Source organism: Hypanus sabinus, chromosome 25 (assembly GCF_030144855.1).
Source record: "Hypanus sabinus isolate sHypSab1 chromosome 25, sHypSab1.hap1, whole genome shotgun sequence".
Taxonomy (NCBI): Eukaryota; Metazoa; Chordata; class Chondrichthyes; order Myliobatiformes; family Dasyatidae; genus Hypanus; species Hypanus sabinus.
Genome location: NC_082730.1, coordinates 27,723,957 through 27,796,045, shown reverse-complemented (window position 1 = coordinate 27,796,045; position 72,089 = coordinate 27,723,957). Strand labels below are relative to the sequence as shown.

The 72,089-nt window shown below is 38.8% G+C and overlaps 1 protein-coding gene across 1 annotated transcript; it reads left to right on the top strand.

Moving 5' to 3' along the window:
• The first annotated feature begins 18,694 nt into the window (after nucleotides 1-18,694).
• On the top strand, nucleotides 18,695-71,793 carry LOC132381127 (striatin-interacting protein 1 homolog). Its single transcript, XM_059950383.1, has 21 exons — nucleotides 18,695-18,904; nucleotides 21,629-21,698; nucleotides 27,175-27,249; nucleotides 28,026-28,160; nucleotides 29,096-29,216; nucleotides 35,103-35,171; nucleotides 36,063-36,169; nucleotides 39,263-39,390; nucleotides 40,723-40,905; nucleotides 41,486-41,706; nucleotides 43,318-43,383; nucleotides 45,389-45,452; nucleotides 46,341-46,412; nucleotides 47,471-47,545; nucleotides 49,778-49,875; nucleotides 50,372-50,498; nucleotides 53,317-53,417; nucleotides 54,864-54,930; nucleotides 59,382-59,486; nucleotides 63,383-63,587; nucleotides 65,875-71,793. The coding sequence occupies exons 1-21, from the start codon at nucleotides 18,734-18,736 to the stop codon at nucleotides 66,120-66,122; spliced, it is 2,508 nt and encodes an 835-aa protein (XP_059806366.1). The 5' UTR covers nucleotides 18,695-18,733; the 3' UTR covers nucleotides 66,123-71,793.
• Nucleotides 71,794-72,089: the final 296 nt, after the last annotated feature.

Sequence of the window (72,089 nt, the reverse complement as noted above, 5' to 3'; positions counted from 1 at the left end):
AATACATTTAATATTGCTGTTGTATAAATCAAAATAAAATGTACTGCATCAGTCACCATATGCAACATGAGGGAGAAATAGATGTCCATTTTTGAAACATTTTACACTATCTCAGATTAATGAAAAAATATCCTCCAAATTTTCCTGAAACTAAGGTTTAGCAAGAGGAAAAAAAATGAGCTGGCAACTAAATAGAATAAGATTTCCCAAGTAATGAAACCATAATTAGCGCAAGAGTATAAACAAGAAATAGGAGCAGGAGGAGGCCATACGGTGATTCAAGCTCATCTCATGAGACAAGATCATAGCTGACCTTCTAGCTAACTCCTCATATTCAATAACATGCTTCCTAATTACAAGCTGCAACAGACACTAAGCACCAATAGCGGTGCTCTGAAGAAACGATAAGTTATAGATCAAAGTTGCTACAAAAAATCCTTTAATACTGTTGAACGTCAGATAAAAGAAGCATCGGTTAAAAAAAAGTAATCCCAGAAGAAAAAAATAGATGTCATATATCACACTGAAAAATGATTTGACCTTTCAAGTATATCAATAATGAACATTAGACATTGAATTAATTTGTTTTGTATATCTTTGAAGGACTAGTTAAACCAACTACACTTACTTCAAAGAGTGCAACTTCAAAAGATTTTTGAACTTATTAGAAAGGATACCATTTGAAAACCCCAAAATAGCTGGGAGATTTTGACAGAGGTTCTTCACAGCAGGCAGCATTATCAGCTGGGGAATGCTCAGGAATCATATATTAGAACTCTACGCCTTTTTCAGGTACTAAATGATCTACTAAGTTCCCAATATGTCAGGCACAGTGTGTCAATCTCTGTACTGATATCCAAGACTGTGCTACAGGACAAAATACACGTTTCATGAGCATTATTGATAAGTTTGGACATTACACTGACATTTTGAAAAAAAAACAACATTCCCAATTGTCTATATCAACACTGTTAATTGTTTGTCCTTCTTTCCTGGTACTTTCCATTTGTTTCACTAGGTTACCACTGACCTTCCTCAGTTTAGAACATAGTTTTTAAGAGTCTAGTTCTTGAGCTTATTATGAAGAAATTGCATGAGAGTGCTGAAATCCTGATTTTTAAGAGCACAAACAAGAACACAAAGAATCACAGATAAGGATTCAGAGGCAAGTTAGAGATCCAAAAGGTATAGGAACAGAGAAAGGTCAATCACCCGATCGAGCATGATCTTCCATTTGATTTGCTCTATCACCTCTCACAGTAGTTCCAGTAAATTGTAAAAGGGCATCATCCAAAAACTGCTCACCCACATCATCCCAAGGGATCACTCATGCTAACATATTAGTTCCTTTAGGTGCGTTCCTTACAGAGTGTGAGAGTCAATTCAGAACTGAAGTAACACAACTATTAAAGTGTTTCCAGGTATCACAGAACTTGGAACAATATAGTATAGGATTGGGCCTTTCAGCCTATGATGACTGTACCAAACATGATACCAAATTAAACTAAATATTTTTTCAGCCTGCACATCACACTTATTCTTCCATTTCCTGCATATTCAGGTGTTGACCTAAAAGCCTCTTAAATGGCACAATCATATCTGCTTCCACTACTATACCCAGCAGCCCATCCCAGGCACCCATCACTATAAAAACATGCCCTGTGTAAAAAAAAAAAATCCCTTTCACCTTAAATGCATGTCCTCTAGTATCTGACATGGGCATTGCTCATTGCTATTCTGAACCTCTACCCCATCCATGCTTCTCATAATTTTATAAAATCATTTGGTCTCCCTTCAGCCTCCAACACTCCAGAGAAAACAAAAGATGCTTAACCAACATCTAGCTCATACCTCAAATCCAGTGAGAATTCTGGTAAACCGCTTCTGTACATTTTCCACATCCATCCTACAATGGGACAACTGGAATAACTCACAATACTCCAGATATGAACAAATCAAAGTTTTATGTCTACCACATAATTCGGTGTCAGAACTGGGGAAGAGAGAAAAAAAAGTTTTCAGTAACAGAGAAGGTAGGAAAGGGATGGATGGTCAAAAGGATGTGTCTGATGGGGTGAGAACAAGTAATTTAATATGGAAATTATGTGTTGCTAATAGCAAGGTTCTGGGCTGTGTCCAGCAGGCCACTTCATAGTACTAGAAAGAGAAACATCAAGTCAAAATGATGACAGACAGACATGACCACTTCTGATTGTGACAAATGAAAAGAGTGAGTTAAGTCACGTGTCCTTTACTGGCCTGCCTAATAGTTTATCCTTGTATCCCTGTAACATCAGAAGCTGATTCAGGTTTATATGAAAAGTAGTGCAAAAAGAGCATAAGTACTGAGATAGTGTTTATGGGTTCATTGTCCAATCAGAAATCTGAAGGTGGTGAGGAATGGAGGGGGGAGGAGATAGGATGAGGGAACATGAGAAAGGGCTCCATGTTGTCTAAGTCAGTGTGCTAGTTTTGACTTGTCACATTTTTACCAATCTCAGGAATTTTCAGACATGCATGTTAACTTACTACTATTTCATTGTTCTAACCCAGCAGATATGAACCTAAAATGCTCGGGTGAGCTTAATACTAAAGTCCTATTATAACGTAATCAGATCTCCTACATGAAGTAAAATGCACCGTTTAATAGATGCATTAGTTTTAACAGATTAAGCTAGCAATTTGATATTGGATGAGAAATTATCTTAAAAGGTGTCAACGCCTTGGTGATATACTTTCCACTCAAATAAAGAAAATTACTTTTTTATTCCCCCAGTGTTGGTGTAAATGTGCTCAATTAAATTCATCCACAGATTTCATTGCAGCTTAGTCCATCAGGCTTTTGTTTGCTGAAATAAAAAAAACTTACAAACAGAAGCTAGAACACAAATGAAAATTGCTGAAAGGACAACATGATGCCAGAAAGAATGACAGTATCTACTGAATACATAATAGAAATAAAAGGCTTCAAGAACAAGCTGAATCAATGTAAAGAGCTTATTTTAGAAGTCGAGTTAAATGTAGATATTAAGAAGTTTTATGTCATGACTTTCAAAATCAATTTTGCTATAATATAATATTGGACAGATCTTTATTACAGTTTATCTGTGAACCTAAGAGTTATGTGCATTTTTAGAGATTGCGATCCTGCATTTTAAGGGAAAGTAGCTGGAAAAGAAGAGCTGATCACAGGCAGAGGAAGTGCAACCTCAGACTGCAGCTCATTCCAGAACCACGTTTTTCATGATAGAAAAGAATGTGTGGGAATGTTCCTCTGCATTTGCAGGCAGAATCAAAATCAAAAGTTTGCTCAGGTGCACATGAGTGAAGGAATAAAAGTCTAAAGGCAACACTGATTAGGAACCTTCATCATGAGGTGAAGAGATAAGTGTTTCTGAGGCTGTAAGTGTTCCCTTCCTGGTACTACGGTCCATTCGGTCACAATATGTTGCAGGCCATTCTCAAGGGAGAATGTAAAAAGATGGAGGCTATGGCTTACATTGGCACCACTGTATTGACATAGTAAAGTTCTGCCACAGGGTTACTGGGAACGAGGTGGCAGATTAAAAAGCAGGATCCTTGTGACTATAATCTTAGTGTTGAATGCTATCATGTATAGGAAAAGGAAAACAAATTAGACGGCCCAAGATATCATCAAGGGAGCAAAGTCATCTGCTGCCCCAGGACCAAGTGGTATACTCCACAATGTATATAAGGAATGCCCAAAACTCCTCTGGAGGTTGTGGAAGATAATGAGGGATTTGGACCAAGCTGGAAAATAGATGAAGGATGCTTTGTTTCCAAGGAACAAGACTCGTCCACAATAAACCAGTATAGGACAATCTCCCTCCTTAGCATGGAGTGCAAGATATTCCTCTCGGCGCTTGCAAGAAGGCTGACCACTTAATGGAGAATCACTGTATCAACACATACATCCAGAAAGGTGCCTTGAGCTTTTTCTCAGTGCCATCAGCACACCTCAACAATCAGCCAATTGATCCACAAGGCAAGGCAGAAAAAAAGTGACCTACCAGTCACCTAGTTAGACCTAGCCAAAACTTATGGATCAATCCCACACATCCTCATCCAGGTAGGCTTGTTCCACTACCATATTCCACCAGTAATGTGAGACACGAACACAGCTACCCAGGAGGATTCGAGCTATGCTTCACTTCAGCTCACTTTAGAACCAGTGGGAAGACCTCCAAAAAAGGATTCCAACTAGCTGTGCCATCTCCCCCATCTTGATTATCACGGGAATGAAACTCCTCATATCAGCAGCAGATGGTGTAACCCGAAGCCCAGAGTTAGAGTCCGGGATTCCACAACCTAAAATATGGGTGTTCATGAATGACATTACAATAACCGCTATAATCGTTGTCCATGCAAGATAGATATTGGACCATGTACCATGGACCATGTAGCTACCTGGGCTAGGATGACCTTCAAGGCCAGGAAGTCTATATGCATGGTGATCAAAAGGGGCAAGGTTATTAGCAAGTTCAGTCTTCAAGTACAGGGAAAAGTCATTCCATCCATAGAGGACAACCCAGTAAAATGTCTTGGAAAGAGGTTTAATGCAGCAATGACAGACAGTGCCAACAGCATTGACACTGTAAAGCAGACAGAAAAGTGGCTGAAAAAGATTGACAAAACTGGACTCCCTGGTAAATGGTTGTACCAACATGGTCTACCAAGGTCCTCTGGCTTTTCACGGTTTACGAGTTCCTCATGACCACTGTAGAAGGCATCGAGAGGGAAGTCAACAAGCACCTGTGGTGGTGGTTGGGGATTCCACCCCCAACATTTTTCTTCAGTGGGGCTCTACGTAAGATCGGGCCGGCCTCAGCTCCTGTTGTCCTCAGTAGTGGAGGAGCTCAAAGTGGCAAAGTGTAGAGTTGTGTTAACACAGAGGGGTTCTGTGACAAGGTAATAAATCAAGCAGGAGTCACAACAAAATCAGGCCAAAAGTGGGCCGTCAACTTGGCTATAGACCAGGCAGTGAGCTCCCTGCAATTGAGAGACATCATCGGCAATCCATGCCTGGGATGGCAAGGCCTGGGCTCTGCACACTTCCAGTGATGGGGGAGAGCAAGTGCAAGGGATTGGGGTGACATGGTCCAGACAGAGGTATGAAGCCGCGATTATCAAAGGCAGTGGAGTTGGGGGTCACAGGGCGCCTGGACAAAATGGAATCTTCCCAAGTGCAAGATCACTTGGGCAGATCTTTGGAGACTGGTGCCTTTCTGCATTTCTTTGTCTCTGTGGTCCGTGTGTGACATTCTCCCTTCACCATCATAGCTGCATATGTGGAGGCTGAGAGAGGACCCAAAATGCAAACTTTGTGGTCAGCAGGGTGCACTGGCTGCAAAGCAGCTTTAACACAAGAATGATATAGGTATAGGTGGTGCCATGACAAGGTCCTGCTGTCCCTTGCTGACACACTGGAGTGGGAGAGGTGTAAAAAAGACCAGCTGGCAGAGGGGCAAACAGAGCAGTCATTTTCATCAAGGAGAAGGCCACACCTGTCATATCAAAGAGGCCTAAATCCAATCATTGGAGATGAGGGTCGATGCGGGGAAGAAGGCGCTGTTCCTGGAGATCTTTGACAAGACATTGTACTGTGGTCCGCCAAAGACAAGAAAATCATCCCAGTACAGCTCACAGTAGAATGGGAGAAAGGATGTGAGGAGGTTCACGAGAGGAAGGTCCTGAAGTACCAGTCCTTAGTTCAGGAGTACAGGGATAAGGGTGGCAGACATGTCTATTCCCCATGGAGATCAGCTGTAGAGGGATCCCAGAAAGGTCAGCATGGAATTGCCGTCTGTACTGGGCCTTGAAAGAGCAAAAACCAAGCAGCTCGCAGGATGGGGGAAGAAGCAGAAAGAGCCTCTTGCTGGAAATGGAACAGGGAAGAGAAGTTGAGCTGGAAGTCAGGAGCAGATGGGCAGCGACTTGGCCACCACTGCTGACCTGCCAATTTGACAGTGAAGTGGTTAGGATCGAAACACTCTATGAAGGTTGAGTACCACCTGACAACATCTGCTCCTGGTCAAAGGCTACAGTTACCTCATCAGATCAGTTCGGCATTTGTTCAACATTTTCATTGAAATATTTCTTTGATTTTTTTTTCTTTTTTAATAAAAAAATAAGATTTTAGATCATTTAAGCCTGTACCTACTGATCTCAAAACCATGGCAAGTTTTTATCACCATAGGAATCAAACTTCATGTCAAAATCTGATAGGGCAGAATATTTAGAGATCAATCCAAATTGCAGTATTGTATTTTTGACCCGATTCCCCTGGGATTGAACTAAGAAATCAGGAAGTTGATAAGAATAGGCTAACTGCTGAAGCATTCTCTCTTGTTTTTGACCCCACGAAGCTAAGTTCTTTCTCTCAGTACATTAGTTATCCATTAATTTGTTCAGGTAAGGTTTCATCTTTAATAAATTTTTCCCTTCAAGATATCAAATATTAAATTTTGAAAGTTCAACAATGGTGCAAGAAATCTTCCAGTCCTATTCTCTCCATCCCTTAAGGAATTGCTGTTATCTTAATGTTTCACTTCTCTATTCTCTTGAACTTCCTTTCTTCCTGACTTTTTTTTTTCACTCCCTGTAGCCAGTACTAAAAGTTATATTCTCCACAGGTGATATGACTTTTCCCTTCCAAATCTTTAAATATCTGTCTTGAAATTAGATTTGAAACATTCATCAATGTTTTTTTTTGTTGGACTGTTACTCTTTTGAGAGATTGAAGCAAAATCCCATTGCCGGGCACTTTCAAAACCTATACCTCAGTATTGTTGTAAATGTTAATCTATTTTTAGGTAGTTTGCTGTGCTGACTGGCATACAAAGGACCGCTCAGCGCACTTGACTGGTATTCATTGTGGAGGGTATTCAGCCTCTGCCATCAAAAGTCTCACAAAATAACTAACTCCCAGCTGGGGATAAAGGTCTGGTGAATTAAAAGTATCTGAAAAAGAGCTCAGATAATAAGAGGTCAAGGGAGGTTGGCTATGAAAAAAGATCCCAGTATCCCATCAGATTTTGATGATACAGAGAGCTGATCTTTCTTCTGGGGAGTTTCATTTATGCAACAAATCTTACTTGGATCCCTAATTTTTAATTGCATTTTCAATTTAGTTAAATGTGAACTATCTCATCTTGAGATAGCTTGAGCTGAGAAAAAATGTTTTTGAAATCTAATAATAATAATAATAAACCCTAATCAAAATAACCAAGGCATTTTGCAGTGCAACTCTCCAAACCCACTATGGTTTCACCTAGCTTTAAATCCACTCTCTAATTTACTGAATCAGATGAAAATAGGTATCAAATCAGACAACCAAACAGATTATACCCTGACACACCTTCTATACATGAACAATTTGAAATTATGTGCTCCTTTATCAGTAAAGCTAAAGTAATTAATTTAAATAGTAAAACAATTTTTGTAAGATATAAACATGAATTTTGCACTGGATAAGTGCAGAACATTAAACATAAAGAAAGGTGCAATAGGGTTAGTAGATTATAAAATGGAGCAGAATCAGGACCAGATTATTACCAGCATGTGTCATGAAATTTGTTAACTTAGCAGCAGCTGTTCAATGCAATACATAATATAGAAGAAAAAAAAATGACTAAATAAATCAATCGCAGCATGCATGTATTGAATAGATTAAAAATTGTGCAAAAACAGAAATAATATATATCAAAAAAGTGAGATAGTGTTCATGGGTTCAATGTCCATTTAGGAATTGGATGGAAGAGGGGAAAAGCTGTTCCTCAATCGCTGAGTGTGTGCCTTCAGGCTTCTGTACCTCCTACCTGATGGTAAAAATGTGAAAAGGGCATGCTGGGTGCTGGGGGTCCTTAACAATGGATGCTGCCTTTCTAAGGCACTGCTCCTTGAAGATGTCCTGGGTATTTTGAAGGCTAGTACCCAAGATGGAGCCAACTAAATTTACGACCCTCTGCAGCTTCTTTCGGTCCTGTGCAATAGCCACCCACACCAGACAATGATGCAGCCTGTCAAAATGCTCTCCATGGTACATCTATAGAAGTTTTTGAGTGTTTTTGTTGAAGATACCAAATCTCTTCAACTCCTAGTGAAGTATAGTCACTGTCTTGCCTTCTTTACAGTTACATTGATATGTTGGGATCAGGTAAGTTCCTCAGAGATCTTGACAGCCAGGAACTTAAAACTTTTCACTCTCTCCACTTCTGATCCCTCTATGAGGATTGGTATGTGCTCCTTTGTCTTACCCTTCTTGAAGTCCACAATCAGGTCTTTTGTCTTTCTGATGTTGAGTGCAAGGTTGTTGCTGCGACACCACTCCACTAGTTGGCTTATCTCATTCCTGTATGCCCTCTCGTCTCCATTTGTGATTCTACTAACAATGTTTCTATCTTCAGCATATTTATAGATGATATTTGAGCTGTGCCTAGCCACACAGTCATGTGTTAATAAAGAGTAAAGCAGTGGGCTAAGCATACATCCCTGAGGTGCACCAGTGTTGATTGTCAGCGAAGAGGAGAAATTATCACCAATCCGCACAGACTGTGGTCTTCCAGTTAGGAAGTCAAGGTTCCAATTGTAAAGGGAGGTACAGAAGCCCAGGTTCTGTAAATTCTGAATCATGATTGTGGGAATGATGGTGTTAAATGCTGAGCTATAGTCAATGAACAGCATCTTGTCATGGGTGTTTGTGTTGTCCAGGTGGTCTAAAACCACATGAGAGCCATTGAGACCTGCCATCAAACTATTGTGGCAATAGGAAAATTGCAGAGGGTCCAGGTCCTTGCTGAGGCAGGAGTTCAGTCTAGTCATGATCAACCTCTCAAAACATTTCATCAGTGTAGATGTGAGTGCTACCAGGCGATAGTCATTAAGGCAGCTCACATTATCTGTCTTAGGCACTGGTATAATTGTTGACTTTTTGAAGCAAGTGGGAACTTCTACCCATAGCAGTGAGAGGTTGAAAATATCCTTGAATACTCCCACCAGTTGGTTGGTACAAATTTTCAGAACTTTACCAGGGGCCTCCTGCCTTGCAAGGGTTCACTCTCTTTAAAGATAACATAACATCGGCCTCTGAGACAGAGATCTCAAGATTAGCAGGTGCAGCAGGGATCTTCACGGCGGTAGTTATATTCTCCTTTTCAAAGCGGGCATAGAAGGTGTTGAGTTCATCTAGTAGTGAAGCATTGCTGCCATTCATGCTATTGGGTTTTGTTTTGTGGAAGTAATGTCTTTGAGTTGCTGTACATCCAATCACCTCCGACCTCATTCAAAATGATCTCTCTGCCCTTGAAATAACCCTCACCAACAAATACCTGGTTTTCTGGTACAGACCTGGGTCACCAGCCTTGAATGCCGCAGATATAATCTTCAGCAGACGATGTAACTCCTGGCTCATCCTTGGGTTTTGGCTTGGGAATGTACCGCAAGTCTTTGTAGGCACACACTCATCCACACCGGTCTTAATGGAGTCAGTAATAACTGCAGCATACTCAACCAGATTCAAAGATGAATCCCTGAATACGGCCCAGAACATTGATTCGAAGCAGTCCTGTAAGCACTCCTGTGCTTCCCTTGTCCACACCTTCTTGGTCCTCACTACTGGTGCTGCAGTCCTCAGTCTCTGCCTATACACAGGGAGTAGAAGTACAGCCAGGTGATCAGCTTTCCAAAGTGAGGGTGCGGAATTACATGGTAGGCATTCTTGGTGGTGGTGTAACAATGATCCAGTGTGTTGTTTCCTCTGGTATTGAAAGTGATCTATTGATGGTAATTGCTTAGTAATTCTTTCAGACTGGTCTGGTTAAAATCCCCCAGTGGTGAAGGTGTTAGGGTGTGCTGTTTGGTGCATGCAGTGTACAATATAACAGATTGATGAATATGAAACATATAACTATCTGGGATGTCAACAAGCAAAGGGGCTTTGAAGAAGGTGCTGAAGAGTTTATCAGGATGCTACTTGGTTTGGAGGGTACGGGGAGAAGTTGGACAAGCTGGGCGTGTTTTCTCTGGAGCATCAAGGGCTCAGGGGAGATTTGATGGAAGTTTATAAATTATCCAAGGCATAAATAAACAGCCAGCATCTCTTACCCAGGATTGAAATGTCCACAAGTAGACAGCATGTGCTTAAGGTGAGAGGGAAATTACAAAGGACATGAGCGAAGCAAGTTGTTTGTTCTTACACAGAGAGTGGAAGCTCTGCCAGGGGTGGTGGTGGAGATACAGTAGGTAACATAAGAGCATTAAGGAAACTCGTAGTGTACTTAGGCACGTAAATATGCAGAGAAGGGAGGGATATAATCAGTGCATGGAGAAATGGGATTATGCTAATCAGGAGACAGTGGTTTGATTATTTCAGCGCAACATTTTGGGGACGAGGAAATGGCCTCTGCAGTACTCTCCTATATTCTGTTTTCTATTAATGAAGTGGCATTAAGACAGACACATGAACAGGAAGGCAACAGAAGGATAGGGACCATGTGTAGGCTGGTAGGATTAGTTAGATTGGCATCATGGCCAATCCAGACTTGGTGGTCTGCAAGACCTGTTATTGTACTGACAAATGAGAGAAACCCTGCAGGTGCTGGAAATCAAAGAAATACACATTAAATCCTGGAGGAACTGAGCAGACCAGGCAGCGTCAGTGAGCAAGAGTAAATAGTCAGCGTTTTAGGCCAAGACCCTTCAAAAAAGACCCAGGAAAAAGAGAGTCAGAGGGTGGGGGGGGAGGAGGTGAGAAAGAAGATGGTAGTAGGTGATAGATGAAACTGGGTGAGGGGGTTGGGGTAAAGTCAATAGCTGGGAAGTTGATTGATAAAGGAGATAAAAGGCCGGAGAAGGAGGAATCTGATAGGAGAGGCCAGAAGGATATGGAAGGGGAAGGGAGAGGGGCACCAGTGGGAGGTAAGGGGATAAGGTGAGAGAGGGAATTACTGGAAGTTCAAGTTCATGCCATCAGGTTGGAGGCTACCCGGGGAGAATACAAGGTGCTATTCCTCCAACCTGAGTGTGGCCTCATCGCAGCAGCAGAGGAGGCCATGGACTGACATGTCCGAATGAGAATGGGAAGTAGAATTGAAATGGATGGCCTCCGGGAGACCCCAATTTTTCTGGTGGACAGAATGTAGGTGCTCAGTGAAGCAGTCTCCCAATTTCTTTTGTCTTTCACCAATATACAGGAGGCCACACTGGGCGTACTGGATGTAGTAGATGACCCCAACAGACTTACAGGTGAAGTGTCACTTCACCTGGAAGGACTGTTTGTGGCCCTGAATGATAATGAGGGAGGAGGTGTAGGCGCAGGCTTCGCATTTGTTCTGCTTGCAATGATAAGTACCAGGTGGTGGAGACGGAGGAATTGAGGGAAGGGTATGACATTTTTACAAGTGACAGAATGGGAAGGGGTATAGTCCAAGTAGATATGACAATTGCGGGAGGGGATTATTGTACTGCACTATTTTATATACTGTTTTGAATCATCTGCCCAAATAAATCTCTATATAGTTCAGTGATTAGTTTTGCTTAATAGCACAATAAAATTATCAGAGAAAAGAAATGGAATTTTGTACATTGTTTGAGGCAAATCACAATAATTTACTTTAAACCAGTAGAATAAGTGTGCTCTATTGATCCAGTACTGATATATTAAAAACTCCAACTACTTACTGTCTAACTTCTACTCAATACTTTGTACAGAATTCACAAAGACATTATTTCTGCAATCTTTAAAGGTGGTTTAGAGAAATGCAGTAATTTGAGATGTTTTATACAGTTAATGATCACTTTCAGATTTTAATTAAGTAATTTTTTGCCGTATCCATTTGTGGTGGTTAACATGGATTGGTAAAGATCACCCTCTGCTGAAATTATATTATCACAACAACTGCGCAGTTGCTCAGAGCTCAATTCCAAGTAATTCAATTGCCTTGGTTTATTTCTGGGCTGGTTTTCACCACTTGTAGTATTCAGTCAAGTGCTTACTGTCTTGGTATATCTTTACAATTCAGATGCACTTTTAAGGGATGCGCAGCAGAGAAAATTTTTTTTGTAATGTTCTTTTTGGAGTAGTCAGGTTAATTACCATCCCATCAACCATCAGCAAACTGAATGCAGAACATACAAAGTAATATTTGGGCGTCTGTACCCAATTTGGTTTTGATGATTTTCAGATTTCTTTAGGAACACTTGACTCTAGGTCTCATTTCTAACTTAGTCCAAACATAGATTGGAGCTTAATTGTAAAGGTAAAAGAAGAATAGATTACCTATGGTATGGGACAATATTAAACTGAATTTCATATCAAGGAGGCCTGGTGATATAGAAAAATGGCAAGTCTTCACTTCCTGAAGTTAGATATCACACAATGAAAGATCATGAAAGTTGTGGGAGACCAATCGTTCTGAATGGCCCCACAAAAGCAAATCCATACTTGAAGTTTCTGAGTGAATTTTGGGCATGTTCAATCATCAGTGAACATGGTCTTCTACAACATCCATGTGAGTTATGATCGACCGATAGGATGGAAAATTACCTGATTAGATCTGATCTGCTTGTCCAGGCAAAGTAGGCCATTTTAGACATTGGGAGATGCATGTATTGACAAAAGTAACATAAATTTCCTCCCAGCAGAATCATGTGAAGCATCTTAATACCATTCCTATTTTGGAAGTTTCTTGAAATCTTTCTATATTTTCTCTCCAAGCCACTATATTATTGAATCCGTACAAGTGATATGCCAGGGATTCACTTTAAGTTATAGAAAGTTAGTACTTTCGGCATGCTGCAAAATCGTGCGCTATGTATGGAAGCCATAAACCAGCAACTTCCAATTTATTACTGTTAAGTGAATAGGCTGTCAATGACATCATTACTTGCATGAAATACAATGATAAAAACGGGTATTATGCCATTGATATTCCATTCCTTCAAGAAACAACTTTTGCTAAATTCTTTGTGTTAAAATTATTTTAGGACTTCTTTTAATCTACCAACTAGAGATTTTTGAAAATGCATTGGTTATGGTATTAATTCTGCTGACAATCCAGAGAAAAGTGTGATGCATTGCCTCTTTACAAATTAATCAGATTGTTACAGTAGCCCAGTAGTTATGTCACCAGACTTGCAATGCAGGAGCCTTATTTAATATTCCTGCTAGGAACCATTTAAGTTTTGGAATTTTAATTCAGTAATCTGAAATTGAAAAGTTCTTTTCAGCGAAAGGAATCATTTACATTGGATCACAACAGCCCTTCAGAAAAGGAACTCTTTGTCCTTCCAAAGAAAGAAGGAACAGATGAGAATTAGCCAGCGCCTTGAGCATGTACTTCTTTTTGATTATATGCTGACTGATTAGTATGCCAAATCTATTTCCCTGTCTTAACTTCATATTCCTTAATTTCCCCTCAAAAGATCGACTGCTTACAGATTTAGAGTTATTAATTTTAACTGTACTGATTTTCTTTTTTGTAACTCCTACATTTCTAACATCTTTCCTCACAAGAACCATTTTCTATCTCCTAGAAAACCTACTGGTTCTGATTATGTTCCCTTGGCCTACATTCTGTTAAGAGTCATACAGCACAGAAACAGCTCCTTTGGCCCAGAACATCTATGCCAACCTTTCCACATCTCTATCAATGCTATTAGCCTACATTAGGGCCATACCTTACAATAATTTGCCTGTTTAAATGTTTGTCCAAATGCCTCTTAAATATAGTCATAGTATGGGATTTCACCACCTCCTCTGCCAGCATGTTCCAGATATCAACCACTTCTGTTTAGACTTACACCCATTAATAAGACTTCCTCTTACTTTGAAACTTAATTTGAAATTCCTTCATTGAATTGCTGAATCCTTTCAAATTCTATAAACAACATGCAAATCATTCCTTACTCATTACCCCACCCTTTACTTTGTGAATGGGATCAGGTGAGATTTGTGAATTCAGCCATGCATTTTTTATTAATTAACCGAGGAAAGGCTAACAATCTGTAGCAGGGACTCAGTGGATCGAGCTGCATCAGTACGAGGAAAGGATTTGTTGACATTTCAGATCAAAGCCCTCAAAGAGACCAAAGTGAGCATGAAACATAAGCAAAACTTAAATTGCAGTAGATCTATCATGTTATTCTCCTGGTGCTGTGTGCTTATCAATAAAGCATTGGTCAACATTTATTGGAAGAACTGGAGATCTGATAAAATATCATCAGCCTAGGCATAGTTCAAACACCATCTATAAATTTGTTGATGATACAACCACTGTTGGCAGAATCTCAGATGGTGCTGAGAGGGCGTGCAGGAGCAAGATATACCAGCTAGTTGAATGGTGTTGTAGCGGTGTGCTACACGCAGCGCTAAAATTACGACATGGAGTTGGTAACTGCAGTCGAAGGAAAAAACTTTATTCGAAATCCTCAGCCTCACTTTTAAGCCTCCCTCAACCTGCCCCCCGTGGCGCAGAGGCTCCAAAGCTCTGTGCTCGCAAACCCCCGTAAGCTATCTAATTGTGAGCCAGTCCGGATGTGCCAGGAAATGGGTCGCCACAGTGTCACAGTAACAACCTTGCACTCAACATCAGTAAGACTAAAGAGATGATTGTGGACTTGAGAAAGGCTAAGATGAGGGCACAGAAAAGCAATCAGAAGTGGACAGAGTTAGCAATTTCAAGTTCCTGGGTGTCAATATCTCTGAGGATCTAGCCTGTTCCCAACATAATGATGCAGCTATAAAGAAGGCAAAACTGCGGCTATATTTCATCATGAGTTTGAGGATGTTTGGTTTGTCACACAAATTAGTCAAAAGAATTTCTAGATGTACCATGGAGAGCATTCTGACTGGCTGTGTTACGGTCTGGTATGGGAGCCAGGGGCTATTGCACAGGATCAAAGTAAGCTGCAAAGAATTATAGAATTAGTCAGCTCCATCATGGGAACTGGCCACCATAATATGCAAGACATCTTCAAGATGCAGTGCCTCAGAAAATCAGCTTCCATTATCAGGGACCCCCATCACCTCAGATGGATGAAGTAGTTTGGCATGAGTCCCCAAATCCTCAGAACTTCCTAGAGGCACAATTGAGAGCATCCTGACTGGCTGCATCACTGCCTGGTATGGGAACTGTACTTCCCTCAATTGCAGGACTCTGCAGAGAGCGATGCGGACAGCCCAGCACATCTGTAGCTGTGAACTTCCCACTATTCAGGACATTTACAGCGACAGGTGTGTAAAGAGGGCCTGAAGGATCATTGACGACCCAAGTCACCCCAGCCATAAACTTTTGCAGCTGCTACCATTGAGGAAATGATTTTGCAACATTAAAGCCAGGACCATCAGGCTCTGGGTCAGCTTCCTTCACCAGGCCTTTAGACTGAATAATTCACGTTTACACAATTGTATTTCTAAGCTACATTGACTGTTATGTTGTATATCTTACTGTACATGCTTTTTATTACAAATTACTATAATCTGCACATAGCACATTCAGAGACATAATGTAAAGATTTTTTACTCCTCACGTATGTGAAGGATGTAAGAAATAAAGCCAATTCAATTCAATAGGACAACCCCTCTTCTTATTGTTTATCATCAGGAAGATTCAGAAGCCTGAAGCCGCATGCACACACAGCGATAGAGGAACAGCTTCTTTCCCTCTGCCACCTGATTTCTAAAGGTACATTGAATACTACCTCACCTTTTTTTTAAAATTTATGTTTTTGCACTAATTACAGTGGTGCTAGGAAGTCTAAGAACCCTGTAGAATTTTCTCTAATTTCTGCGTAAATATGAACTCAAATATGATTAGATCTTCACACGTCCTAAAACTAAAGAGACCTAATTAAATAAATAACACAAATAAATACTTGTTTATTTATTTGTTGAGAAAATTTATTCAGTATTACATGTATTTAAAACCATAGAACATTACAGCACAGAAACTGGCCTTTCGGCCCTTCTTGGCTGTGCTGAACCATTTTTCTTCCTAATCCCACTGACCTGCACATGGCCCATATCCGTCCATACACCTCTCATCCATGTACCCGTCCAAGTTTTTCTTAAATGTTAAAAGTGAGCCTGCATTTACAACTTCATCTGGCAACTCATTCCACACACCCACCACTTTCTGTGTGAAGAAGCCCCCCACACCCATATTCCCTTTAAACATTTCCCCCTTCACTCTTAACCCATGTCCTCTGGTTTTTTTCTCCCCTGACCTCAGTGGAAAAAGCTTGCTTGCATTCATTCTATCTATACCTATCATAATTCTATATATCTCTATCAAGTCTCCCCTCATTCTTCTATGCTCCAGGGAATAAAGTCCTAACCTATTCAACCTTTCTCTGTAACTCTGTTTCTCAAGTCCTGGCAACATCCTTGTAAACTTTCTCTGCACTCTTTCAACCTTATTAATATCCTTCTGGTAATTCGGTGACCAAAACTGTACACAATACTCCAAATTTGGCCTACCAATGTCCTATACAACCTCACCATAACAATCCTGGGGATTTATCTACTCTGATTTGCCTCAAAATAGCAAGCACCTCCTCCTCTTCAATCTGTATAGGTTCCATGACCTCACTACCCATCTGCCGCTTTTCCATTGACTCCATGCCAGTTTCCTTAGTAAATACAGACACAAAAAACCCATTTAAGATCTCCCCCATTTTTTTTGGTTCCATACATAGCTGACCACTCTGATCTTTAAGAGGACCAATTTTATCCCTTACTGTATGTGAACCTTGGTTTTCAGTAACTGGTCTGACTCCCTTGTACAGCAATAACTTCAATCAAACGTTTCTAGTAACTGTTGATCAGTCCTGCACATTGGCTTGGAGGAAGTTTACGCCATTCCTCCTTACAAAATTGCTTCAACTCCAGGACGTTGATGGGCTTCCTTGCACGAACTGCTTGCTTCAGGTCCTTCCACATTTCAATAGGATTAAGGTCAGGACTTCATTGTTCATTGTTCCCTCAACAATTGCAAGCTGTCCACGCTCCTTGGGCAGCAAAGCAGCCCAAACCATGATGCTCCTTCCACCATGCTTCACAGTTGAGATGAGGTTTTGGTGTTGGTGTTTCCTTCCAAACATCGCAATGCACATTTCAGACAAAAAGTTCAACTTTTGTCTCATCTGTCTACAGATGTTTATCCCAGAAGAGTTGTAGAACATCCAGGTGGCCTTTTGCAAACAGGACGTGCAGCAATGTTTTTTTGGAGAGCAGTGGTTTCCTCTGTGGTGTCCTTCCATGAAAACCAGCCTTGGTCAGTGCTTTTCTTATAGAGGACGCATGAACAGAGACTTTAGCAAGTTCTGGAGATTTTTTCAGGTCTTTTGCTGTTACCCTTCGGTTGTTTTTCACTTCCTTCAGCATTGTACATTGGGCTCTTGCTATGATCTTTGCAGGATACCCACTACTAGGGAGAGTAGCAACAGTACTTAGTTTCCTCCATTTGTAGATGATTTCTCTTACTGTGGACCGATGAACACTTAGATCATTAGAAATGCTTTTGCAGCCTTTTCCAACTTTAAGGTCCTCTGAAAGTTGTTTTCAGAGGTATGGTGCACAAAAACAAATCTTTCTTGAAAAGAGCAGGCTCTGTCAATAACCCACAACCCGCACCATCTCATCTCAATAGAACAGCAGCTGATTCCAAATAGCTTTTGTAGAATACATTACACCAGAGCTTCACATATTTCCCCCCAACTAATATATGTAATATTCGATCATTTTTCTCAATAAATAAATAAACAAATATAATGTTTTGTGTTAGTTATTTAATTGGGTTCTCTATCTAGTTTTAGGATATTTGTGAAGATCTAATCACATTTTAGGTCATACTTATGCAGAAATAGAGAAAATTCTACAGGGTTCACAAACTTTCTATCACCACTGTAACTTAAATTAACTCTATTTGACAACTTATTTTCCCAACCAAAAGTAATCAATACCAATAAGCTATCTGTTCTTACTCCACCAAAAAGTCCTTTAAAACGTTTAGCATCCACAACTTTTCCAACTAAATTACTTTTAACTTGGTCCATGGATACATCTAGAGGCACTCCAGTGATTACTCCCCAAAGCCACTGTAATTCAATTTAATTCCTTGGTGTTACTTTCCTTCCTCACATGTTTTAACCCCCAAACTTTCTCACACTACTATCTTTGCACAATGGCTCTTTTTTAAAAATCCTTAGTCTAATTAGATTGATATAAGAAACAGGTCCACTTTCAATACTTAACAAAACCCTGAACTCCTCTTTTTAAAATGTAGACCTTGTCTGCTGCCTTCATTACTGGACGATAGTCACTAATGTGCAATTCTCAGTCGGCCGTTTAGTTTTTCCATTTCCCAGAAACCTGCCATTCGCTGTCCTCCACACAACTCCGATCACTCAATACCACCTGTCTTCGCTGTCTTCTCGGTCAGAACCTGCCATCTCACCACCCCCACTTTCTGTTCGAGAGCAACTCCCAACTGCAGGTTCAATCCTTTGCTCCAAACCGAATTATTCAACCGAGAGCTCCAAGGCTACTTCGCTAGGTGCCGAGTATAATTTTTTGGGGCGTCCATATTGAGAAGGTAACGCAAGAGGTAACGCAGGACGGCCATATCGTTAAGGGGAAATTATCCCATTGTTTTGATGATGTCACATTGACGTCAATATGTTTTTTGCGGATCTCGCGAGAAGAGGGTAGCCGGCGATGGAGACGGGCGGCGGGCCGTTGCCCGTCGGGCCCGGACCCGGACCTGGACCTGGATTAGGTACCACAGCCGTGACTGCCACCACACCCCCAGCTAACAACAGCTTTGGCAAACCCAGGGCCTTGCCTAAAGGTCGTGAGTTTTTCAGGAACCAGAGAAAAGATTCGGAGGTGAGGAGTGTCAGCAGGCAATGGGCCCGGGGCAGAGTTATAGAGGGAGGGGTGAGCAGACCGGGTGCGGGGGTGGTTGGGGAGTGAGGAGGTGTTGATGATGATGATGAGGAGTGGGGAGGGAGGAGGAGAGATCGGAGGTGGGGGGAGGTGGGTTGGTGTCAGCTCAACATCAGCTGCCCCGGTTAGTGATTTCTTCGGTGTCTTGCTGTTCTAAGCATTTATTAGCAATGTTTTATATTTCATATTTCCATACTGTTCTGTCTCCCCACCACATTCTTGTACTCCCTTACTTCTCCTCTCCCCGGTCACTCAGGTGTTCACTCCCATGACCCTTTGTAGCTGTAGTTTGTTCGTAGCTCGTATTTTTCTGCAAATATTAGGCTATTGTCTAAATGAGACCAACTTCAGTAACACTCAGCAATAATAATTCTTCATTGTATCTACTATAATATAGACTAGTACAGTAAGTAATTGTACCATTTTTAAGTGGAGGTGCAGGAAGTTTTGAAGAAGCAGAGAGTCAACAGAAGGACTTAGGTAGATTAGGAGAATGAGCAAATGAGTGACCGATGGAATGTAGTGTTGGGAGGCGTATGGCATGCACATTGGTAGAAGAAATGAAAGTGTAGACTATTTTCTAAATGGAGAGAAAATACAGAAAGCTGAGGTGCAAAGGGACTTGGGAGTCTTTCTGCAGGATTCCTTAAAGGCTAATTTGCAAGGTGAGTCTGTGGTGAGGAAGCCAAATACAGTGTTAGCCTTCATTTCAAGAGGACTGGAATGTAAAAGCAAGGGTGTAGTGCTGAGACTATAAAGAACTGTTGAAGCCTCATTTGAAGTATTGAAAGCAGTTTTGGTCCCCTTACGATGTGTTGAAACTGGAGAGGGTTCAAAGGAGGTTTACGAAATTGATTCCAGGATTGAATGGCCTGTCATGTGAAAAGTGATGGCTTTGGGCTCGTATTCACCTTCAAAAGAACGAGGAGTGACCTAGTTGAAACTCGTTGAATGGTTAAAGGCCTTGGTACAGTGGATGTGAAGATGATGTTTCCAGTGTTGGGAGAGTCTAAGACTCCTCTTGGAATGGAGATGAGTAATTTCTTTGGCCAGAATGGTGAATCTGTGGCATTCTTTGCTACAGGTCAGACTGCCAGGTCTTTGTGGGTATTTAAGGCAGAGGATGGTAGATTCTTGATTGGTCAGGGCATGAAGGGATTCGGTGGGGTGAGGGAGGCAGATGATTGGGGCTGAGATGAAAAATGGATCAGCCGTGTTGAAATAGTGGAGCAGATTTGATGAGTCAAATGACCTAATTCTGTCCGTAGGTGTTATAATAACCAGTATATTGGTTATGCACTTCTGACGATCTACTGTGTTTTTGTGGTTTCTGATGTGATCAATGAGATCAACATGGGAATGCAGACTCTTCCAAAGATGATGCGGTGCGGGAGTTGTTTGTTTAATCCTGTGCTGCTCCTGGCACTTATGTGGGATCTGTGGACTCCAGCTTCTCAAAGTTAAAAGAAGTGCGGATGTTGTAATCATGGGGGGGGGGGGGCGGTGCAAAGAGACAGAAATTGCGGGAAATTGGTAAAATGGTGTCAAAGTAAGAGAAACAGTTTCAGGTCAGATTGCCGGTCAGAAATCTTTTCCTTGGCATGAGGTGAAAACACGAATCTATTTCATACATTGTTACAGTTACTGAGGCGGGGTGGGGATCAATCTTTCCAGTCCCAGGGCATTGCTGCAGGAGTTCTTCAAGCTAGTGTTCTCGGCCCAAATCATTTGAATAGTTTATAATGTTAATCAGTCATAATAATGATGTGCACTGATTTGTACAATTCCACTCAAAAGTCATCAGGAAATGAAAACCGTTCATGACTGGATACATCTAAAAATAGGATATCATTCAGGCATGGCTTGATAGTGGTATATCTATAACAGCAAGGGAATAAATATTTTCAATATGTAGGTCCATGCACGTACACTTGGTGTTCAATCATATCCGATTACTTCTCTGCCATTAAGATTTTGGGTATTGCAGTCAATCAGAAGCTGAACCTGATCAGCCACATAAATACTGTGACCAGAAGATCAGGGTATCCAGCAGCAAGTGACTCACTTTCTGATGCCGCAAGATACTTCCACTATAAACAAGGCACAAGATAGATTATTGCCTAGATGAGACCAACTTCAGCAACTCTCAACAATATCTAGAACAAAGTATCCTGCTTAATTGGCATTTGATTTCAATGTTCACAGTAAATTTATTATTGAAGTAAGTATATGTTCCATATACTGCCCTGAGATTCATTTTCTTGCTGCATTTGCACGGAAAACAATAAATATTATAGAATTAATGAAAGGCTGCACGTGAATGGACAGAGACTGGCTAACAAGCAATGTAAAAAAAAAACAAGGCAAACCGTTCAAGAAGTGGTGGTTACCTCCAGCTTCTCAAGGGTGTTCAGGGATAGGTTTAAACATTGGTTATGCTGGATATGTGCATGTCATGAAAAATTAATTTTTAAGAAAGTGTCCTTTATGTTGGCTAGGTATTTGACATCATATGCAAATTTATAAGTCTTGAAGCATTTATATAAATTATGAACAATTATTTCAACAATTTCAATTCTGATATTTGTATTGTAGAATTGCCCTGTGTAGACTGTCTGTTTTGATATTTAATTGGATTGTTGATTTCTTTCTTTTAAATCCTAGGGTTTTTCTGAGTCACCGGACCTTGAGTTTGAATATTCTGACAGTGACAAATGGGCAGCTGAGCTTTCAGGTAAAAAGTAAAATATTTTTAAAATCTACAAAATAAATTTTTTCAAATAAAATGTAATAAGGTGAGGTATTCGTAGATGTGAAACCTGGTGGATAAATAAATGCCTCGATGAGTGAGGCATCAGCTCTGACCTTTGCGGGTTCTTTCAAGCTTTATATCTCAGAACTGGGAGAATCGTTTCCATCATTTTGCAGCAGTAGTTGTTTGGCATTTGAAATTTACAGACACTTCATCATTACAACTGGACATGGCGACATACAGTGGAGTGACAGGAAGTGTAATATTTTACTAGTCAATCTAGCTTAAGGGCTTCATGAGGCCAAACTTCACTCAGAGGGTAATGAGGGTGTGAAAGGAGCTGCCAGTGCAAATGGTGCATGCAAGCTCAATTTCAACATTTAAGAGAAGTTAGGATAGGTACATGGATGGTAAGGATATGGAGGACTATGGCCCCAGTGCAGGTCGTTGGGGGTAGGCAGTTTAAATAGGTCAATAAAGACCAGATGGGCCAAAGGGCCTGTTTCTGTGGTGTTCTTTTCTAAGACTAATCTTATGAACAGAGAATAGATTCTGCTTGCATTGTTGATTTCTTTCTCTTGGCCAGAGATGGTGTGAAGTGAAAAGAGTTGCGCACAAGCAGATTCTGTTGGGTTGTGGGAGTTAGAGAACGTGATCCTCAAACTTCCTTTCCTCTCCTTGTCATGTGCACTTCATCCATTTCCCTTCCCATTTTGTTCTGAGTGTGGATAAAAGAGTAAGTATGAAATGCTTAGCTTGTAATGAGGAAATGGTTATGTACAAGAAGACGGGATAAGTAATCATAGAAAGGTGATTCAGTGACACATGTATTAATGGCAAAATCAGGTGTAAACAAAGGAATGGGAGCAAATAATACCATTTCCCATTAGTGACTTGGGAAGAAAAATGAGAGCGAGGGTGGGAATAATGTACTGAAAAAAGTGAAGTGGATTAAATTAGATTCACGAAATGCATTAGCGTCCAGGAAAGAAGCCATTCTACCCACTGCCACTTGTGCTCCATCAGCATCCATTTCAATTTATGTGATTGACAATTGATTACATCACTGAGAGTCATTGAACAGAGACAGGTCCTTTGGCCCATCTGTTCTGTCCTCACCATATTATCCTCCCTGCTAGTGCCCCTGTATGTACCCAGGGGCGTATCTACGGAAAATAGCGCCTATGGCAAGCACTGAAATTGTGCCCCTGTCCAAACATCTGACACCCATCTTTTACATTTCTTGACCATAATATCAGCTCAAAAATGCAAGTCAAGCTTGTTAATCTTTTAATTAACAAATTATGGCACTACATGAAAATTATAACTGCACCTTCCTTGCTTTCACTGATGAGAATTGGTCTATGATGTGATCAAAGCCTGTTTTTTCGGTTTCTTCTCTTTCTACACTAAGCAGAGCAAGATCATGGAGTCTGCCTTGACCCATGGAGGCTCTCAGATACAAAAGTATTAGTTTTAACGTGCTGAATGATCTCTCACAGCTGGCGATGGAAACTATGGAAACTGCCATGGTTAGCATTATCTGAATAGCAATGCGAAGATTGGGGAAGACGCTCTCATCTCCATACTGAACAATAAATTCAAGAAGCTCTTCAGGTCTTGATATTTTCATGTTGACCCACCTTGATAGCAACATTCTGCAATCCAAAATTTCTTCATCTAGCTGCTGTTCATCAACATCAGAGCTGTACAATTCACCCAGATTTTCTCACTTCTTTAGGTCGTTACTATCGGCGTCTTAACGCAGTCCCTCGACATCGAGAAGGAACCCAAACTTGGCGTCAGTGTCGTGCAAATGAGCGAACCTTTTGTCCATGTCTCTGAAGATGTTCGAGTGTTCCCTTCGTGACTCTTTCCATTTCCTCCTTAGCTGTTAACCCAGTGTCTCTCAAGTTCTCATCAGCCATTTGTTCCTTTCGTCTCTGATGTCCTTCAACTTCAATATTCCATTCTTGACAGAGACTGGCTCCTTCGAGTCACTAACTGACCAACACCGCTCTTTCATCATTAAAATGATCTCGGAGGGCTTTCAAATCCAGGGCAGTATTCTGGAGTTTATGCTAGGATCCTGCAGCCTCTTTTAAATACCGTCAATACGAATGAGTACATTGTTCCAAAATCCTAGCAAAATCAGAAAATTGTAATTCAACATGTGGTTGTACAGCTGCCTTGTGTCACTTTTCGTTTCACTAGTCTTGTTTTCAGTGTATATCATGCCCTGGAGAACTTGAAGTACTCCTCAAGGTACTTGTTAACAGGCTTCACTGCTTCTCTTCTTGCACTCCACCTGGTTTTGGACTCCGACTTAACCACAGGCACAGTGTTTTTGAGTTTTTCCCAGCGCTGTGTTGAACGAGAGAAAAACATGTAGAGAGCTTCAATAGTTCCAAAGAATGTGATCATCTTTGATTCTGCTGTACACCCACCAAATTGAGTGAGTGATTGTCGCAATTCACAAACACTGCCAGGTTGTTTTTCTCACTTATTCTTTAATGAACACCACTTCTGTGTCCAGCCATCACAGCAGCGTTGTCATAGCACTGTGACCGACAATCTTGTAGCTCCATTTCATCCTTCTCTAGCTGTATCAAGATGTCTTCAGCCAAACTCTCTGCATCCTTCTGGCTTATCTGGATAAAACCAAGGAAGGACTCTCTAACATGGACTCAAAATCAACTTCCACTTACCTCACTACCTCTGACATCTGCCTGATCAGGAGTCGAGTCTAACATGAGTTCGTAGTACTTGGCTTAACGAATGCTTCTCAGTAAATTCTGGCGAACAGTGGATGCCATCATGTGGATTAATTCATTCTGGACACCCGGTGAAAGATGAGACGTGGATCCAGAATGACTTTCCAAATGAGTGAGGTGTTCTTTTATGACAGGGTCAAAGATGGCCAGTAGTTTCAGTAAGCCAAGGAAATTTCCCACATTGGAGTCGTCTAGCTGAAGTGACTCCCTGTGTCCTTGCAAAGCCTGGTTCTGAGTCGCAAGGAATTTTATGGAGTGAAGGACTCTTGTCAAGATATCACACCAATACTGCTTTTCCTTCTCAATCTGTGACTGAAATACCACATCAATAACTCCTCTGTTTCCAGCTGAATTTCTTTCCATTTCTTTCCACTGGGTGAAGCATTCCCGATGATTTTTGGTATATTCACTGGTTGAATCCACTTTCCTGCTCCAAAGAGGATTGATGGTCTGACTGGGAACAGAGAAGACAACAGATACAAAATGCAGACATTTTAGAAGGGGAGTGGACCAGCCATGAGCGAATCACTTCCTCACCACGACCATTTCCCAATTTCCTCTTGAACTAAGTTTTGTTCATAAAGCAGTTATTTGTTGGTAGGAAAGGCCCCTCACTGTTCTGGAAATATTTCAAACCCAGCTTTATTATTTCTGTTTGCAATGCATCAGGCAGAATTGCTTTTCCAGTATCCTTGTCGAACTTCAGAAGTCCAATGTCATGCTGTTCAGTCACTTCTGGTATGACTGTTCAAGACTCTTTGACACCATCCAGTTCACTAGATTCAGTGTTGTTAGGTTCAATCTCATCAGGTAAAATCTCGTCAATAAACTCAATATCACCATTACCACCACCGCCACCAACTTCCCCTCCTGTCATGTCCACGTTCTCTGTGGCAGCCTCACTCTTAATCTCGTCATACTCGGATTTGTCTGACTTGACTTCCTCCTCGGCTTGTGATGCATATGTACTTGATCCACCTTTGGATTCTAACAAACTTGTAGCAGGTGCAGACGACTCCATGGAACGTGTCGAACTACGTGTTCCAGGCTTTACAAAGAAGGGCTTACTCCACCTCCAACTGTCGTCTCTTCTGTCCTTCAGCTCCACTTTCCTCCTCTGTGAAGAAACGTTTCATGGTCTTCTTACACAGTGCTCTGAAAAAAGGCCATCCTTGTGCTTCTCACCCATGATAAAAAATAAAATAAAAAAATAAAAACTACTCAGTGGTACCCCCCACCCCCCCTCAAGTGGTGCCCAGGACATGTGTCATTCCTGCCATACCTTAGATGCGCCACTGTATGTACCTATCAAAATGCCTTTCAGACATTGCAACTGTACTCACCTTGACCACTTCCATTAGTAGCTCATTCCACATGTTCACTACTCTCTGTAAATAAGTTACCTCTTGGGTCTCTTTTAAATCCCTCTTTTTATCTAGTATCTGTGCCCCCTAGTTTTGGACTACCCATCCCTGGGGGACAAAACAATTATGGCCGTCTACCTTATCCATGCCTTTCATGATCTCATTAACTTAAATGAGGTCATCTCTCATTCTGCTACACTCCAGGGAATAAAGATCCAGATGGTCACTCTCTCCCTTTAATTCAGACCCTCTAGTCCACGCAACTTCCTTGTAGATCTCTTCTGCCCAACTTGACATTGTCTTTATATAGCACGGTGACCAAAACAATATCCAAATGTAACTTCACCAATGACTTGTATAACTGCAACTTAATAACGCTACTCGTAAGCTTTACTCCCTGACTAATGAAGACCAGCAGCCCTTACACCACCTTCTCCATCCTGTGTATTTGCATTGCTGTTTTCAGTGAACTGTGCACTTGTACTCCAGGATCCTGTGTTCCCCAATACTTATCACTGACTTGCTAATCACCATATAAGACCTATGCTGATATGACTTGCAATTATCCAAGTTGAAATCCATTTGTCATTTCTCATTCATCTCCCACATTGATCAAGATCTCTTTGTAATTCATTGTAACCTGCTTCACTATTCACGATATTTCAGTGTCCTCAGCAGACTTGTTAATTGTGCCATGTGCATTCATTTCCAAAACGTTTACATAACTATGAATAACTGACATCTTAACACAAAGCCCTGGATCTCCCCAGTAGTCACAGGCCTCCTGTCGGAGAATTGGCCTTCACCCATCATCCTCTGCTTCCCATTTCTTTATTCACTTTGCTAGCTCTCCCTGAATCCCAATTGTGCTAACCTTGCAGATCAGCTTTCCATACGTATCTTGTCAAAGGCCTTACTAAAGTCCGTATCGACAACATCTACTGGTTTACTTTCATCTAACCTCTTAGTTACCTCTTCAAAAAAATTCCCACCAGATTTGTCGGCCATGACCTCTCATGCACAAAGTTATGCTGACTATTCCTGATTAGACCTTGACTAACCAAGAGATGGTAGATTTCCTCCAGTTCCCTACAACTGAAGGCAGGCTCTCTTAGAAGGTCCTTTTTATCCTTTAACAATTAAGCATCAACCACCTTCCAGTCTTGTGGAACCACGGTAGTGACTTATGATGAACTAAGTGTCTCTATAAGGGACTTCGTGAGTTCAAAGTACAACTTGATTCTAATGTGAACAAGGTGTAGAGATATCAGGTCTATTCTTAGTTAACACTCCAAAATATTTCTAATATTATTTTATTAGAATTGTACAGCTATACAGAGGGTCCTGAGCTTCAACTGAATAGAAAATGCTTTGAGGATGAATTCAAGACTCATGGTAATGACAAACTTTTTGCTTGTATATAATTCTTTTTCTCTCTCTGTTTATGTTGTCAAAATTGATGTTAAATTATTCAAAGACTTGATACATTAGTATTGTAGCAATCTTTTACTCAAATAGTGACATTATTTCTAAACTACCATTCAGCAATTTATTTGGTTTATATTCCATTTCACATTTAAAGCTTCCCGTTGATGATTTGCTGCCTTTTTTAAATCTTGAGTTAAAATTTTCCCTAATGCCAGTACTTTTTCCAGGTCCATGATCCTTTTCATTTATACTTTACTTTTAGCTCATCTCTGGACTCCACTGTCCTAACTATTCCCAAATTCTTGCTCTGGATATTTACTGTCCTTGGAGCAAAATCAGATAACTTTATTTCTTTCCTGTAAATATGTTCTAAATTACTTTCTTATAATGTTAAAGTTGAAATTGGGAAAATGATCTCTTAACTTTTGCTCAATTAAAGAGTTAAAGTTTGTCTCTCTGGTGCCATTTCAGATTCATTCTCTGAAATTGTGCAATTTGTTATGATATTTTGCCTGCAGTGTGAACTGTTTCTACTTTTGGCACGAACGTACAAAGTACCAGGTTTTAAGTAATAGTAGCTTAATTACATTATTTGGCTGTTGCAGTTGTGAATATATACGGTAAATACAATTGTAAATAGGTCTTGATTTTTTAAGAGATCAGATGATATATTACTCCAATAGACTTGCTTATTGTCATTGCTGATGATGAATAACAAATGCTCTTAATGATTTGCTGTGCAGTGAAAGATAAGAAATGGACAGAAGTGGATTTCTCAGAGCACCAGGCTCATGCTATGCGATTATTGGATGGCTTGGAGGTGACTGCCAGAGAGAAGAGACTGAAAGTGGCTCGTGCCATTCTGTATATGGCTCAAGGTAATATCTTACACTCATCTGATTTTTTTTAAAGCTATTTTTTGTTGGTTTTGAGTGAAAATTGGAGATCCAGGCCACAGCAACTTAGTACTCCTAAAAGGCCTAGCTTTAATTTCCATACATATTCTCTCTTTGCTCTGTGTTTCCCTTAATGCTTTGAAATGTTTGAAATTGTCCTTCAACCTTCAATGTAATTTTTCTGTAGTTGGCAAATTTATAACAGTTGTTTTTGATTATATAGTTAACAGGGTGGATAAAGGAGAACCGGGAGATATAGTATATTTCTAAAAGGCATTCGATAAGTGCCACTTAAAAGATTACGATGCAAATAAAGGCTCATGGTGTTGAAATATAATGGATAGAGGATTGGTTAGCAGAATGGGGAATTGGGAAAAATGGATAACTTTTGGGTTCATAAGAGAATGTGGGCTAGTAAAATTGATTAGAGTAGGAGTGCTGTATAAATGTGTGCTTAACAAGTTAGCAAAGGGCCTTATTACCTGCTGTATTTCTGTGGTCCATTTGTGTGTCACCGACGTCAGTGACAGGCCTCAACTATGCAATAATTTATACTAGTGATTTAGATGAATGTATTGTAGTTGAGCTTGTTGATGATATAAAGATAATGGAAAGTAAATAGTAAAAGGGATGTAGAATCTGTGAAGAAATCTGTCGGGTTGACTGGGTGACAAAATGTGGTAAATGGTGCATAAATTGGGGAAATATGAGGCCGCCCACTTTGAATAATAGTAATTGTTTAAATGGAGAAAGATGGCAAAATCCTAACCCTCCTCACCTTGTCCTTCCCCTGCAAGATACTGCTATCTGAAGTGCTTGGAGCATCATCCATGTTAAATTCTTACATAAATTTGATTTTTACTTTAGGTGAACAAAATTAATGCAGACGTGTTGCGATTCTTTATGTTGGCTTGCAGGTACCTTTGGTGAATGTAACTCTGAGGGAGAAGTCCAGCAGTGGATGAGATATAATGTATTTCTGTTGCTCGAAGTTGGCACCTTCACTGCATTGGTGGAGCTTCTCAGTATGGAGATTGAGTAAGTGCCAAAAGTACCTATGTACACATGGAGTCTGGTGGTGTTATACCAAGCATTTATGACAGTGAAATAATTGGCTATTTGCTTTCTAAATCATTGCTTGAATTTTAAGCAGGTTTTTGACTGGTTATTAATGAGCTATGAGGGGGGAAAGTGGGTAATTAATTAATTGTTTAGTTCTTTTCAGTTACAGACATAGATCAGTTCAGTAAAACAGAATGGGGAATGTGTGCTTCTATAGTGCCATTGTCAGAATGAAAGTAAGGCTTCAAATAAATCAAATAAAGTTTAATTATTATTCAACCATACATACATGCATACGAACGAAACAGCATTCCTCTGGGACCAAGGTCCAAAGCAATGCAGCTCATTCAAAATAGCAAACAAAAAAACAGTCATGCAAAAAAAATGTATATATTCCAAGACTGAGCGACGTGTCCCATAAGTTAAAGGAACATCTCAGAGTAATTCAGCCTGTCATTCCACCAATTGAACACGAGAGGGCAGCACCAATGGGAGAGGCCAGCCCCCAACTGAGCATGAATGCCATGCTACACAAAGTAAGTTCTTTCAGCATAGAAAGTTTGGGAAAAAAATTGACCTGCATACAATTAGTGACACACGAGACTACAGATGCTGGAATCTTGAACAGCACAAAAGGAGCTGGAGGAACTCAGCAAATCAGGCAGCATTTATGGAAAGAAATGGACAGTCAACCTTTAGGGTCAAGACTTTTCATTGGGTCTACCAGAACATTAACTGGCCTCCTTGACCTCTGAGTTCATCCATTGCCTTTTACATTGTTCACAATAAGTATAAAGTTGACAGCGTGATGTCACTGTGTATTCAAAGCATACACTGGAAGACAGAACTGTATTTTGACTTCAAATGCCACTGGAGTGAATATACCGTTCTGTCTATACTCTGTAAGGGTAGAAAATCAGCTAGTTCCCATGCTGAGACAATCATGGGAAATGGTGCCTAAAAAAGGATACCATGTTTCTCAAGGCCATATCAAATCAAAAATTTTCTGAGAAATTTTATGATTGGTCTTCATTGTGTCTGTTGTAAAGTCTGTGTGCTAGTGTTCACTATGTGACACAGTGTTCACACAGCACAGACATAAACGACAGTGTCTCCTAAATACAGTGCAGGTCCCAGTTTTAAGCATTTGCACATTTCAGATGAAAGGATTGCTCATCTATATACAGAACTGAATGAAAGTTTCAATAGGCAAGGCATAAAGCTTCTCTCCCCTTTTTTTTAGCAGCTAACCATCTGCTTTTGAGATTTTAAAAATGCATAGTATTTGCAAATATTTTCTGTAATTTCTTTGTCATTTCCACTGGTTCGTACTGAAGCTGATACTGTTCATTACCCACCAGTGCTGTTATATCATTTCCTTTCTGAGCATCCAATAATTCATCTTGGCTAGCATTTTGCTTGGTGTAAGTGGTTTCTACTGATATACTGTCGCAATGTTCCCACCCATTAAAACCATCAATGTCTAAATGGTTCTTAAAAGCTCATCCTGCAATCTACCCTTGGAAATAACAGTCGTATCTCTGCCAGCTTTTTTCAAAACCTTAAATGTATCCCTGTAAATCACTGGTCATAACTCAATTGCTCCGGTCAGATTTTTGTTCCTGCCAAAGCAAGGAAATACTCATATCACGTTGTGTCCCTTGTTACTGTAGCAGTGATGCACTGTGCTGTCAGTCCATATGATCAGCCATGCCCAGTGTGGTTGGACTACCCTTACTTTACACCACTCTTGATTACTCACCCTGATGGCAGTTATATACAGGCCCTCAAACAGGATGTGGATTGTAGGTTTCAAAGGAAAATAGAAAAGCAATGTAATAAGGGAAATGTTACAATAGTAATGGGGGATTTCAGTATGCACGTAGATGGAAAAATCAGGTTGGTGCTGTATCCCGAGAGAGGGAATTTGTAGAATGCCTACAGGATACCTTTTTATGTCAGCTTGTAGTTGAATGCGCTAGGGGAAAGGCAGTTCTAGATTGGGTGTTGTGTGATGAACCAGATTTGATCAGGAAGCTTAAGGTAAAGGACTTCTTAGGAAGCGGTGATCATAATATGATAGAATTCACCTGCAGTTTGAGACGGAGGAGTAAAGTCAGATGTATCAGTATTACAGTGGAGTGAAGGGAATTACAGAGATATGAGTGAGGAACTAGCCAAAGTTGATTAGAAGGGGACTCCAGCAGGGATGATGGTAGAACAGGAATGGCTGGAGTTTCTAGGGTCAGTTCAGAAGGTGCAGGACAGAAACATCTCAAAGATGAAGTACTCTAAAGGGAGGAGGAGGGAACTATTTGGTGGCAATGGAAGTCAAAGACAGCATAAATGCAAAAGTTAGCCAGAAATATCAAAGGGGAAGCCAAAAGTTTTTTTCAGATATATAAAGAGTTAAAAAAGCAGGAGTGGATATTGGACTGCTGGAAAATGATACTGGAGAGGTGATAGTGCAGGGACAATGAAATGGCAGCTAAACTTAATAAATCTTTTGCGTTGGTCTTCCCTGTGGAAGAAATTAGCAGGTTTCCAGAAATTTGAGAGTGTCAGGGAGCAGAAGTGAGTGTTGTTGCTATTACTAAGCAAAATGTGCTTGGGGAGCTGAGAGGTCTGAGGTAGATAAGTCACCTAGACCAGATGGACTACACCCCAGGGTTCTAGAAGAAGTAGCATTGAGGATATTGTGCAGTCATAAGTAATGATCTTTCAAGAATCACTAGATTCTGAAATGGTTCTGGAGAACTGGAAAATCGCAAATGTCACTCCAGTCTTCAAAAAGTGGGTGAGGCAGAAGAAAAGAAGTTATAGGCCAGTTAGCCTGACTTCAGTGGTTGGAAAGATTTTGGAGTCCATTATTAAGAATGAGGTTTTGCCTACTTGAAAGTGCTTGATAAAGTAGTTCTTCAGCATGGTTTCTTTAAGGGGAAATCTTCCCTGACAAATCTGTTGGAATTCTTTGAGGAAATAACAGGCAAGATTGCCAAGGAAGGGTCAGAAGGTCCTTGACAAGGTGCCAATCATGAAGCTGTTTAACAAGATAAGAGCCCATAATATTACAGGAAAGATACAAGCGTGGATAGCAGATTGGCTCATTGGCAGGAGGCAAAGAATGGGAATAAAGGTGGGGGGGGGGGGGTCTATACTGTTTGACTGCTGGTAATAAGTGGTGTTAGCTAGGGATCGGACCGCTTTTTTTCACATTGCATGTCTACAGTTTGGTTGTCGGAAATTGCGGTTTTGTGGCCATTTGCAGATTTTACAAAGACAGGTGGAGGGGCAGGTAGAGTTGAGGAAGTAGCGAGTCTGCAGGACTTGGACAGATTGAGAGAATGGGCAAAGAAGTGACACTGCTACAGCTCAGAGCATCGGAGTTTGGAGTTCAATTCTGATTATGGCTGTAGGGGTCTGTACATTCCCCTGTGAACTCAAGGGTTTTTGTGGGTGCTCTGGTTTCTACCTACATTCCAAGGACGTACCAGTTAGTAGATGATTGTAAATTGTCCTGTGATTAGGCTGTTAAATTGGTGGATTGTTGGGTTGTGTGGCTCGGGGCGGAAGCGGCTAGTCCATGCTGTATCTCTACAAAACTAAATAAATAAAAATGATAAATAATGGGAAAAATAGTGGTAATCAAAATCTGGATATTGAACAATGAGTGATACTATTGTAATGATGTTAGATTGTCATAGAGAAAAGTAGAGCACAGAAACAGTGCCCTGATGCACTATTTAAACTGCCTACTCCCATCGACCTGCACTGGGACTACAGCTCTCCATACCCCTAACCATCCATGTACCTATCCAAACGTTGAAATGGAGCATGAACCACTTGTGCTGGCAGCTTGTTACACTCAATTTCCTGTCAAACTTTTCACCTTTTACCCTTAACCTGTGACGTTTTTAGTCCTTAACCTGTGGAAAAAGGCTGTTTGTGTATACCCTATCTAAATCCCTCATAATTTTGTATACCTATATGAAATCTCCACATAATCTTCTACGTTTCAAGTATTAACAACCTGTTCAATCTTTCCATATATCTTGTCCTCCAGACCCAGCAACATCCTTATAAATCTTATTTCAACATTAATTACATTTTTCTTGTAGGTAAGTGGCCAAAACTGCACACAATACTCCAAATTAGGCTTCACCAATGTCTTCTACAACTTCAACATAACATCCCACCTCCTGTGCTCATTTCTTTGATTTGTGGAGGCCAATGTCCTAGAAGCTTTCTTTAAGACCCTATCTGTAATACCACTTTCAAGGAATTATGGACCTGTGTTCCCAGATCCCTTTGTTCTGCCAGTTTCCTCAGTGCCCTGCCATTCACTGTGTCAAACCTACCCAGGTTGGTCCTATTGAAGTGCAACACCTCGTACTTGTCTGCATTAAATTGCATCAGCCATTTTTCAGCCATTCTTCTCTAATTGGTTAAGATCCTGCTTCAAGCCACGATAGTTTGCCTCGCTGCCCACTAATCTTGGTGTCATCCATAAACTTGCTGGTCTAGTTAACCACATTATCATTTAGATTGTTGATATAGATGACCAACAACAGTGGGCCAAGCACTGATCCCTGCGGCACTCTACTGAACACAGGCCTCCGGCCAGAGAAGCAGTCATCTACTACCACACTCTGACTTCTTCCACAAAGCCAAAGTCTAATCGAATTTACAATCTTATCTTGAAAACTGAGCGACAGCTTTCTTGCCCAACCTCCCATGTGGGACCTTGTCAAATTCCTTGCAAAAGTCCATGTAGACAAGTTGCCTTCATCAACTTTCCTGTTAATTTTCTTGAAAAACTGTAAGATTGGTTACACATGACCTACCACACACAAAACCATAGTCCATGTCTAACCAAATACTCATATATCAGTGTCTTACAATATCTTCCAGTAACTTTCCCACTAACGTCGGCTTCACCGGCCTATAATTTCCTGGTTTAATTTCAGAATCTCTCTTACACAGTGGAACAAAATTGGCTATCCTCCAATTCCCCTGGGGAACCTCACCTGTCACTAATGATGATTCAAATATCTCTGCTCAGACACCAGTAATTTCTGCACTTGCCTCCCACAGGGTCTGATGGAACACCTCATCAGGCCCTGGGGTTTTACCTACCCTAATTTACCTCAGGCCAGCAAATACCATTTCCACTGTAATCTGTATTGGGTTCATGAAGTTGATGCAGTTTTGCCTTACTTCTATAGACTGTGTCCATCTCCTGGGTAAATACAAATACGAAAAATGCATTTAAGATTACCACTATTTCTTTTGGCTCCACACCTGGATTATCATTCTGATCTTCCAGAGGACTAATTTTGTCCTATGCAATCCTTTTGCTCTTAGCATTGCTGTAGACCCCCATAGGATTCTCCATCACCTTGTCAGCTAAGCTAATCTCATGCCTTCTTTTAGCCATCCTTTTTCTTTCTTAAGTGTTCTCTTGGATTTTTTATATTCCATAAGCACCTCCTTTGTTCCTACCTGCCTATACGTGCAATGCACCTCCTTTTTTTTTCTTAACCAGGGCCTCAATATCTCTTGAAAACCAAGATTCCCTACACCTGTTTCATTTACCTTTTATTCTGACAAGCTTTGTACTTCCAATATTTCAGTTTTGATGGCCTCCCACTTACAAAGTACACCTTTGCCAGTAAACTTCTTTTTGTTTATGCCTCTGGACAGTGACTCTTCAGTAGTGCTTTACTGTTTCTGCTATGTCGTCTTTCCTCACCACCCCATTCCAAATGCTGTTAACAGTTTTTGAATTCTGTATAATTCATAAAAATACTTGTGTGCATTTGACTGTGTTCACATTATTAACCTCATGGTTTTCTCTTCCAGCAACAGTGCTGCATGTAGTAATGCAGTAAGGAAGCCAGCAATCTCTCTGGCTGACAGTACAGATCTCAGGTACAACAGAATGAAATAGATACAGATAATATTTCTTGTATTTCATTCATTAGGCAAGGGCTTAGTTCATTGTAGCATGCATTTGGGTTTTGCCTCCTTAACCTAGTTATCCCTGAGTATACTTTTGTGCAGAATTCCTCAGCATTAGTTCCAAATTTGAACTTTATGATTCTGTCCTGTGCATCTAATGTCATGAATTAGTTTGAATAAATATTCTGAATTTTACATATCTTTCATTTATCATATTTTATCCTTGTGGGAAATATTTTCTTTGATCTTTTTGCTTGATAAAAAAGACTTGAGCTTTTATAGAATTCCATCTTGTTCATTTCTTTAGTACCAGGGAGCAGACTGGTTATAATTTTATACTGCCTCTATGGCTCTGTCTTCCTTATTTCTTGATGACCTGAACTACTGCCTGGCCAGGATATGGCCTGAGTAGAGTACATACAAATACTTGTGATGACATTTAACTGCAATTTTCAAATCCTCCTGACTGATAGCCCGCTTTGTATCCATGTTCTTGATATGTCAAATTATTTTTCCAAATCCTAACTTGAAAGCATAAACCAAAAGTGGTCAAGTTATTTATGCGCATATCTGTGCAATTTGGTCCAGCTTGTGTTGTTGCCAAGACCATAAAGCAAAGCCATTATTAAAACTTACTGATAAGGGAAGGATGATTATAATGCCACCATCAAAAGGTGTACGGTCAAAGACTATACTGCAGAGCTCTGCTAAGACTGTGAAGAATAGTCAATAAAGACATTAATTGGTGTGTTCTTGCTTATGGTCAGCTACTGTGTTTATGTGGCTTTTCTAAATCAAGTACATGTTAAACAACCTGCATTTTGATTGTTTCCTAATTTGCTCCATACTTGTATTTCCCAGAGTGCTGCTGAACATTATGTACCTGATGGTGGAAACAATCCGTCAGGAAATGGATGATGATAGTCCAGAATGGAGGGCAATGAGGGAGACCTTCAGAACAGACCTAGGTTTGGAAGTAAATTCTATCTAATTATTGAAAAATTATTAGTGAAAAGAAATGCATATTTTAAAAATCCTTTGCATCATATTTCCTAGTGAATTGCTTCCATGTGTTTTTCAATTCCATCTTGATCATTGAGAGGAATAGCAGGGTGCCCCTCCTGTAATTTTTTTCCACTCACTTCTCCCTGTTTGAGCTTAGCTTACAGTGTGTTATTTATAGCAGCCCTCAATATCACATCTTTACATCAAAGAAACAAAGCCTAGCTGGTCAATATTTGCACTTCTATTTCATATTTCATATCCCTTTCTCCCTCATATTTTATCCAGTTTCCTTAAATGCGTGTATGTTTATTTGTTTTGCAACTACTCTGCATTAGAAAGCTTTCTATTGTATTCTACTCACCCTGTGAGTTAAATAAAGTGTTTTCTGAATATCTATTATCGGTATTAGTGCCTTCCTTGTATGCAAGCCCAGGTCCTTTTAACATTTCAGATATTTTAATTGGATTGTTCTGAAGGTTATGCAGGTTAAGTTTATTCAAGCTTTCTTTGTAATTTAACTTTTTTTAAAAAAATCTTTATTTTGTTGTAAACATCAGCTTGTCCTTGCACAGCCAGCATGTTTTACTTATTGTATAAATGTTGTCATCTGAAGCCTAACTTCCATACTTTGGTATTTTAATCCTTCAGAGCAAATGGTCAATACTTTTCAACTCTCTATGCTTCATTCACTCTTAAATTTCTGTTTTTAAGAGGTTCCTCATCCCACTTTTCCTCTTCAGATTGGTATTGTAATGGCAGAAGAGAACCTTGTGGACATACTGAATCGTATACATGCACATTTGAATTTGATACCCAGCCTGCAATAGGGTTTTAGTTTTGCCTTGGGTGGGAGAGAATTGATAAAAGTAATTGAACATTTGAGGTTGTGACTCTGTAGTTTAGCTGGAGGAGATTGCAGCTCCTGTTGAAATGTACTTCCAGCAAGATAGCAGATGGCTATATTTCAATAAGAAAGCTGATTCAAGGTTCTATTTTCGTTATCATTTTCTATGTTTCTATGTTTAAATAATATCACAAACTTTTTATTGCCCCCTTTTTAATTTAACTTGTGCAAACCCATAGACTATTTTTCATATTGCAGTTTGGCAGAATCACTAGTTAACCAAGTTTTTTGGAACACTGGCTAGGATGGCAACAAAAGTCCTTGCAGTTAATGTGATCAAATAATTAATGTCCATTTGATCATGCCGAACTTTGGGCCTAATACAGCACTCAGCTTCCTGATTATTCCTATCCCAAGGAATTTTAACAGTCAATAAGTTTGATCACATACCTGTTACAGTCCCTTGATAGTTAAATTCCACACCATGACTCCTGCTATCTGAAGTCTTCATCTGTAGTTTTATTATTTCTGTTCTTGGGTATTATAGTACCTTCCTCGTTGTCTTAAAATCTTATGACCATTATAAGTGTGTCCTCATCCAAACTTTTCCTGCCCATACATTAAATTGACATGTTTTATCCATGCTGCCTTTCAATGACTTCAGATTTAGCAATTCACTCTTGTTTTGAACGTTGCCCAATACTGCGGCAAGTTCCCTTTGCTCCCAAGCACTGAAATCCAATATTTAGATTTCCACACTTCCTCAATTCTGACCCTTTAATGAATCCCTGCTTTTATTTTTTCCACTATTTTTGGTGTTCTGGAATTCCATATATATGCTGCTTATGTTTTACAAAACCCCTCCTACCTTTTTCTAAACCCTTGCCTCTTTAACTGTACTTGTTGTTATATTCACTGGTATCTTTTGTTCTTGTAGTATGAAATTATCATTTGAAACAGAAACATAGAAAACCTGCAGCCCAATACAGGCCCTTCAGCCCACAAAGCTGTGCCGAACATGACCTTATCTAGGGTTATCCATAGCTCTCTATTTTTCTAAGCTCCATGTACCTATCCAGGAGTCTCTTAAAAGACCCTATCAAATCCGCTTCCACCACTGTCACCGGCAGCCCATTCCACGCACTCACCACTCTTGTGTGTGTAAAAAAAAAGCCAAACAAACAAACTTACCCCTGACATCTCCTCTGTACCCTCTTCCAAGCACCTTAAAACTGCCCTCTCATGCTAGCCATTTCAGCTCTGAGAAAAAACCTCTGACTATCCACACGATCAGTGACTCTCATCATCTTGAATACCTCGATCAGGTCACCTCTCATCCTCTGTCACTCCAAGGCGAAAAGGCTGAGTTCACTCAACCTGTTCTCATAAGGCATGCTCCCCAATCCAGGCAACATCCTTGTAAATCTCCTCTGCACCCTTTCTGTGCCTTCCACATCCTTCCTGTAGTGAGGTAACCAGAACTGAGCACAGTACTCCAAGCAGGGCCTGACCAGGGTCCTATAGAGCTGCAACATTACCTCTTGGCTCTTAACCTTAATCCCAGAATTGATGAAGGCCAACGCAGCGTATGCCTTCTGAACAACAGAGTCAACCTGCACAGCAGCTTTGAGTGTCCTAAGGACTCGGTCCGCAAGATCCCTCTGATCCTCCACACTGACCTGAGTCTTACCGTTAATACTATATTCTACCATCGTATTTGACCTACCAAATGAACCACCTCACACTTAATCTGGGTTAGACTCCATCTGTCACTTCTCGGCCCAGTTTTGTATCCTATCAATGTCCCACTGTAACCTCTTGACAGCCCTCCACACTATCCACAACACCCCCAACCTTTGTGTCATCAGCAAATTTACGAACCCATCCCTCCACTTCCTCATCCAGGTCATTTATAAAAATCACGAAGAGTAGGGGTCCCAGTACAGATCCCTGAGGCACGCCACTGGTCACTGATCTCCATGCAGAATTATGACCGTCTACAACCACTCTTTGCCTTCTGTGGGCAAACCAGTTCTGGATCCACAGAGCAATGTCCCCTTGGATCCCATGCCATCTTACTTTCTCAGTAAACCTTGCATGAGGTATCTTATCGACCCATGGTTTCAGTGAGATACTTCTGGTACTAAAAGTGCTAATTTGGATCGTGATTAAAGATTTGCATGTGCGAATTATGGCTTTTTTCCCTTTATAGGCGTATCCTTGTACAACAACGAGCCATTTTCAGTTATGTTGTTTGGAATGGTAACCAAGTTCTGCAGTGGCCATGCTCCCCACTTCCCTATGAAGAAGGTTCTGTTGCTGCTTTGGAAAACTGTATTGGTAAGTTTAACAGGCATTCTATAAAATGGAAGAAGCAATTTTGAAACATACATATTGATCTTCCAGTTTTAGTCAATCTACTCAGTGGTTTAGGGACATAGAATTACGTAAATTCAGGGCAATATACTGATATTTTGTTTGGTTTGTGTTGAGTTAGTTTTATGAATTGTCAAGATTTAATATAGATGGGCTAAATCTCAATATCACCAGGACCAAGGAGATGGTGGTGTACTTTAGGAGATCTAGGCCTCATATGGAGCCAGTGATCATTAATGGAGAATGTGTGGAGCAGGTTAAGACCTACAAGTATCTGGGAGTGCAGTTAGACGAGAAGCTAAGCTGGACTGCCTACACAGATGCCCTGTGCAGGGAAGCACAGAGTCGACTGTACTTCCTCAGAAGGCTGGTGTCATTCAATGTTTGTAGTGAGATGCTGAAGATGTTCTATTGGTCAGTTGTGGAGAACGCTCTCTTCTTTGTGGTGGCGTGTTGTGGAAGCAGCATTAAGAAGAGGGATGCCTCACGTCTTAATAAGCTGGTAAGGAAGGCGGGCTCTGTCGTGGGCACAGAACTGGAGAGTCTGACATCGGTGGCAGAGCGGAGGGCGCTGAGTAGGCTACGGTCACTCATGGAAAACCCTGAACATCCTCTGCACAGCACCATCCAGAGACAAAGAAGCAGCTTCAGCGGCAGGTTGCTGTCAATGCAATGCTCCTCAGACAGGATGAAGAGATCATTACTCCCCAACGCCATTCGGCTCTACAATTCAACCACCAGGGGCAAGACATGTTAAAGTGCCAGGGTTAGGACTGAGCTTAAGTTACCACTCAATGCACTTTAGTAAACTATTTAAGAACTTTTTAAAAGCTATTTATTAATGCTTTTTGGGCGGGTGATTTTAGATGCATATCATACTTATACTGAGTTAAATACTGTATGTAATTAGTTTTGCTACAATAAGTGTATGGGACACTGGAAAAATGTTGAATTTCCCCTTGGGGATGAATAAAGTATCTATCTATCTATCTAAATATATATGTATTTGTAATTAATTGCTCTGTATTGTAAAATACCTGACAAGTGGATATAGAGGCAGGGTCAGCTATGGTTCGTTCTAAAGCTGAATATCCTGTTCACAAATATATGATCATTGCAATGCCGTTTGAGAACATCCATTGATTGCTGAACTAGGAATTTGATGACTTATGGATTATTCAAATCCTGCAAAAATTACCTTTTTTCAGCTGACTTTGACAGCTGAGTAATTAGTTGGATTTGTGACGAGTTAGGTAAACATCTTCTGATCTCTTTTTTATTTTACTTTTGAAACAGTTATCTTTGGGAGGCTTCGAAGACTTGCAGGTTCTTAAAGTGAAGAAACGTGAAGCACTTGGTCTCCCGCCACTTCCTGAAGACAGCATCAAAGTTATCCGTAACATGAGAGCTGCATCACCACCAGCATCTGCCTCAGACCTAATAGAACAGCAGCAGAAGCGAGCCCGCAGAGAGCACAAGGTCAGGTGCATGTATTTTCACTAATGTACAATCAAATGGTGAATGTAACAATAAATTAGCATAGCTTCAGTTTAACTCTTAGGTTCACAGGCTAATTGTATCTGGTTTACTTTAACTAATTAAAACATGGGGACAATCAAAAATTATTTGTTATTTTATGTTCTTAAATTTGATTATCAGAAGTGTCTTTGTGTTAGGGTTGTTTCGGCCATTCACATTTTCTAGCTACTTCTTATTTAAAACCAAAACAATTTTCTGTGATTTTTTTCCCTTCAGCAGAACTTAATCTGTCACAGTGTTGCTGTGGAATTGTAGTGTCCCATTGGTTTTTAATAGATTTACAAGATATTTTGTTTAAAGCACTGGGGATAAAAAGAGAGGAATATACCGTTTGTATGTTGTATGGAAAGTAATCAGACTTCTGCAAATCTGATATGATGGCATTTAGAGGGAACAAAGAATCATTGTGAAGAGGATCTTTTAAAAGTACGCTGAAAAATTTGGACAAAAGAAATTGATTTTTGTCTTGATGAAAATGATTTTATTTCTGAAAGTTCATTTGTTGTACTTCCAAATTCAGGCACTTATGAAACAAGATAATTTGGATGCTTATAATGAGAAAGACCCATACAAAACTGAAGACCCCCGTGAGGATGATGATGAGAATGACGATAATGATAACTCACTTGAGACAGAAACATTTCCTTTGGAAAGGGAAGAGGTTCTACCGCCACCAATTCCTCACCCAACCTGTGAGCGTTTATCTCTTCCCAAAGGATTGCCTTGGGCACCTAAAGTGAGGTAAGGAACATATCGTAGACATTTGCTAAATGGGTCTGCCTATTTAATTTTTTGGGCTGTATCACTAGCTTCCCATGCAAAAGTCGATGTATTTGTTTAACAAAAGCTTGTTCCCATTTGCTGACATTGATTACAGCAGATTCTTTCTTCAGCCCTTTGCTCTCCTACCTATCAACTACCAGATCCTCACATCATTTCCTTCAACCCTGTCCCCCATGCTCCTGCCTTTCCCCCTCGCCTGAATTCACTTATCACCCATCAGCTTGTGCTCTTCTCCCTCCCCCTTACCCTCCTTTACTGGTTTTCCCCTCTTCCAGTCCTAACCTAGAATCTTGATCCGAAACATTGACTGTTCATTTCCCTCCATAGATGCTGACTGGCCTGCTGAGTTCCTCCAATGTTTCATTGTGTTGGTTATAACAGTTCTTTCTCAATCTGATGTGGAAGTTAAAGGCAGGAGTTTCTACTTCTGCCCTTGGCTAAGCTGTCACTTCACTTTCATTAATATCCCTCCATTAAAGTGAATACGGTGAAGAATGTTAAAATTTTAGGCTGATGATTAACAGGTTATCCGCTTGTAAAAATACTTTTTGACACTTACATGGCTGTGTTGAGAATTCAAGGTTATCTTCTTGCTCCATGGAGAAACTAATCAATAGTTGACTTTTATATTGGGATTTGGAGATGAAAATTTCAGATGATAAATTTTGAATACTACCAAACAAAAGAATTCCATCCATTTTAATTTTTAATAACATAAACTAAGTGCTAGCATTAATCAGCAAAGTCAGAAAGCACCTGAAGAATGGAAAAGAAAACCTAACATTACAACTGCAGGAGGTCACAGACTGAAGGCAGAGTAAGTTGGAGAGCTGAATTTACAGGCAATAACGTGCTCAGGTTTGTTACTTTGAAGCAAGCACAGTTAATTCACAAAGCAGTCACCTTGGCTTCTCCAGTAGACAGTAGAGAGGAATTGTAGCATTTGCTATGTTACCTCTTCCTTTGAAAGATATAAGATTCTGCGGGAGCTGACGGTAGAGGTTGAGATAGTTTCTCGAGATAGAGAACCATAAACAAGGGGACATATTTCCAAAGTCAAGTGCTGGTCATGTATGTAAAAATGAAATCTCTTCTCTCTGAGGTAGTGAATATTTGGAATTCTCTGCTCCCAGTTGGTGGGCACATATCATTAGATATATTTAAGATGGAGATGGATAATTCCCCCATTTTTATAATTATTGGGAGCTAGCTCAGGAGTTGAGGTCATATTGTGTGGCAGGGCAGGCTTGAGAGTCTTGGTGGCCTACTATTTTTTTGTGTTCCATTACTTAGTGACAAAAATAGTACTTCCAGCTGAAGCAACAATTTGTTTGAATATCTTTTAATCCAGTGTACTGCAGTAGGTATTCACAATTTGGGCTGCTCAACTATATAGGTTCATCATAACTTGCATCTTAACTCACCTGCTGAGTATTTTCAGCATTTTCCGTTTTGTTTCAGATTTCCAGTATTGTAGTATGACCTTCAGGAGGATTCAGAATTTCCAACTTTTCAGCAGACTGTTAGGTCTTTCCCATGATTATAAGCAATTTTTGTTTGCTTTCACAGAGAAAAAGACATTGAAACTTTTCTAGAATCCAGCAGAAGTAAGTTCATCGGTTATACATTAGGAAGGTGCGTATTCTTTTCTGATTTTTTTCGTGGTAATGGCTATTATTTTCAGTGTTTAGTAAGTGTTTTTAAAATTTATAAATTTGTGAGTTACTGTTGCTACTTTTATTGTGCTTAGGACTTGGGTCACTTCATAAGACAAAGGAGCAGAAGTCAGCCATTTGGCCCATCGACTCCACCATTACATCATGAGCTGATCCAATCTCCCCTTTAGTCCCATTCCTCCGCCTTCTCACCATAACCTTTGATGCCCTGACTACTCAGATGCCTATTAATCTCTGCCTTAAATGCATCCAATGACTTGGCCTCCACTGCCGCCCGTGGCAACAAATGCCATAGATTCACTACCTTCTGGTTAAAAAAATTATTTTGCATCTCTGTTTTGAATGGGCGCCCTGCAATCCTCAAGTCATGTCCTCTCGTACTAGACTCCCACACCATGGGAAATAACTTTGCCACATCCACTCTATCCATGCCTTTCAACATTAGAAATGTTTCTATGAGGTCACCCCTCATTCTAAGGAGTACAGTCCAAGAGTGGTCAAATGTTCCTCATATGTTAACCCTCTCATTCCCAGAATCATTCACTGTTCATCTCACTGTTATTTATGACACTTTCTGGAAATTGTCTCTGGTCAATTAGCAAGCAACTCTAAACCTCATGTCCATGTCTGCAATTGAAAAGTATTCATTTATTTCACCTTCAGAATTTTACCATTTAAAATGAGCTTTTTACTAATAAGGTTTTTGGAATAGGGGACTTTGTGTCAGTTATATAATAAACGTGAGATTTAAGTCCTTCAGAAATATGTTAACCTTCACCCCAGTCTACAACAAAATTCTTTATTGACCTAATGTACTTCATTTACAGGTCGAGTTTTATAAGTAAACTGATTTTTAACATTTTAGCAAATATATGCTAAGGAATTAAAATATATCCTTAATACCCTTTAACTCCTCACTAAGGAATTCATCATTGAGGGGCTCAGGTTTATTGTGTCTCATTAATCTGATATAGGCATAATTTAACCTTAGATTAAGTTACTCTCAAACTGTTAAACAAATGAATTAATTTTCTTCCAAATCATTAAGTCGAATTAATTGCTCTCTAATGGTTACAAGTAACAATTTCAAATTCATTGCTGATGAAGAGTTAATAAAATATTTTATTTGCAGATTTATGTGACACGAAGTAGGCAGTAATTAATAGAAACGCAACCTGAGTTCAAGTTAATAGTGAGATTAGAGCATTCCATTAGATATCCGAGTCATTAACAGATTTGTCAAGTCAGTATGGTAAATTGTATTCAGTTATTACATGGCTTCATCACAAGGATCAATGTGGCTATTTTCATTGTTTTTTCCTCCATACCATGCAGGGTATAGCTTCTGAAATTTTGAGACGTTTAACTCCCCTTGTAATTTTTATTTGAATACCTGATTCCAAACAAATGTGTCTTGCTCATGAATGGTAATATCTGAGTTAACATCCTTTCCATCTTCCTTGATCCCAGATTGTACTCAATAAACTAGCATTTTTGTTTCTACCTGATTAGTTGCTTTCTCTATAATATCATTTCCATCCTTGGATAATCAGTTCCTAATGGTGACTTACAGTACAATGATATAGTTGCTTCTTACAGCTAGTAGCCAGATGTCTTGGAATAGATCCGCAGTGCCCTTCCAGAATGCTAAGGATGGCCCTAGGTCATGTCAGGAACATTTGAAAGTTAGTTCAGGAAGCTCTCACCAATATAGAATTTTAGCTTCAGATAGTTGAGTAGCTATCACTGTATAAGAATGGTAAACCTAAATGTATCTTAAAATTGCCACATTTCAGTATTAAGAATAGAAATAGTAGAAATGGTCCATTAGCATTTCAAAGTTGTGTATTTCATCAGACATTAATCTGTGAATGGGAACAATATCTCTGTAGACCCAAAAGAATTGCAGGATAATTGCATTGAGAGATGTACCTGAAAAAATTATTCCATAATTTCCTTTGCAGTGATACTGATACTGTGGTTGGATTACCACGACCCATCCATGAAAGTATCAAAACCCTTAAACAGGTAGGTGAAGGAGATACAACTTTAGCCTATGTGGTGAGGGTCATATCATCTGCACTATGCAATCTTAGATTTTTGTAGAACTCATTTGCCTTTTTGATATTTGAAATAAATCTACAGAGGAAACTATATCCAGGAGTTTTGGTATGTTTCTTTTTTCCCTTTAAGGATTCATCACAAAGGATAGCAGTTACTTTTCTGATTTTTTTTATTTTTGTTTGTTAAACTCATTCAGTAAAGATAAATGCTCCTTACTTTGTCCAGCGTAAGATGTGATTGCCATAACCAATCAAAGTGTGGATGTAACAAATGTGACCTAAACCAGAGCGGTCAGTTTGGCAGGCTCCTGTTGGGATGCGAATGAGCAAATGTGACAGTTGACTGCCATAAATAACATGAATTCGGGTAGAAAAGGCACAAAAATATTTTGTCTGCTGGATAATGTAATACAAGCACACAACTGAACACAATGTAAAAACTTTGCTCTAAGCATGCTGTAGTTGCTAACTGCCGCACAAGTTCACGCAACTGACACTGGTTAGAAACTGTTCAGCAACTGCCTCCTGTCCCAGCTAAGTGGCATAATGTCCCAAATATACGAAGGGAAACCTGGCTCTTTTCTCGATAAGTTTTCATTCTTTAAGAGTTGTCCCAAATGAGCATCTACCCCCGATCAACTGATGACCCAGTTAACTGGAATCTATTCTAGTACTTGAAAAACACTTTTTTCTCACTGAATGTTTCACATGGAAAGTGCTTCTTTGTCCAAGACTGTCCAAGCCTTTGACATTGTTTTAAAAATATCAGTGGTTAAGTATTTATTGGATGTATTTTTGAACAGATGTGCAGATTTTCTTTAACAATAAATGCACTTGTTTATTTACTCTACAGCATAAGTACATTGCAATTGCTGAAGTCCAGATCAAGAAAGAGGAGGAATATCTGAAAAAGCCACTTTCTGCGGTATGGGTGATATTTTTAAAGTCTGGTCATGTACAAGTAGATCTGCATAAACTGCACTTGGTGGAAATCTGAAAAAAAAAATCTAAAAATGCTGGAAATCGGGTCAGCTGCTGAGTATTTCAAGCATTTTCTGTTTTTACCTGTTTTCATCTTAGAAAAAATGTGCTTGCATCCTTTCATGAGCAGGAGATATTCTTTGAGGAAATGGTATAATTATTTGCCTGTAAGTGATGGTTTATTAGCAAAATAATCATGAAACATCTGGGGTGGGGGAATAAATACATCCTCCCCTGTTCCCTAAATCAGATTATTGCATCTAGTTTTGATTACACTTTTTGTCTTGGATTGATAAAGGAGAGATTCTTCTTCAACAAGGAGAATTAAAACTTTCTAAACAATAATTGTTTGATAGGAAAAGTAGTACCTGTCTATGAATCCAAAATGAAAAGGGATAATCTTAAAATCTAGAGTAATTTTTTGCTATGGTGGAAACCTAAGCTTTTCTTCAGAAGTTTTGAGATGACCTATGGATAACTGATAGCTTTGAGCACAAAATGTAAATGTTTTAGTCAAGTAGAGTGCCAAGGGTTATGGAATAAAAGTGAATAATTGAATTTGAGATATGAATGAATCAAGTCTGGTTCAATTGTTTTGTGTATATATTGTTCAACAGTAAGATAACTCACTGTAGAGCATGATCCCTAATAAAACAATAGATTATGCTCTGTAATTTACCATTAAGCTTCTGAATTTTTAACAAAGTGTAATACTTGCTCAGTTCATTATCCTTCGCAGCATAAATTTATTTTGTGCTTTTACAAAACCTGGTGATTTCTATTACTATTCAATCTATTAAGTAAATCTTTATAACCTACTGTATGTCAGCACTTGTGTAAAATGTTTTGACTCTTTACTACTGTGGTTAGTCCACAAAGCTTCCCTGTAATAAACTTGGCATCCATAATCATAATGATATGCCTCCTCCAGCGTTTTCTCGGCTGTGCTCAATTTCAGGAATAATTAGAATAATTTATGAGATCATATTTATTTATTTTTAGGGAGATGAGGAATTTGACCTGACACCAGCTGAAGTTCTTTATCAGGGTATATTGCCCAGTTTGCCTCAATACATGGTTAGTATGAATTTGTATACTTTTTGGCTTAGGCTTGTACAGATACTTGACATAGAAGTGAGCCAGCTAGTCTTTGCTATGTTCATACAATGCTTGCATCCCTTTTTTTCCTTCACTGTCTTTTTCACTGTAAAGCTCTATTTCATTCAAACTTGAATGCTAATCTTGCTTCTCTTTAGTTGTATCAATACCATTTGATGTAACTACTCCATGACTACGTTTTCTGCTCTCTAGATATTCTTGTATTCTCTCCTTTCATGTAAGGTAATAGAATTTACTTCATACAGATGCTCAGCTATATGTTGTATAGTTCCATTTGGCATGTTGTAGGTTATTTCATAATAGCTATACAGATAGATACATGCTAATTATCTGGCATTATAGTTTTATGATTATTATGTTTTAATTATTTTGAAGGTATCTGTTCCTTGGGTTATTTAAAAATTTATAAATGTAATCTGCCTGGCCTAGAGATTTTAATCTACTGAGGTGGTTAATATATTTCTTCCTTCCCTTGCGTGTCATTTCACATTCAAAGTAACATATACTTGATAAGTCATTCTGTCAAATGCTAGAGTAAAATTGTAGTATTTTCATTATTGCTATCCTTTTTGGTCTCTCATATTGTTGCTATGTTCCGTTCCTAGTTTTTCCCTTTTAATACATGAATATTTTACATTACATTTAATCATTTAGTTTCATCATTCCTGCTTTTTATTTACTCATTCTTCTTCCCTTTGGATACTGTTCATTCACTGATTTCATTATTTTAGTGTGTTCTGATTTTTTGAAGGAATGGAGTTTACTAGGTTCTTCAAGCTTTGTTTTAAATGCTTCCCATTGTCCTTTTGTATCTTTGTCTATTATTCTTAGTCTTTCAGAATAAATGTTCAAGAATTTGTTAAAATATATCAGCAAAAGTGTTGATCTGAAACATTAGCTCTCTCGCCACAGGTATGATCAGACTGCCAAAATATTTATAGCACTTTCTGTTTCTGTTCAAGACTACTGATATCCTTATTGTTTTGCTTTTGTGTAAAATAATAATCAATTACACTAGCTTTTGTCATGTTTGGTTTTGAACAAATTATATCGTAATTAAGGATATGTAGTTGAACTCACTTTACTTGCTGCGCTGTCTAAAATTGTACATTTTTCTACTACTATCATCTATAGTACGTATAGTCATCCGGTCTCTCCCTTTCCTCTTCTAGAGAGGTTCCTCCCTGGAATAATTCCTGGTTTTTCTGTGTCCATATATTACTGTTATTTTGCTCTGTCAATGGTGCTTCAGAAATATCAGTTACATGCTTTAGGTTGGAAAATAACCTGATTAAGACATTTTTTTTCTGGGTCAGTTTTTGTACTTTTAATCTCAATTTAATAATCATTTATGTCCCCATTTGTTCCTGATGTTATCATTGCCTTTTTACTTCCATTTGGTTGCTGTATACCATTTCCTCACTGAGAGGAAATGTATAACACAAGATTTAGTCCAAATTATTGTCCATTACAGATGTAGAAATGGAGCGTCATGCTCAGAAGAAGCACTAAAAGATAGGAGCTAAAAAAAAGTCTTAACTGTGGACGCTACTTCGATTTTATTTTTCTTATTATTTAACTATTTTATCTTTGAATATTTTTTACTATTTCTAATAGAATTTGGATAAATTTAGGGAAAGTTGAACCAAGTTTAACTGAAGACTAAATGTCAGAAATAGGACAAACATGTTCATTTTTGTCACTATTTGAAGTTAGTAAGCAATTGCATGCAATCGTTCATCAGAATTGAACAGTCTCACTGCTCAGTTTTAGCTATTGCTTTACCCATATTGCACCATCACCACATCTAGTTCATGAAACAAAATTTGACAGGCTCTAATGCTAGCTACTCAGATGAGTAAACACAGAAAACATTTAAGAATAATGTCTTTAGATTTATGATCTTGCAAAGCAGTTAAATGAAACCTCCAGGATGTGGGTTCTGTACCCTCTTTTCAGTCCTATTTGCTCTCTAGGGATGTTATTCTCCATTTTCACATGCCAGTTGAGCTGTAGTATTGTTGACAAGATTCAGTCGTTATTGTCTGCAATGTTGGAAGGCTGTCATGCTGTTTTTCTTTAATCCTTTTTTTGGAAGGATAACCTTTATAAAGTTTATCAATAGAGTTTTAATGCAAATCTTATTAGAAAAAAATAACCTCTTTCAACTTCTGTCTTCAACTATTATAGATTGCCTTACTGAAGATTCTTTTGGCTGCAGCTCCAACCTCAAAAGCAAAGACTGACTCAATCAACATTCTTGCTGATGTCCTACCAGAAGAAATGCCGTATGTATCTTCCTCCTTTTAGGAATAGAAGTGTTGATTTCCCATATTAGCTCATTCAAAGATGAATCTTAATTCCCCATAAAAATTCTAGCACCCGCTGAAAATAATTTTAAGATTGTATTCACTTAATATTTTGCAACTTTTTAAAGTTATTTTGGTAAGTTGCTGTTGGTCTCAGAAGCAATGAGATCTTTTTTCTGTAATCAGCTACATTTAGTGAAATCCTATTCACCATCAGGTAAGCCTTTCTCACCATTAGTTCTCTATAAAGTCAGTACTTTCTTGCCATTTTTTAAGGGTTTTAACTCTTCATCCACATTGGCTTTCTTTAAGGCCTGCGCTTTCTCCCTTTAGCTCTTAAAGGCCAATAACTATTTCTCATCCCCACTCCTCTTATCCCAGCAGCTTTATTTCTGCCTCTTCATCTTCTGTTGCCTCAGTGACTGTGTCACCCCCATCGTACAGTAATGCAGTGATGCGCACTTTATCCTAACAGTACCACGGTGCTACAGAGTATGAAGCTGGGAGTAGATGTCAACAGACACAAAGAGATCATTGTGAAAGCAATTTCTGCTGTCCTATTACTTCTGCTTAAGCACTTCAAACTCAACCACATCTATCAGGTAAGTAATGCTCATGAACCATTTAACCCATTAATATTTAGTTTGGCAAACAGTGTTTTCTATCCAAGTGTTTGCTCTTCCTAGTGTTGGTGTCATTGGAACAAATTTGGCTCTTGTATTTAATACGGATGGACATTATACAGTATATGTAAATCCTAATTGAGAATGCCACTGTAGGAACAATAATTTCCCAGTTCAGCTGAATCTGGGATACTTTAGATTTACCAACTAATCTCACTGATCTATGAAACCAATGTCTTTGGAATTTAAATATCCATGCACTTTTTAAAGGAAAAAAATGGTAAATCTCTTCTTTTGAAACTGACAAAACTTAGGTGATCGCCAGATTGTGATTTCTCCTAAATCCTGACTTGTCATTTTGAGAAGTCTCAATTATAAGTACCTCTAACAAATATTAGATTAAACATTTGTTATAAATAAAGGCTTCTTTCACTCTGCACTTGCTGTAACTAAAATGTCTCAGTCTAACATTTCACAAAAATCAAAATGAGTCTCCTCTCCAACTTCAAATCAAAGTTTAAGGTTTAAAGTAAATTTATTATCAAAAAAAGAAAGAAAAAAATACACACACACACTATACATATATTAAAAAAAAATGTGTGTGTGTGTCAGCATATTAATAGAATCAGTGAAAGGCCACATCTAATAGGGTGGACAAACAGCCAATGTGCAAAATGCTACAAACTGTGCAAGTATAAAAGAAAAAGGAGATAATAAATAAGCAATAAATGTGAAGAACATGAGATGAAGGGTCCTTTAAAGTGAGTCCATAGGTTGTGGGAACAGTTCAATGACAGCATAAGGTAAGCTGAGAGAAGTTGTCCCCACTGGATCAAGACCCTGTGGTTATCAATCCCTCAGACTATATTTTAATCACATCATAATTAATCTCTTGCTTTAATAGTATCTTTTGCTTTGAAAGTTGTCTACATGTGATAAGTTTGAACTACTTCTGTTTGGATTCGGAAAAATAAAAAATAGGATGACCAGAAACAAAGAAAAACTAGTGAATGAAAGGTTATTGAAAGAAAATGAGCATTTTGTCAATATTTGCAATTGATCAATATCAGTGCCTATATTTGTTACGTCATCATCTTAAGCAATCATCCCAGCTGATTTTAGCTGCTGCTTTTCTTTACCTGCATGCTAACATTATGATTGTGAGGAGTTACAGTCACCAAAATCAATAATTGCATTCCTGAACTGAGGAGTCCCAGATTCATCTTCTATTGTGTTACATTGTGATATTGAAAATTAAAATCCAGTTGCTTTGGTAATAAAATAAGTTTGGAAGCTCTCAAGATAACTTCAGTGAAGGGAATCTGTTATATTTGATATTCATAAGACCCAGCTCTCAGAAAACACCTATAATTGTTAGGAATGGACAAAATGCTCTTTTGCTGGGCTATATATGGGACATAAGCATTTTTTAAAAACCTCATGCCTTTTAATGCAGTTGCATTTGCAGTCTTGGGTTTTATTATATTTTAGTACTACTGTCCTTTTTGCTAATTAATAGACCACTTCTGCCCTTTTACAAGCAGTCATTTACCCTTGCCACAGCTTCAACACTTTTCATCCTTTTTTAGCTATTCTCATATTTGTACATTTAAGCAATTTATTTAGATTCACTTCCCTTTTTTCGTTTTGCCTCATAGACTAAGCATATTTGTGATTTCTTTTGCAATTGCTGGTTTCTGTTGATATAATGAATTTTTTTTTCAATCTTGCTATCCCTCTGCACTGTACTCAGTATTTCATCTAAATATTGATGCTTTCTATATGGAATATAATCCATTATTTTGTAACATAATGTTATATACTGTATATTGCATTTAGAAAGCACCATTGATGTTGAAAAGCTTCCTTAAAGGTGAGAGAAAAGAACCACATCTAAAAGGACTTATTCAAAGAAAACAACTTGGTCTAAGAGGTATTTTTAATGGGTGTAAAGGAGAACTGATTTAAAAAAGCAAGAGTGTAGTTACTGCAGGCAAAGTGAAGCAAAGCAATGGACATAAAGTTAGACAATTATTCCACCCTCCTCCTGGTCATCACTTCTTTAGGCATTCTGCAACATAAATATTGAAACCACTCCTCTTTTCTCCTTACTTCCTGTCTTCACCCCAATTCCCTTGCATGCATTTCCAAAGTATGAAAACTGAAAATTTAACCACAACTTTTAAACTTCTGGACCAACTGACAATAAGAAGGAAGCTCCTAGAATGGCTTTAATACATAGTCAAAGTGCAGCAATTCTAGTTTCTGGATTTTAGAAATGTAAAGTTCAGTAACAAGCTATGAATTCTAAGCAGCCCATACAAGTGATCTGTTTCCTCACTTCCCACTTTAAGCACACAAGGCTGATTACACTCTGGGTAGTTTTTGATCCTGATAAAACTAACTATGGTTGACAAAGCCTTTGGTAAATTGCTAACAAAGAGATTTTTAGCTAGTTTCTCCGAGAGGCTACTCATTAGACATAAATTTGGCATTGATGTCAAGTATCAACATAACAGAATCTGCAACCATAATTGTCCTCCTAAACATTGCCACTGCTGAGGTCAACAGTTTCAGTAACCCTTCTCATTTATAAAACACCTTTGTTGCTGAAAATTCTCCTAATGGGCTGATCAGTTATTGGCTTGGTCTGTAGAATTTATTGCAAAGTAAGATGGTGGACTTGCCAAATACATAAACAAGGAGCTATTAGAATGAATATAACACTTTTTTTTTCTTTCTTTGCCTGTATTGAGACAATGTTGATGAACCTAAATTTAATGTTGTATTATTGCAGTTTGAGTACATGGCACAACATCTGGTTTTTGCGAACTGCATCCCACTTATTTTGAAGTTCTTCAATCAGAATATTATGTCCTACATTACAGCAAAGAACAGGTAAGGTCTCCGAACACCCTTGTGATATTTATATCACCGATTATAATATAATCATTCCAAAACTTGAATCATTATCCAACAAATTGCACAGTGAGTTGTCTATTCTCATCAGTAATTGAGTTATTTGTGCTCATCTAAAATGTTGTTGGCTTCTTCAGTTTTTTAAGCAGATCCTCCTGTAATCTTGGTCAAAATAGGTAACTTATCTTGAGATTAATGTGGCAGACTGGTATTCTAAGATTAAGTGGCACTTTGGACTGATATACCGACTGAGTATGTCTCATTAAAAATTTCCTTTGTAAATCTGTTTTTACGCACAACAGTAACTTGTAGATTATCCTAGTTCAGTATTTTGAGCAGCATAATAGAATAAAAGAGGATAAACTTCTAGCAATTTAATTGCTGGTTTATGCAGATAAAGCCAGTTGTGCCAAGGTGGTATTTAGCGAACTCTTTAATCATTGAAGAGTGTTGCCAGACTTCAGGACCAAGTTGCAATTCATCACACCTGCTGAAAATATGCATTGACTATGGCATGATGCACCTTGTGGTGGAATAATCCTTTCTGTTTGTTGCCCTGAAATTGAACAATGGTCATTGGAATGTTAGCATGATTGGATCAGACCTCAGGATAAAAACTGCTATCAGATATTTACCCCTCCTTCTCCAGACTGGAAGTTCAGGCGTGGTCCTAATCATTTTGCCCCATTTTAAGTAGCACTGTTCTAAACAAAAATAAATACCACATTATTGTTCAATTATTTGGTATTCCTAATAACTTTGGCAGTGTGGATCTCAATAAAAAGGTATAACTGTTACTGATACAGGGGTACATGACAGAGATATATTTCTGATTGGATGGCCTAGCATAAATGGCTGATCACATCTATATATTTTTGTAGTTGAATTAGAATGAAAACACTTAAACATTGTAGTTGATTTATGACCTATTATGCCTGGTAATTATGAAAAAAATAATTTCTGTAGCCTTTTTATGACATTTAAATGTCCATAAGTACTTCAGGAGCAATGAAGTGTCTTTGGTATAATACTTGATACAAAAGATTCCACAAAGGAATGAAAGAAAATTAAGAAAATTTACTTGGTTGATAGATAAATAGTGGATTAAATATTTGTGGAACCTTTTACTCTTTTCAGACCATTTAAGGTGGTAAATGTTTATGGTTTAAAGTCACCCAAAGAAAGTGTCCCTGCCATTTCAGTGTTCTTTTGGGTTTCATTGAAGTGTTGAGAATATCTCCTCAAGTCTATGAAATGGAACTTGAATCCACATTGATCTTCACAAGCAAGAGTTTTAGAAGGATTCTGAAACATGGCGAACAGTGCATATGCATTATATAGTCATCAATGCAGGGGTGTTAATTGATATTTGTTTTTAAACTTGTTTATCATTAATTTTCTGCATTTATACCCACACTTCTGTAGTATTTCTGTGTTGGATTTTCCCTACTGTGTTGTACATGAACTACCTGAACTGACTGCAGAAAGCTTGGTAAGTAATCAGAATCAGTATAAGGTTTATTATTACTGCCTTACATGATGTGAAATTTGTTTTGCAGCACCATACAAGTAAAAGACAGCAAATTGTGATAAGTTACAACATAAGTAACTCGTGCACAAGAAGGAATACTGAGGGTTCATGGGTTCATGGACTATTTAGAGATCTGATGACTGGGAGGAGAAAGCTATTCCTGTGTAATTGTGTATAAGTCTTGAGACCCCTGTAAATCTTCCCCAATGGTACTGATGAGAAGAAGGCATGTTCCAGTTGATGAAGGTCCTTAATGAAGGATAATGCCTTCTTGAGGCACTGCTTCTTGAAGATCTCCTTTGAAGGGCTGGGTTGTGCCTGTGATTGAGCTGGATGAGTGTACTTGTGATCCTGTGCATTGGAGTGTCCATACATGTCTGATTCAGCCAGTCAGAATGGTCTCCACTGTGTAATGAAATTTGCTGGAGTCTTTGGTAACATCCCAAAGACTGTTGCAAATAATAAGGTCTATTGTTGTTTATCATGATCTTCAAAATGTGATTGCAATGATTAGGATGTTTACAGATGAAGCAAGCTTCCAGGAGAAGCAAATGCAATTCTGATGAGAGCGTTCATTCAGATTGTTTCTCCATAGAAGAGTCATGAACCTGCTGAGTAAATGTAGGTTTCTTTTTGTTTTGATTCCATATTTTCAGCATCTGCATTTCTTTGCTTTTCAAGGTCATTAGTGCAGAGTATAGAGTTGGTTAAAAAGACCTGCCTCCTATGAACAAAGAGACATAGAATGAATAGAAGGAACATAATACTGGGATGTTTTTAAGGACACTTGTCACTTTTTAAGACAGTGATAAATGCTGGCAGTATGTACTTTATTGGATTTTATTCATTCAAACATGGGATATAAAGCAAGTTCACTTTGCTGTCTCCTGAGAAATAAATAACCATATATAGCCATTTAACAATTACAGCACAGAAACAGGCCATCTTGGCCCTTCTAGTCCGTGCCGAACGCTTACTCTCACCTAATCCCACTGACCCACACTCAGTCCATAACCTTCCATTCCTTTGCTGTCCATATACCTATCCAATTTTACTTTAAATGACAATACTGAACCTGCCTCTACCACTTCTACTGGAAGCTCATTCCACACAGCTACCACTCCGAGTAAAGAAATTTCCCCTCGTGTTACCCTTAAACTTTTGCCCCCAACTCTCGACTCGTGTCCTCTTGTTTGAATCTCCCCTACTCTCAATGGAAAAAGCCTATCCACGTCAACTCTACCTATCCCCCTCATAATTTTAAATACCTCTATCAAGTCCCCCCCTCAACCTTCTACGCTGATTTCTGATTTTCTGATCAAATGTGAATCTGTTAGTCAGAATATGTAATTTCTATTTTATTCAGCCAATAGCTGCAGGACAGTATTAACAAAATTTATTCTGAGCCAAATGTCCTCTAGAGTGAAGTCCCAAAAATCCTGTATTTTTTTTTACTACAGTTGTATTTAGCTTTTATTTGTCACCCATTTCTGTCCCTGTTTTTACTTCATTTTTAAAACTACTTTCATGACACCGGCCAGTGCATCCTACAGGCAAATGAGTTGATAGTACAGCTGAATCCATCTATAGAGAAACTTCACAAATTCTTCATAATCCATTAAAATTATTTTTAAACAGTATTTTAATTGAATTTTACATATACTTACATATATGAGGTATCATCGGCAACCCCTGCGTCGGGCATCAAGGCCTTGGCTCAGTTCACTTCCGGCATGGTACAGGCAGAAGTACGGATCCGTGAGGAAGAGAAGTGGATGTCAAAGGCAGTGGAACAAGTGTCCCAGGGTGCCTGGACAAAATGGGATCTGCCCAAGCGCAAGATCTCATGGGCAGAGTTATGGAGACTGTTGCCCTTCTGTATTTCCTTCCTCTTGTGATCCGTGTATGACATCCTTCCTTCGCCATTACATCTGTACACGTGGGGGATGAGAGAGGACCCGAACTGTAAGCCCTGTGGTCAGAAGGGGACACTGGCTCAGTGTAAAACAGCTCTAATTCAAGGACGGTATAGGTGCTTCTGGCTCTTATTGACACACTAGCGCGAGAGAGATGTAAGAAGAGGACAGCTGGCACAGATTTGAGGAAGGCCATGACCTTCATCAAAAAGGGAGCCAGGCCTTTTGTAACCAAACAACCAAAGCCAAATCTGCTGCTAACAGCCAGGTCCTGGGAGATGAGGGTCGATGTGAGAAGAAGGCTGCAGTTCCCGGAGGTGGGGCACACAACCCTCTGCCTGGGCATTGTATTGTTGTCAACTGAAGACCGAAAGATAATTCCAGTTGAACTGACGGTGCCGTGGATGGAGGGATGGGAAGAGACCCATGAGAGAAAGGTCTTGAAGTACTAGCTCTTAATGCAGGAGTGCAAAGACAAGGGATGGCAGGCATGGTTGTTCCCTGTGGAGATCGGCTGCAGAGGTTTCCCAGCCAAATCAGCGTGGTGGTTGTCAGCTCTGGGCCTGGACGAAAGGAGCAAAAAACAAGCAGTGCGTAGGATGGGGGGAAAAGGCAGAATGAGCCTCTTATTGGATTTGGAGTAGGCGAGAGGAGGGAAGCTGGAAGCCAGGAGCAGATGGGCAGTGATTTGGCCACCACTGCTGGCCCACCAACTGGAGAGTGTTGTGGTTAAGGGTCAAAGCACTCTGTGAAGGTTGGGAACCACCTGATGACATCTCCTGGCTGAAGGCTACGGTTACCTCATTAGGTATCTGGAGAATGCACCCTAACAGGTGTATGTAGTAAGTAAACAATAATAATAATTAAACTAAATAGTGAAACATATAAAATTGAATATTGTGGAAAAATATGTTTGGTTAATTTGTTTGTAAAATTTATGCATCTAGTAAATGGTATATCATTGGAACAGGTTAATAGCTAGGGAAACTTATGAGAAAGCTACTTAAAATAGCTGATGTTTCAAACAATCTTGGGAAATCTTATTAATAGTCAAGTAGCAAATTAGAGATCTATGACGATACTCACTAGCTTTGTTGGCACTCAAGTCACTTTGACTATGTGACAATACCTTTAAGTGCAAGTCTAAAATTATTCCTATCATTGACAAACCTGTAGTCATCAACTTTTTGCTCAGTTTTGCACAAACTGCAATTTTTAATTAACATAAATACTCAAGAAGCAGCAGTAGTCCATATAGCTTTTTGAGCCTGTTTCACTTTTCAAGATCACAGCTGATCTGCTCCAAGTGCAGTTGGTGAGTTTGCACTTGGAGTGTTGTGTATAATTAAGCTGTAAAGAGTGCTTAAGATTTACCAGAATGTCACCAGGACTTGAGTGCTTGAGTTATAATGAGAGATTGGGCAAGCTAGAACTTTATTTCATAAAACTTGGGGAGACTGAGGGGCCCCTCGGAGAAGTGTGTAAAATCATAAAGGGTATAGATTGAATGTATGCAGTTACCGTCCTAGGGAAAGGGAGTCAAATATTAGAAGGTATAGATTTAATGTAAGAGGGGAGCAATTTAAAAGGGACTAGAGGGACACACTCATGCAGAGGGCGTTTTGTATATGGAACAAGCTGTCAGGGAAATGGTTGAGGCAGCAGCATTGTATTTAAAGGACCTTTGGACGGGTAGTGGATAGGAAAGGTTTAGAGTAATATGAGCCAAACTCTGGCAAATGGGACTAGATTATATGGTATCCCGGTCACCATGGGCAGGCTTTCTTCGTGTTCTACTCTATTACCCTCTGACTTCATGGCTCCACCTTTTTGTGCTATTCCCACATTTGTTGATTCTTTTAGTGTACAGAAGTGTACCAATCACTGCTTTGAATGAATTCAGAGGCTGAGCTTTGTAAACTCGAAAACAGAGAATTCCAGAGTTGCCACCCTCTGAATGAAGAAATTTCATTCTTGGCATGTTTGAATTGTCCTACCCCTTATTCTGAATTGTGGACCTCTAATTCTGTTTTCCTTGGCCAGGGCTACATCTGCTCCCATATCCAGCCTTTGGAGTCTGCAACAATTTTAGAGTGTCCATAAAATTACTATTGTATTTTTTCAGACTAAGTAGATACTTCTGCAGTATTTCAGAATAGCACAAGATCAGGCCTTGGGATCTGTGATAACTGATGCCAGTTTGAACTAATCCCATCTGCTTGAGCATATCTACATTCCTGCACTCCTGGCCTATTCATGTATCTGTCCACATGCTGCGTAAAAGAGTAGCTCCTGACTGCTCAGCCAGAGAAATGTTATAATCAAGGAAATGGTGTTTTTTTTTAATTATATATAGTTACAATGCCTGTGTGTAATATATATTTTACCGAACTACCGCAGCTTAAAGAAAACAAGATGACTGTTCTCTGCTGGTTAATATAATGTTACTTTACTGGCAGAAGATCCTTAAAGTTCATATCTTTTTGCACCACTTAGGAAGCAGGTGATAACAACCAGTTCTGCTGGCGGAACCTCTTTTCTTGTATTAACCTCCTTCGAATTCTCAATAAATTGACCAAATGGAAACATTCCAGGACCATGGTAGGTATTATGGAAGTCAATTGTATAATTAGAAGTAATATATAGTTCTCTCATCATAAAAGTGTGATTTAATAGTTCCATGGCTCTTCTGTACTCCATTGAAATTTCACCTCAGATAATAAGCTTACAGTCTTCTGTAATTTTTGACTTTGTTGTTTCTCAACCAGTTTTACCTATTGAAGGCTCTACATTGGTCAAATTTAAAGTCCCAATGGCAGCTCTGCCCTGTCATAAGTGTTGATGCAATGCCTGATGATGCATGGCCAGGGCAATTATCCAAAAGCAGATTAATAAGGAAAGCTTTTCCCATTACACCAGAAGTATAATAAAAATTCCTTGGCTATTGAGAACATCCTTCAGAATGGTATCTCAAACATTTCTTTGGCATTCCACTGAACGGTTCCTTCTCTCATCTATACAGTGGATTCCGGTTAATTGGGACACATCAGGACCAGTATATTTGGGCCCAATTAAGCAGCTGTCCAATTAGCCAAAGTTTCATGGAAGTACTTAAAAGGTATACAAAGAAAGACAAACTACCATTTACTGTAACTAACAAATTGTGTATTTAAATGAAATACAGAGCAAATTAGAACACTATCAATACTACTACTGTACTATAAAATTATATTAGTTCATAGTTATTGACAGAGGAATTCATTCAATGTACACTGCCACATTCTTTTGATTGACTGTAAGTAAACAAAATCAGCGTAAATATGTAGATAATGGACTTCCTTTACCTAATGCTATTGATGATTAATTCCACCAAATGTTCATTTTTCATTGTAACCTTCAAGATGAATGTCAATGCCTTCAGTAAGTTAGGAACTATGAAGAATTTGAAGGGGTGAATTTTCACTGCTGGCCATTTCTGGCATTTCAAATGGTTCTGTTTATTGTCAGATAATGTATACAGTATACAACCTGAGATACTTGTCTTCGCAGACATCCAAGAACTGAAGAACCCCAAAGTAATGAACAACAGAAAGATGTTAGAATCCCGAAGCCCTCTCTCCCCTTCCCCCGACAAGCAGCAGCAAGCATCAACACATCAACCTCTCCCTCCTCCCCTCCAGTTTCAGCAAAAAGTTTCAGCACCCACCAAGCAATAGCAAAGCACCCAACAAGAGACCATGACATTTTGACATGCCACAGGCTCTCACTTTCACTAACAAGGAACAGAGAGATATCACTCATTTCACAGTGAGAGGGGAGACTGATAGTCATTCTGCTGCGTCGATTTTTATTCCAAAATTCCCAACTCGAGAATTAGCAGCAAACTCTCCCCACCATCGAGAGAGAAAGTGTGATCACTTGACTACAGAGACCTCCATCCATACATCCGCCACAGCAAATTCCTGCTGCTCCTTCTCCAGCGACACCTCAGTCGGCAACACCGGCCTGGAATCGGTTGTCCACAGAGCTGTATCCTGGAGGCAAAAAATGTCAGAAAACGGTTGACCGGTGAGCTCCAGGAACGTAAATTAATCTGTTTTAATAAAAACGCAGTTTACTTCATTGTCACCAAACAATTGATACTGGAGCGTACAATCATCACAGCGATATTTGATTCTGTGCTCCGTGCTCCCTGAAGAACAAATCAAAATAAATATTATAAAAATTTTAATTATAAATCGTAAATAGAAAAGGGAAAGTAAGGTAGTACAAGTCAGGTCCAGATATTTGGAAGGTACGGGCCAGATCCAGGTCAGGATCCGTTCAGCAGTCTTATCACAGTTGGAAAGAAGCTGTTCCCAAATCTGGCCGAACGAATCTTCAAGGTCCTGAACCTTTTCCCGGAGGGAAGAGGGACAAAAAGTGTGTTGGCTGGGTAGGTCGTGTCCTTGATTAGCCTGGCAACACAGCTCTGACAGAGTGCGGTGTAAAGTGAGTCCAACGATGGAAAATTGGTTTGTGTGATGTGCTGGGCTATGTTCATGATCTTCTGCAGCTTATTCCGGTCTTGGACAGGACAACTTCCATACCAGGTTGTGATGCAGCCTAGAAGAATGCTTTCTACAGTGCATCTATAAAAATTAGTGAGGGTTTTAGGGGACAGGCCAAATTTCTTCAGCTTTCTCAGGAAGTAAAGGCACTGGTGGGCCTTCTTGGCAGTGGACTCTGCTTGGTTAGACCGTCAGGTCATTTGTGATATTCACCCCAAAATACTTGACCTGTTCCACCTGTGCACCACCGATGTAGATGGGGTCGTGCGGTCCACTACGCCTTCTGAAGTCAACAACCAATTCCTTCATCTTGCTGACGTTGGGGGATAAGTTATTGTCTTTGCACCATGCCACCAGGTTCCTAATTTCCTCTCTGTACTCAGATTCATCATTACCCAAGATACAGCCTACAATTGTGAGTTTGAGTGCCATTGCAGATTAGGGCCTCCATAAAACTCCAACCACCTTGAAAAGGGAAAAAAAAGAGTCCTTAAAGAAAGGAATTTAAGCTGTTTCTGCAGATGAGCTTGAAGAGGCAGTCACTTGGCGCCATCTTAACCTTGCTATCTAACTCACTGCTTTCAAGCCTGTGGTGAGCAAAACAGTTCTAAATTGTCTTAGCTTATATCTCACCAACTATCAGTGACAAAAATCACTGCTTTTTAAACAGAAGCACATGTAATTGATGCTATATAAAAACAGTTCACTCTAAGCATGGTGTAGTGTGTAACAGCCACTCAGGAGCGTGCATCTGATGCTGGTTAGACACTCTTCGGCAACAATCTTCTGCCCCAATTAGGAAACATAGTGTCCCAATTAAATGAAGGGAATCCCAGCTATTTTCTCAATTCATTTTTACTGTTAAGAGTTGTCCCAAATAAGCATCTGCCATGATTAACTGATGACTAAATTAGCCAGATTCCACTGTATTCATCTGACTGGCTTAAGTTTTATCTGGTCTCCCTCAGAAACCTATCGCACAAATTTTCAATCTCTCTTTGTGGTTCAGGTAGACCAACAGTATGTGGATCTGGTCAAAGTACAGATTTGTGATATCTCAAAAGTGTCTTAAAAAAACCATTAATTTTCCTTACTTAGTTTGACATATTAGAAGGCCTCCTGAAGGGATTTTAGGAAAACTAAAGACACTTTAAAAAAAACCGAAGGCGCAGTGTACACGTCTTTATGCAAAATTCAACTTGGGGGCGTACTGATATGTCAGCTTCAAGGTTGCTTCATTGTTGAGCTATACACAAGATACACACTTTGTTCTTGATTTGCTCTACAATCCACCATTCCTTTTCAGCATGACAATAGTATAATTTAGGAGAATATCTGTGCATTGTACCTTAATAATACTATATTCAAAACAATCATCCATTTTTAGTGGGGAAAATTAAAATTAGACTCCCTTAGGCTATAGAGGGCTTCCTGTGGAGGTCTTAGAAAAAAAATGACAAGAATATACAGTAGTACATATGGTAATCTTAACTCGCACGCAAAATGTTTATGCCATTTCATTACATACGAACTAAATTGCAGCAGGTCCCAGGCCTGAGAACATAACGAAGAGGCAGGGCTCGGGTCCATAGCAAGGAGCCACCTGCTGTTTGGCCTATTTAAGCTTCAGGCATGATTGAAAAGGTCAGGTAGTTGGGGCAGAGGATTGGGACAGGCTGGTGTTCAGCTTGATGTTCCATTGGGTTTCTTTGCCTATGAATCTCAAGGTTGTATATAGTATAGATACTTTGATAATAAATGTACTTTGCACTTAGTACTTAAGGTAATATAGCTACTAGCCTCCAAAAACCTGTTAGAAATTCATTACCTTACCAATTGTGGTTGACATAATTACTAAAGCTTTTTATTTCTAAAATATCAGTTATCGGAAGAGGATTATTTCGGGACCTTTTATCTTCAATAAAGATTTTTGGTTTTTTTTTAAAGATGCTTGTGGTTTTTAAGTCAGCCCCAATACTGAAACGAGCACTCAAGGTCAAACAAGCCATGATGCAGTTATACGTCCTGAAGCTACTGAAAGTGCAAACCAAATACCTGGGGCGCCAGTGGCGGAAGAGCAACATGAAGACGATGTCTGCAATTTATCAAAAGGTGCGCCACCGTCTGAATGATGACTGGGCCTATGGAAATGGTACGTGTCCATTTATATTTTTCTAACACATAAGATTAGAAATACAAATCTTAATGCTTTTAGTGTTTTCTATACAGTGATCAAATGTCTGCTTATAAATTTTGTTTCATCCAATCAAATGTAAAATCAACTTGTTATAAGGACAATTTAAAGTGTTAATTATTTTAAACAGATTAGTTAAAAAGGGACATCGGATTCCTCAGGATGCATTGTTATATCACAATATGTTGGTGCTTCATTTGAAGTTAATTTGAAGTGCAGTCATTAATGTTATTATGTATTGGTCTATCTTAATATCACAAGATATCTCAAATAACACTTCTGTTTTTATGGTTATGGGTTGATGATGAATAATGGCTGGAATACTGGGAGACTACTTATCTTTTTGTAGATTTGCAAGAAAATCATCCAAACATAGTTTGGTTCTGTTCAGCATTACACCTGCAAGCAGTATACCAATTCTGCCCACCTCAGAATAACTTAAGTAGTGCCTTTATTTTAACATTTTAGTTCTTTACATGTAGGCAGACCTGTATTTTTTTGGAACTTCCTGATGAGAAGCTATTGAAGTGTTGTTACCATGATCTGCTGAGAGCATTCCTTGCATCTGGCTGTCAGACCAGGTCTCTGGGATTTTGGCCCAGCTACAAAGAAAGAATGTTGTGTGTATGTGTATGTCTTGAGGGAAAAATAGGAAGTGATATATTAGCATTCTTTTGTGCCTAATGTCAGCGTTGGAATAGAAGTCATACACTACAGCCAAGATATACAAATGATGGAGAAAATGGCTGTCTGAGTCAGACTGATGAATCTTGTATAGTGTAAGCTTTCAGAATATTGTCATAGAAACAGACATTTTGTCTATGCAACTATCAAGCATCCATTTACATTTGCCCTATTTTGTATAGTAGTTTTTCTTTATTTTACTGTATTTTACTGCAGTCCTTGTTGCAAATGGAGAATATTCCATCACACATTAGTGCCTGTTTACTAGATGATGAATATACCATACCTCCATCCAATTGATTGTTGTGAGTGCAATCCATCAGTGGCATTACAGTAATTAATCACTAACTTTTTTGATCCTAACACGCTGGCTTGCAACTTCACTCATCTGGAAGGATGAATGCATCTGGTATTGGGGGATACTTCCATATTTTCTTTGGTGGCCCTAATCTGGTATTGTAAATATTAATGTGGAATATGAGTTCAAATTTTTAGGGTGGAGCTTGAACCAATGTTCTTTTGATTTGCAAACGTGTTAACCACTGAGCCAAATCTGACTTAAGCTACATTAAAGCAAGATCTTTACTCTGGACAGATAGTTTTGATTTCAAAGGGGTCAATTGAATAGTGAAACTGCCTGGCTAAAGACCATACAATGGTTCAAAATTAGGGTTATTGGGATTCCAGGCTAATATGACTGAAATACAGAATCTGGGCTTAATTTTTATTGCTATTTGCAGATGTGGTACATTATTTGGGTGAAATATTAAAGATTGCATTTAGGTATACAGTGCCTTGAAAAGGTATTCAACCCCCAAACCTTTGTTTACATAAATGAGTATTACAACCATGGATTTATCAATTCAAGAGAACTTTTATTTGTGAATCACATGCTCTTCTTTTTTCATAGTAGAGGCCAAAAAACAGGGATATTTGATGTCCTTCAGTGTTAGAGTCCTGATCTTTACTCAACCAGACATCCCTGGCAAGATTATTTTCCACTTCTGCTCTCTAACTAAGCCGGCTCAGTTTGAGCAATTTTGCATGGAGGAACTGTCAAATTTTGCTCTATCGCTTTGTGCAAGGTTAATAGAGATGTATTAAAAAAGACTATGGCTGTAATAGCTGTGAGATCTGGTTCAACTAAGTACTGAACAAAGGGGGTGAATACTTTGAACAGCTGATTTTTCAGCTTTTGACTTTTTAGTTTTTCATGCTTTATAATTTTGTTTTTCAGGCTGTACTGTGTGGAGGGAAGGGAGCATGTGATTCACAAATAAAAATTCGCAGTTAAATTGATCAAATCCCTAGTTGTAATACTCATTTATGTGAGCAAAAGGTAGAGGGCTGAATACTTCATCAAGGCACTGTATATTCAAGTAAAAATGTAAATCTTTGAGAAGAGATCTGAAAGCCCTTTAAGGCACATGATAGTATTAATGTTCTGGAATAGATTTTTCATGACCACAAGCTAAATCTGAGACACCAGAAAACCTGGTGGAAATCCATTTAAATTATGTTTTAAATACAATTTTCTGATGTTTACAATTATTATTTTTAGATCTTGATGCCCGTCCGTGGGATTTTCAAGCAGAGGAATGTGCATTGAGAGCCAACATCGAACGGTTTAACAGTCGCAGATATGACAAAAACCCAAGCAACCCTGATTTTGCCCCCGTGGATAACTGTTTACAGAGCGTCCTGGGGCAACAACTCGTATTACCGGAAGAATTCCAAATGAACTATGATCTTTGGCTTGAAAGAGAAGTTTTCTCAAAGCCAATCAGCTGGGAAGAGCTTTTGCAGTAATTTCCAGTTCTATTTTGTACATTAGTCTATTGTTTGTAACAGTGTATAAATACAGTAAGTTGCTAGGTTTTGCAGGCTGTGAGAGATCATAGTGTTTAATTTATGACAAGAATTCTAGCAAAGTTACTTTCTATTAATTTATGGTTTGAGGCTAAATGCCATACAATGAGGACCTGCTGGAAAATGCTTTTGTAGATATTGGGTGAGGCATCATTTAGCTTGAGGTGAGGCAGATGATTGAGCACCTTAATTGCTTCTCACATTATAAACTTAAGGTTCCGGAAGACAATCATGCCCACTAACTCTGATGAGAAAGTAGAACAAGTGAAAAAAAAACAGTAAGAAACAGCTTTGTTCTTGTCTACTTTGATTACTAAAATTAAAGCAAGAATATCACCCTAAAGGTTGCCAGTAAAAGGGCAACCAATTATTATCCACCACGACTATGGCAAATTGAGTCAAGTGACTAGACTAGTTCTCAATTGGATATTTACTGTTAATTGATTATTTTTACATCTGAATGGACCAAATATGCTTTTTGGTGACAAAGAATGCAAATGCAATGCTTTTTGATGTAACTGTCCTTGATTTACTTTTAATTTTGTCTCCTCGCAATTCCCAGTTTAGATGATCATCACAAACCGTGCTTTCTCCCAGGACCTTAAAACTGTGGAATTCTTCATTTGTTCACAATATCAACTTGACTAATTTTATCTTTTTTTTAAACCTGTTTTAGTTTCATCAGTACTATGGGCTTATCATATTCCTTAATAAACATGAAGAGCTACTTTGTGCGATGTAGTCAACTGAGGGATTAGTAGCATTGCGATCTGGTGTACTTTTTGAATTGTTCCTATTTAATCATTATGTAATGGCAAATTTTCTGACCCTTGTACAAATCTCAGACATTGTGAACTGAAGTTTAGTTGTTTGATTTAATGTATTTTTGCTCTTCTCACCTGGTCATGACCAAAATTATGATTGCCCATTCAAAAAGTACGTCCAGGAATCTCACAGCGTTGAATTCCATTGTATCAGAGCTTATGGAATTCCGAAGAACTAAAATAGTTTTGGAGAACTGCAGTGAAAGAGCCCATCTTTTTCATTCCCATGTGTAGGATTTTGATGGATTGAATTATTTGCCTTTAATTTCTGTTTTATGAAATTTCAATAAATCAAAACTTTCCCCCAATTCACTTTCATTGTTTAGGATTCTAGTAAGCTAAATTCAACTGATTATGCAACTTTCAATCCAAATGCAAAGAATCCATGCGTATTCAGAATACGTATTAATTCCTAATGGCCTTTTGCCAATGTTAAGCACACTGAGAATTGTTATCTACTGTGACATGACAAAACATTACTGTTTTATGTTTTAGTTTGAATATTAGCCTTGTCATTTTGCTGAATACATTATTTAATGCATGATGCAAAGTTTCACTTGTTTTATCACAAAATTAGTTTTGGAGATCAAGACTCAAGTTCATTCTTGTACACTAGGAATGTGCGATACAGTAACTCATAACAGTGATATTGAAAAATCGTTGAAAACTGTGACATGTATTTTAAATCTGTAAACGTTCCTCAACCATTAGGTTAAAACATTTCAGATTATGAGTAATGTTTACAGGGTAAAGAAGGAAGTTGTTTTATTTCCCATATTGAAGAATGTGCCCTCAAGCAACCATATGTTGAGTGAAATGGATGAGGAATTATTGAAATTTTATTGATATCAAACTGTCTGTTCTTTTGTGACTTGAGCATTGTGGATGATACACTAAGCTGTGAAAATAGTTTATCAACATTACTGCACTGATGCACTCTGCCTCTTATTAGCTCTCAAATAATAATTATATTTTAATTTTGCAATATAAAAATGTTCTTAACGTAATCTGGTTATTTATCAGAAGAGCAAAAACTAAGAGTGCAAATGCTAGAAATCTGCAGCACATCAGTTATCAATTGAAATATTCATGTTACTGTTTTCACACTTTCTATATTTCAGCATTCGATAAGGGCCTGATTAATCTTTGTACATTCCCACCTCTAGCTTTGGTAGTTGAGTACCTACATGTGTAAATTTTAATTAAAAATTTTCCTTCACCTAGTTACTTGCACCAATCCCTTAATACTTCGGTCTGCTGTTCTATAAATTAGGATAACTGTTGTACATTGGTTTTATTTTTCTTCCTTCAAAATGCTGAATAAGGTCTGCAGGACCACGTTCTTTTTGTTAATTTATACCTGCAAAGCATAATAGTCTGAGTAACTAAAGGTTCCTTGAAATTTAGGACATTTCTGTCAAAGCATTGCTACAAAATGCAATCACACTGTATCCCTTGTTATGGTGCTGTATTAATATAGATGTGGATATTTAACACAAGGTTTCATGTATGTCAGTAAAGTAGGTAATTTCTGTAAAATTTGTTTTTGAATTCTTTTTAATGGAGCTGTATCTTTTTATGTTTACTTTGTCTTTTCTAATAGGCTGTTGATGTTTTGAAAAATATGGTCTTTGTGAGGTATATGGGAATAAAATGGACATCAACCCAAAGGAGATGTGTGACATAAAGATGGGTTTTGCAGAAGCATTCAAAAATATGAGATGCGGAGATGCTAAGATAGTCAGAAAGGGAATGATTGAGCTTAAGGTTGCACAGAGGATCATTTTGGTCAAAGAAGCTTACAATGCTGGAGAATTGCAGATATCCAGTATTATGATTGTTAGAGCTGAGTATAACAATGGTATGAGTGCTTTTAGTGGTAGGTAATAAAAATAGCCACAGTTTCAGCCGGGAAATGTCCTTTAGCCAATCCAGCCCAGCTACCCAGATTATTTGCTTTGCCATGTTTAATCCGTCTGTCAATCCTGCACCAAAATAATGCTTTACATCTCTAAAAACTCCAGTACTGTTGATTATGTTAAAATTTATTATTCAGATGAGGGAATTATTTCTGAGACCATCAATTTATGGCCCAACCCTAAGGATGCTTAAGAAGGTGGTGGTTATCCACATGTTGATCTGCTGAGGTCATTCTGGGAAGGTATTCCCACAATGGAGTTTCAAAATTTAAACTCGGCAACAATAAAGAACTAACAATAAATTTCCAAGTCAAGGTGGTGTGTGGCTTGGAACATTGATCCATCAAGGTCCAGCTCTTGAAAGTGGTAAGTTTACTTGTTTATATTAGAAATGTCAAAAGTGAAGGAATAAGTTCAAATTGCTTTTTCTTTTCATTACCTTGTGACCATATGTGTTTAAATTCTACACATGGTGGAAAGTGTAGTGTTTCTCAATATCCTGCCAATAAGTGAAAAACCTTTCTTTGCCCCTTCAAATAAAAGAACATACAAAAATGCCTTCTCAACAAGAACGAAGTTTTAAGAAAACGAACTTTGGAAATGCAGGTAATCAATCTGATCTCATTTCATATACTTACTGAACCTTTGGGATATTTCTCCTACTCTGATTCTTCAAGTATATTTCCACTTGGGCATAAATATGCACTCAGCTGTCCACTACTGAATCTCACAAGCTTGTATTCCCTGTTTAAGAAATTTGTTCTGATATGAAGATGGGTTTTCTTTACTGTTATTAAATAAACCAATGAGTTCTTGTCCTGTGACAGGACTTATAAATGCAGATTCCTGCTTTTGTAGATTTTTTTTAGAATTGTTCATGAAATAGGCATGATGAAAGGCAGGTCAATTAGATCCTAAATGTTTGCTAATCCCTTCACAGCTAGAGTTACCAACCTGGTGTCTACAGACCCCTTGCTTAATGGTATTGGTCCATTAAGAAAGAGTTGGGAACCTCTGGTTTTAACTCTAGCTAAAATTCAGCTTAGTAAACACTGGTTTAGTTTCATTAGCTCTATTTTTCTGGGCACAACACTGAAGATTTTAGAGAATGTACAAGAAGAGGCATGCTAATAGTTGCAGGGAAACAGCTGATTAGCTAGAGAAGCTTCCCTGTAGTTCAGAGAAAACAAGATTTGACAAGTTTAATATATTTTGGAATAAATCGAGGGAATACTTAGCTCAGTTTATCTGTTTCAGAAACACTATAGTTTTATCACAACCAAACATTTAGGGCTGCAAACTATTGTCAGGATACCTGCAGTCTCAGCTTCAGTGATCAGGTTCAATGGTGCTGTCCCTATTGTTTGAATTTCTCCCTGAATCAAATGGGCTTCATGTGTGTCTTCCTATTTCCTTCCACGCCTCAAAGTCGCACTGGTCAGTCAATAACACCTGCAAGTTGTCTCAATGTGTAAATTAGTGCTAAACTCAAAGCAGAGTTAATGAGAATATGGGTACAATTAACTAAGATTTGTGTATGATTAGTTTTATATTTATATATAAAACGATTATAGAAATAAAATTTAAATATATTTTATTCATTATAATTTAAAAATCAGAATATTTGATGGTCTGTACATACTTGGGCTGATGAGGCTGTTTCTTTTCTGTGGCTCTTTCTCTTTTGAACCAGGTGCTGCTCTTTTATTTTCCACCCTCCTACAACATATACATCTAAAATGAATTGTCCACATCCATGCTTGAACATAGCTGTTTTCCCCCATCATCTGTTTAGCAATTACTTTGCTCAGTGATATTTCCACATTGTTGTATGATCATAATTCCCATGTTGACACAAGTGCTCCATGGCTTATTTGGCAGAGTCAATACATGCAATCAAGTGTGTGGGAGGCTGGCTGGATAGATTTGTCAGCTGACGCAGGGCTGCAGGCATCTTCTACTGTCTAGGTATTCAGTTCACAGCGGCATTTTCAATTTGGAAACTGAGTTACTAACAGTATGCAGAAACAGAAACAGAGCCCAGTGAAGAACTATCAATTTCCAGTACACACAGAGGGTACAGAAGAGTGGTACTAGGATAAACTATATGAATGATTTGGGATGGTAGTTCTCACAAAAGGGATTAAGCTCAGACTTGGAGTGTTTGATGTTTTGATGAATTTTGTTAAGAGTAAGTAGAGAGAAATTATAGTGAAATATGTCTGCAATGGTTGTAACATGCAAACAAAGGTTTTGATACAGAAATTGCAGACACTTGCAATTTTCTTTGATAAAGAACAATGTAAGTGGAAAAGAAAATTATGAATTACAGCAATTGAAAGAAGGGATAGTAGTGTCAGAAAAAAAAGCAGTAGTGATTTAACTGCAGCCAAATATCTTTGAAATAGTAAATGAAACATGGGATTTGAGAGGAAATGTGTTGGGAATAAGCAGTATTCATGGAGAAAAGTAGTACTGGATGACAGTTAGAGATATGCCATTCTATCTCAATATGCATCAACGCATAAAGAAAAAGATAACTAGAAACTGAAATCAAAAAGAACATCCTTGAAAGTTGTTGCAGGTTTTGAGGTGTCTGTGTGTTAGAGACAGGGTGGAATTTTAAAGCAATATGCAAATACACCAGCCACATGTAACAATGCCCCTTCAGTTTATCAAGGCTGATATTTACAATACTGGCAAATACTGTTTTTAGCTTCAGTGAAAATCCTTAACAGCAGTCTTAACCCTTCTGAAGCCTCTTCATTTAAAGTACACAAAAACTTAATGATAAGCATTTACAGTATATGCAGCTGGTTCAAATCATTGTTGGAAAATGTGTGATTATTTGTAAAAGATGGAATACGTATATAATAAAACTTCTCATACAATTATATTTCATTCAAGGTGGGCCTTTATTGGTACTGTGCACAATTCTGTCCACTAGGTGATGCAATTGTAGAAGGAGAGAAGAATGTTTAACTTGAAATTTGAAAGCAGAAACCTCTTGCAAAGATGACAGTACCATATGAGTGAACAAATTGCATTCCTCTCTGGCTGTCATCTGTATATTATATGATGCATTGTAGCTAGCACATTAAAATCACCGTCACTGGTGCATTCCCAATTTTCATTGTTTCACCACTAGTACCTTTGACTTCAAT

What these genes read in the sequence shown, in the direction of transcription:
- LOC132381127 (XM_059950383.1), top strand. Translation starts at nt 18,734, where the DNA reads ATGGAGACGGGCGGCGGGCCGTTGCCCGTCGGGCCCGGACCCGGACCT. An exon ending in GTATCAAAACCCTTAAACAG is followed by an intron (nt 45,453 to 46,340) that starts GTAGGTGAAGGA and finishes TTTACTCTACAG; the next exon opens with CATAAGTACATTGCAATTGC. An exon ending in GTCCTACCAGAAGAAATGCC is followed by an intron (nt 49,876 to 50,371) that starts GTATGTATCTTC and finishes TTATCCTAACAG; the next exon opens with TACCACGGTGCTACAGAGTA.